Source organism: Coffea eugenioides, chromosome 11 (genome assembly GCF_003713205.1).
Source record: "Coffea eugenioides isolate CCC68of chromosome 11, Ceug_1.0, whole genome shotgun sequence".
Lineage (NCBI taxonomy): Eukaryota > Viridiplantae > Streptophyta > Magnoliopsida > Gentianales > Rubiaceae > Coffea > Coffea eugenioides.
In genome coordinates this window covers 37,857,995-37,913,844 of record NC_040045.1, presented here as the reverse complement: position 1 = coordinate 37,913,844, position 55,850 = coordinate 37,857,995, and the positions used below count along the sequence as shown (strand labels likewise).

Below are 55,850 nucleotides of genomic sequence, written 5' to 3'. Positions count from 1 at the left end.
TTTAAATAAGCTTGAAAATTGAAAAAGCCCCGCCAACCAACCTGGATTGAACTGTTTGTTTCATTTAATTAGTTTGAGTGGCCTTCACAAGGGAGGCTGAGTTAGGGAGACCTTCAAATTATTAGTGCTACCACACACACAAAGAGTTTGTACTACCATAATGAATATTTTAGTACAAGTACGAATACTAATTTCAAATCAAAGCATGGAGTTCACAGATTCAACTAATTGGTACATCAAAATATCAAAATAAATAAACATTACATAAATACATTGTAAACACACACACACAAACACATGCATCAATTTTGTTTTTGCACTAACTTGCAAAAGACTTTTTGTTATTAGTACTAATATCTAGCTAATAAAAACAAACATTTTCTTGGACACTCCTATGTTTGTTTACAAAACCTCAACTAATACAATTTACATGCTTTTAACGGTCTTATGAATAACTAATTGTGAAATCAAGGATCAAGACGAGAAATTACTTCAGTAGATTTGTGGTAGGGAATACATGAGATTCAAGAAACAGATAAGAAAAGAGGGATTTGAATCTAAAACCTCTAGATCTTGGAACCTGTACCTTAATCACTAGACCAAGATTTTCACGACCAACATACATTACATTTACATATCGAAGAATGGCACAAGTAATTTAAGAGCTAATCCTGTCTGTGTTCTTAGTGCATAACTTGTTGTAGCTAGTATCTATTTCATGAATTGAATGAATCCCAAAACATGAAAAACATTATAAAAAAAGGAAAAGAATGGTAGGAGTGGCTGCAAATTGAAAAGGTACATATCGGGAGAGCCAAGTTTTTCAAAAACCAGTACTGAATAATCTCATTCATATTTCCTTGTAAAAAGCACGGATCTGGAATATGAAAATACTAAACAAAAACAACTTTTTTGATTATTGACCAAAACACAAAAGAAAAAGAGAAGATAGACAGATATGATGAGCTCCAGCATCTGGCATCCTCATGGGTCCAGTACCTTACTTTGGGTGGGGGCCCGTAAACCCATTTTCTTGGTTGGTGGGCCCCGTCATATGATGCCCAAAAGGAGAAAAATACAGGGTGGAGCGGGCAGGGATTTGCAAAGCAAAAGGTGGTTTGGATCCAAAGTTAATTCTCTCACTTTCCGGGTTTCATTGCCTATTTGCCCAACCACTAATTGTTGTTGTTGTTTTTTTTTATTAATTGCATAAAAAAAAACGCAACTTCTTTTTGATCTGCCCACAATATGCACTTTTGTTAATTAAACAAATGCTCCATTCTTAATTAGACTAATCTAAAGTATATCTTTTTTAGTTGTTGAATGTGGGATGGTTTGCAAATAATTTTTCTCAAAGATCACAAGATCAAGATGCTAGTAACCTTCGCATTTCACAATTGAATCAACCTAATTCTATTTTTTTTTTGTGATCACAAAATAATTGATCAATACATGCAAATTACATTCAACAACACCACAATATATAACTCATAAATCTTTATTAGAATGAACTCACATTTTGTAAATTTGACTCTAGAGCCTCTAATAGGTATGACTTTTTTTTTCTTCCAAATTTTCCCAAGAATTAATATTCACTGATTTTTTTTTTCTCTCTAGCTTTTCTTTAATTTCTTTGATTTCTTTTAATTTCCAATCATGTCACTTCATTCTTTTCTATAGATTGAAGTCTTCTTTGGCTGTCTCTCTGTTCAAACCGCCCTTTCTTTCTTAGTCTAAAATAAATTCATCACTTTGATCTACCTCTTTTCTCTTCTCTGCTACCTCTTTCTTTTCTGTCCATTCCACCTCAAAACCACTCTCTCTCTCTCTCTCTGGTGTATGTTGAAGAATTTGATCATCAAAAATGGCAGCAAATAAGTTTGCAACTATGGTACATAGGAATACCAATAAGATTTCACTTATTCTTATCTATGCAGTTCTTGAATGGACTTTGATAGTTCTGCTACTGCTAAATTCTCTGTTTTCTTATCTGATCATCAAATTTGCTGAATATGTTGGGCTAAAACCACCCTGCCTTTGGTGTTCTAGAGTTGATCACGTCTTTGAGCCAGCAAAAAACAAGAACATGCACAGAGATCTTCTCTGTGAGGCTCATGCTGCAGAGATTTCTCAATTGGGATATTGTTCAAACCATCAAAAGTTGGTTCAGTCGCAGGATATGTGTGAGGATTGCTTGTCCTCGAGACCGGAAATTCGGGCAAAGAATCTAACTTTATTGCCATGGATGAAAGAAATGGGAATGGTTCAAAGGGATGGAGGAGATGATGATACAGTAGTGCTTGAGAATGCAGGTGAGGTGAATTTGAAGTGTTCTTGCTGTGGTGTAGAGTCGGATAGTAATAAGTATTCTTCTTATATTCTGATCAAGTCTTCTTCTTGGGATGTCTTGGAATATTCTGATGAGAAAACAAGTTTGATCACAGAGGTTAAACATGAAGGTCATCATCTTGAGGAAGAAGGCAGCGATTTGTTGGAGAAAAACAGATCAGATTTCAATACTGATCAGTGTGAAAATGGCCCTGCTTTTGGAAACAAGGATGAAAATCAGATGCTTTCTGAGTTTTGTGATGGTTTTATCATAATGGAGGAAGAAGCAGAGAATCTTTCTGTTTCTCTGCCTATCTCCGAGTTGAAAGAAACAGAAGAAGCTGTGGAAAAGGAGGAAGAACTGATTGTTAAGGAAAATGAAAAAATTACCATGAAGGATAAATCTGTTCAGGTTTCTCTAGAAGAGGATGCCTCTGTCAAAATCCTGCCTCACCATTTGGAATTCTTTTTTGATTACACTGGTAATAAGTTAGTTCCAGTTGATATGATCGATTCAGCAACTGAGGAAGATCAGATGACTTACACAAATAAGGATGAGGATCAGACTCATGATGATATTCAAGAAGCAAATTTGGAGACTGAGGTGAACTGTAAGGATGACATTGAAATGGTTGTGGAAAATAAGTGCAGAGAATTGGGGTCGGAGGCAGCAATGTCTAGCTATAGAAGTGAAGAGGAGCCCAAGTACGCTATACTCGAATCTGTGGAAATGGAAGAGGATGAAAATTCTTGGGTTTTCCAAGCTGTTGAATCTCATTCACCAAGGGATGTGTTTGAACAATTTGAAGTTACAACTCCATCTCCAAAAACGGATGATTTTCCCGCAATGCTAGCAGCAGAAGAGGAAGACAAACACATTGATTTTCCTCCAGGTACTACTAATATGTTAACAGTCTTGAATGTGCTGTGAATTTCATCTTTCTATGACTTCATGTATTTTGTGTGTGGTTCAACTATACACATTCATTGAAATTATTTGCCCTTAAATGTAGCGTTTGAAGAAGTTTCTCAAGTGCAAGTTAATGAGACTGATGCAGAGGTCTCAATTGGTACTGAAATTCCTGATTTGGATGCAACAGACGATGTTCAACTTCAAGATACTATTAGTTCCTACGAATGTACACCCAAAGATCCTTCCTCAAGTTTGGCAATTATGCAAGTCGATTCTGACCATGGTAAGCTTTGATTAAAGTATATCCTACATTATTTGACAGCTAATTTCTTTGTTCGTTCATGTATTTTTTTATTTGACAAGGTGCTAATGAAATCCAAAACAAACTGTATTTTATTTAGGTACTGAGGAAGCTCTGGCATGGACAATAGAATTGCACACCTCGTCAGTTGATTTGAGTGAGCTAACAATGAGCAATCAATCATCATTTTGCCCAGATTTAAATGGGATTGAAGAAGATAAAGTTCCTGATACGCCGACCTCTGTTGACAGTTTGCATACTTTGCACAAGAAACTGCTGCTACTTGAAAAGAAGGATTCAGGAACTGAAGATTCTTTAGATGGAAGTGTCATCAGTGAATTTGAGTGCGGTGATGGTGTCATGACAAGTGAACGCCTGAAGACCGCACTAAAAGCTGAAAGAAAAGCTTTACAAGCTTTATATGCCGAATTAGAAGAAGAAAGAAGTGCTTCTGCAGTGGCTACTAATCAGACAATGGCAATGATAAACAGACTTCAGGAAGAAAAGGCACAAATGCAAATGGAAGCTTTGCAGTATCAAAGAATGATGGAAGAACAATCTGAATATGATCAAGAAGCTTTGCAACTTTTAAACGAGCTTATGGTAAAGAGGGAAAAGGAAAAGCAGGAGCTAGAGAAAGAACTGGAGATATGCAGGAGGAAAGTAATGGAATATGAGACAAAAGAAAGGATGAGACTGTTAAGAAAAAGCAAGGATGGAAGCGCTAGAAGTGGATTCTCCTCAACCTCATGCAGCAATGCTGAGGATAGTGATGAGTTGTCCATTGATCTGAATCAAGAAGCAAAGGAAGACGATAGCTATTATAGTCATCATGAGTGCAGTAATCACCACAACACTCCTGTGGATGCAGTTCTGAATCTGGAAGAATCTTTAGCTGATTTTGAGGAAGAGAGGCTGTCCATTCTAGAGCAACTAAAGGTTTTAGAAGCAAAGCTTGTGACGTTGGATGATGAAGATGAACAACGCTTTGAGGATGTTAGACCTCTAGAACATTTGCATGAAGAAAATGGAGTAAAAGGTCATGTAGATGGTGAAGTAAATGGCCATGTCAATGGATACTCAAAGGAAATGATCAATGGTAAACACCACCATGAAAGAAGAATTACCCCTATAAAAGGCAGGAGCCTTCTTCCTATTTTTGATGCAATCAGTGATGAAAATGGAGACGTGGAACTAAATGGAGATCTAAATGGTTTTGATCATCCTAATGGGGTGCATGATTTGGATATGAGAAATCTAGAAGTGGAAGACAAGAACGTGGCCATTGAGGAAGAGGTGGATCATCTGTATGAAAGGCTACAAGCTCTTGAAGCAGATAGGGAGTTCTTAAAACATTGCATAAGTTCCTTGAAGAAAGGTGACAAAGGAATGGATCTTCTTCAAGAAATACTACAACATCTTCGAGACTTGAGAAATGTTGAGCTTCGAGCTAGAAACTTCAGTGATGGCGCTATAGTATGAGATTGAACTTCGACATCATGCCAAAGAAGATGGTTGGTAATATTGCACCTTTAGCCCATACATGTCATTTTAAATTTTACTATCTTCTTTCATTGATACGTTGGTGAACACAAACATTTGTCTGATGTATTCTTTGTCCAATTTGTCAATGCATATCAGACAGCATTTCTGCGGTTCAGTTGCAGCAATGGACTTGCGATGGAAGAAGAAGTGCAGAGGATGATCCTCTGGTCATCATTGAGATAGCTGTATGAAATTCCAAAAAAATTTTGGGTCAGTCATAAGTGAAACTGTCATGGGAAGTCCCTTCAGTGGAAGAGGAGGCTCCTGGTATCAATGGTCTACATTTTGGAAATCTTGGTGGACAGGAAGTTGAAGTGTCTGCCTGAACTTTGTTCTTTTGTTTCCCCTGGTTATTGAGTCCATCAGTATACACCCAAATTTTTGTGGGGGGCGGTGTCCATCACCTCCTTTTGAGGGAAAGGGGGAAGATGAATGTATCTGTGTGTAGTCTAGTGAACGAGTCCGTCCTGTCATTTGTATTTTGTGAGGAAAAGTCCTGGCTTGCAAAGCTGGAGATATCCAACTAAAGATTCCAGTGCCAGGTGAGTAGGGCTAGATTATTTCTAGGCATTTAGGAGTAGCAAATCCTGCTTTTGTTTTTTTGTTTTCTTTCTTTTTTTTTCCAGTTTTAGTTTTATTATTTTCGAGGTAAGGGAAAGAGGAGTAAAAAACTTCCCTTTTCCTATCTCATCTTTGCATCGTTTCATCAAGAGGTTTGTTTATTATATGAAGGGCAAAGTTAGTAGTTGAATACTCTGTATCCACTTGTAAGTATATAAAATGAGTGTTTGAGTAAGTATATGTTTGTCTATAGCAAGAAGTTGTCAGCTGATATGGTGGAAACTTTGGTCAGCTCAGAATATAGGCTTATGGAGTCCCAAGCCAACATATATATATATCTTACTGTAGCACAAATTACCTTGTGAAATTCGCCCTAGTTAACATTCTAGTTCTAAACCAGATAAATTTTTCTGATTTATAGCATTCTTAACTATGGTCTGCTTATTCTTCATCGGTTTGACTTGTTACAAGACATGGTAGTACAGTAATAGTTAGATTTTGAAAAAAGGAAGCAAAAGAGTTGCTGTCACTATTGATTATGCTTTAAGCATAAACAACCTTTGTTAGGTATAGACTGAAAAGAACATGCAACTAAAAGCTCAATCACTAATCCCAAACCGCACAGAATAGTAAAATGGTTTTACAGCTAAGGCAGCATTTTAACAGAATGATTAAAGATGCAAGCTTTGCATATAGAAGATGCTAATGATTTCTTGTGATTATATTTTACGTGTAGTGACAGTGGAAAAAGCCTTATCTTTAGGAATATGTGAATATGTGATAGACAGCAACATAATATCAGACATTTCACGTACATGTTCTGCTAGCTGGCCATGTTTTGTCCTACCATTTGCTTTAGTATATCTTAAAGAAAGAAAAAACACATTTCTTTTGGTTGGGGAGGGGAATCAGGAATGGTGCCTGGTTGCTTTTACTAAATCAAATCCACCTCTTTCTTGAATCAAATGTACGAGTAGTGAACCCAAGAAAAATCGTTCTGTCAAATGAGCGATGTTCCTTGATGTTTTGTTCATGTACAACAGAAAAATGATCCCAAAAGGTTTATAGTACCATCAAATCATCAATGGCCCTCATTCTGGCCTCAACTTTCACTGCATGTAGTTTCTCCTTTTTCTCGTAAAAGGTACATGCATAAATTGGGGTGCACTATTTGATGAATTATCACGTCTTTTCACCCCTATCTTTGGTGTAGAATCACTAATAAATTGTGGCCATTGTTTGATGAATTACTATACCACTTTATGTGGGGTTTTTTCTTTTCTTTCCTTTTCTTCTTTTCCATCTTTAATTGATGTAGAATGTAACACTGTGTCTCATTCTGGTACCAAACTTGACATGATATATGTTAACCAATCAGTTCCTTTTTTGGCAATCTGCATGCCCTGTGCGTAACAATTGGCTTGAGATGCAGATTATCCAAGCAAAGTGTATACCACAAAGTTTTTTCTCAAAAACCCATCATGCGAAAAAGACTCCGCAAACAATTTTCTTTTATAAAAAACAAATTTCATCAGCAGATTACTGGAAATCGTCCAACACGATTTAATCTACATCACTGATATGATGGCAGGTCAGTACTGCATGTTTCTTTTAGTTGATAATACTCATTAATCATTAAGGCTTTGATACGGATAATCCTCCGGTTGGCAACTCTGGAAACTTTCTGCTTAAACTTAACGAGGGAGCACTACCAGATAATTAAATCTGCATGAAACTGTACGACTGCATTATCTACAGCAAGGCTGCACATGGAGTCATGAAGGAGGCCAGTTCTCCACAGGCTACCGCCGTCTTGAAACAGTTTTTAATCCAATCATCATCGCGAGGGTAATCATTAGGGAATATGCTTTGCAAATCTAATGTTTAGCAGGAATTATGCACCCAATTGAGTTATTTAAGATAGTGTTTTAAATTCATACGTGATCATCTCTTTTGGTGGAGAAATCCTTCAGACTTTGTCGTGCCATTTTTAATCGCAACGGATCTTCTGTTCCATACCCTGTGCCACTCTCTGTCCCACTTTTTATTATATTATTTTTTCTCCTACATAAACATCATGTTTTAATTCTTTTTTGTTTCCTTGAGATTCAATAACTATTAATTAAGTAAAAAATAAATACAACAACTTCAAAAAAGTAATATATAATAGAAAATTAAAAAATACAGCAGAAAAATTCATAAAAAATCTCATTTTTTATGCATTTTGATTTTTTTGAGTTTGTTAAATTTTTTGTGTTACTCAATTAATCGTTATTGGATCTTAAGGAAACAAAAAAGAATTAAAACATGATGTTTATAAAGGAGAAATAGCAATATAATAAAAAGTGGGACAGATAGTGGCACAGGGTGTGGGACAGAAGATCCGTTGCGATTTTTAATGGTGAATTTGTTACAAAGTTAATGAAATTTCAATGTTTTTAATCAAAAGAAAAAAAAAGACAGTAGTGTTTTAGTAATATGTACTTGCAAGTATTTTATTTTGATAGATTCCTAATGGCCTACAATTACTGTAGAAGGATAACAATCATCAGTACCATTTATCCTCTTTGTGTATGGACAATTTATTGTTTTTTGTGTAATGATTTTATGTGTTTTCTCAATTGTTATTTAGTTGGAGGATTCGCTTAATTTTCTTTAACAAATTGAGCACCATAGTCCCTGTGTCCACTTGTTTAATATCGGCCTAAATGTAAATGGCCATTTTCTTTCTTGTTAAAAATATATGAACGTCTTTAATTGAATATCAAATTGCCATTCCACCCAAAAAAGAGGAATTTTTTTTTTTTGTAATTTTTAAGAAGGAACTTTTTCTTGATTAAACCATAATGGTTGACTTTGGTTATTTTATGAATTTGAGTTTAAGAGCTTTAAGTTAACAGACTAAAGTCAAATGTGAAAAGCGGAGTGAGAAATGGTCACACATTATTTTGTGAACGACTTTTTCTAGAAGTTTAAAGCAAAAAGAAAAGAAAAAAAGGAAACCCTAATTAGTATTTTTTTTCTTCGTTGAAATTTTCTCTAGCATAAGACATCAATTTTTATCTATTCTTGACATTATTAAAAAAAAAATCCTACATACAAGTTTGTCAAAGCATACGTATATATGAATATGTTGTAAGTATTGACCGTCGAAATTTTCTTCATTTAAGCATGACTAAGTATGGATTAATGTTACATACAACATTAACTAAAGTACATCTTCTACTCTTATGTAAATGGGATAAAGAATCGTTCATATTTCTTGACCAAAAAAATGTATAATGACATCATAAAAATTCATACGTACTTCTGCAATTCCATCAGTGTAAAATTCAGCACAAAAGATAATCAATCCAATTGATATTGCATCATGAGCACTGCTTTGTTTAGATTGCATTATTCTGGACTTTTTGTAGAAAAATTACTGTAGTGATTTGATATATGTGAGGTAAAAAGGAGATTGAAAAATGTGTTTACGGAAAACATAGCAATTTTTCAAAATCCAAACACACATTTTTGTAACCTTTAATGTAGGATAATTCTAGGATTACTCGGTAAACAAAATTTGACATTGTTTAACTTACTTAAAACTTGGTGTTAAATTATTAGGCAGCTTTGCTCTGTTCTGTTGTGAAATTTGTATTGGAAATTCAATCCAAGCGCTTATAATGCCAAAATAAATTTCAATTTTGTCCAGTTGGAAGCTGGGCTTCACTTATAATTAGTTGTTTCAATTCTTGAACTAAATTCCACAAAAAGTATCTTCTACAAAGAGTTATCCACCGCCTGGTTGGTCACTGAATCATTAAATTGCCTTAGTTCTAGTCACTAAAATTGTTTTGATCTAGAAAATTTAAATAACAACTCCATATGAATATTCTTTTTATTAAAAAAAAAAAAACTGTTTTTGACTGTGGAGTCTACAATATCAACTCCAAAAATACGCACAATCTCAAATATAACTTACAAAAAAAATAAATAAATAAATCTTCAAAGGTAAATTTTTTTTTTTTTATTCCAACTATTCGAATCTGAATCATTTAGTTGCCAATATATGTATATCTTAATGGGTTTTGCCTTTTTGAAGTCCAAGATGGAAAACGCTGGCTCTTTGGTCAATCTACGAGTTCAATGCTTCCGTGACTCGTCTCCTCACGTTTCTAGTTAAATGTCAGCGAAATTGCTAAATGGTGCTTGGTCAATATACGCATGTTCCATGGGCCATGGCATTGGGTTTGGTTCATTGGATTTGGTTTGAGATAATCCAATGGCTATATATTGTTTGTAAATGTGATCAGATGAATTTTTTGATGAATTTATCAACTTTCCAACTTAACCCAAAAAAAATACTTTCTCCAAACCTGTACAAAGAAGGAATGATTTCTTTACAATATTGGCATTCCATCGCAGAAAAAGTGTAACGCCAATCAATCTGATTTTTAACTATATACTTCATCCAACTATATAGATATCAAAGTTTTGCGAAATGAATCACCAGAATGATGAAATCAAACAAGCATCTCCATCAAGCCTTGCTTGGATTGCTGTTTTCCATAGAAAAATTTTGTCATTTTCCGTGAACACATTTCCCTATTAGCTTTTTTCCTCACATACATCAAATCGCTACAGTAATTTTTCCATGAAAAATGACGGAAAATGCAATCCAAACGGGTCTCCAAATTTATACAAACAACGAAGAAACAAGTTTTGTTTATATATTTTTTTAATGTAAACAGGAGGTTTCGAACCTTGTTTAATCGAGACATGCATTGAATCAGTCTTAAACACGCTTATATTAGTTTGGCTGTCTAAAAATATGTTATGACCGAAAGCGTGAAGTCAATCTGAAACTACAATGGTAGCATCATGCTTCACCTAACCATATGCATTTCCACAATCATTAAATTTTTCAGGTTGAAAATGTCAAAACTTCCCTTGTGATGATGTTGGAGTTGTAATCAAAATCAAAAGCCAGCAAGGTGTAAAAGATAAGAAAATGTAGCCTAATATATTTACTGCACAGAAAGCTCCACAACCCCTTTTTTTTTTTTTTTTTGGTGTAAAAAATGAGCGTCACTTTTAATGTTTTTTTTACCAATGTTTACCCTTACTTCACTAGGCACAATGCTACTTAAAAAACTACCCAAAGAGAGTATTACACTAAAAAACTTCCTACTATTTATGCATAACCGACCCAAAAAATTTTATTTTACGTAAAACTAATTCTCATTCATTTTCTTCAATAATAGAATCAAAAGCTTAGCAAGTGCACACACATCAAATGTGCCAGGATCACCTGTATATAATAGTGCACGAGAAGCTAAAGAACAACTGAAAAAAGAAAAGAAGAAAAGCTAAAGAACAACTAATTGAAACTTACATATAGTCGTGAATCTTAACTGTTGGAGCAATTTTTCTGAGTCTCAAAATTAACCATGTATACTCTCTAAATTCAGAATAAATAGCAACTTTCTCTAGTAAATGCTTAGTCATTTTTGTACTCACAATGTATAATGGGACCATTGTATCTACCCTCAAGGATCGCACCAGGCTGTAAACAACAGCACTTGTGCTTTTCTAGCCAGGATATGTTTGATTGGTTTAATACAAGCGCAGCCAGAGGACAAAATAGACTGGCGACTACCGCCAACATATTTCTACACCTAATAACTGCTCTAGCGCTGGGCCATTGGGGTCAAAAGCAAACACCAAAAATTAAGTTGTAAGAGTACAAGTTTAATTCTAAGTCTTGGTGCCATTTCCTTCGAAAAGTCTTGGTGCCAGACACCAAAGCTAGCGTCTATAGCACTCATTTCATTTTCATACTCATGCATCATGTGTAGCACAGCATAATTGCCTAATGACTTGTTTATTTTAACTCCTTTTTTTTAAAATTTTTTTCAATAGGAGAGATATGAGATTTAAGAAGTTGAGGGAGAGGAACGGGGAATTAGAATTCAGGATTTTAATTTTTAGGATCTCAACTTTAATTACTAGATTAAAACTTACTCGACAACCGTAAATGACTAGCGTTAATGTTGCAGTATTTTTTTTTTTTAAAAAAAAGAAAATAATAGATTTATCCTTTTCCATGTGAACATAGTCTTTCAATTAGTGGATAGTCTATTTGTCGTTTGAGAAGAAAATCGTTGCCGTGCTTCAAAGTTCCGATAATGACTCATTTACCCAAATGGACAGGTTAGTCACTTGTACAGCGACATTAGAGAGTAAACATAGAAAACCACGACAGACAAATTTTTTTTTTTCCCTTATTTTCTGCGCAAAAGATAATAATTTCTATCTATTATTGTCTGAGGATATTTTGGGCCAAAAGTGACATTTGGTCATTCAGTCAAGCTCTAAACACATTCCTTGTTCGCCATTCATGCACTCGACATTATTTGGTGAGCTTCAATGTCCTTATCCCATTCATTATCTCAATTATATTTCCCAATTTTCTCTTTCTCCAATTTTTAAAGTGCTGTCCTGTGCCTAAAATGACCATTAGGGCATGCGACGATTGTAAGGGCACCCAAGATTTAAAATTCTTTTATATTTTCTAAAATATTTTAAAATGTTCACATATATGATTTTAAAAATCCTTTCATGCATGTTTCTTTAAGAACTAACTACTTTTTACTTATTTCCTTTATAAACGTTGAACTCTGCCTCCTAAGTTCTTTACAAAAATTTAGGAGTGTCTACTTAAGTTACATCTTCATTAGTCTTGCTCTCCCAAATCCTAAGCTCTGATTTCTGCCAGTGCATGGGGAGGTTTTTATTTGTAAGTCACTTTTTGTTAATGATGATCCATTTTTTTTGGAAAAGGAAATGGACCAACATTGGCAATAATTGGAGTGCCATGAATATTGATAATACTAAAAGAGTATGAAGACGTTGAATTCAAAAAAGAGAGGTACTGAATGCATGTTACTATTGGAGAAGTTTATTCAAGTCAAAGATCATGGGCTAAATTCACATCCCCTCAGCCTAAATCTACATCCCTACTATTATGATGACCAAGAAAAACCCCAATAGGAATTTGATAGAAACTTTTTTCAATACAAAAACATGTCTTTCATGCAACAATAGATGTTTAAAAAGTCAATTACAAAATTTAATGAGAAAATGACCTATTTCATCCCTCACATTTCGTAAAAATATTCTTTTCATCCCTCACATTTAAAACGAATCAAATTGGTCCTTCACATTTAAAAACCCAGTCTTTTACATCCTAGAAATAAACTCTCAGTTGTGAATCAAACCATCTAACAACCCGATTACAAATTTTGGGGGTAGAATTGATAGATCACTCGCAAAAATGTATTTCCAACAAATAAATTAAAGCAATTAAAAAATCTTAATTAAAACTCATTTGCTTCTTCAAAAAAACGAAATAGTGCTAAAGCTCTCAAGCACTAAATCCTTAGTTTTCAATTAATTAAATTTGTGAAAATGACCTGTTTCATCCCTCACATTTCGTAAAAATATTCTTTTCATCCCTCACATTTAAAACGAAACAAATTGGTCCTTCACATTTAAAAACCCAAGCTTTTACATCTTAGAAATAAACTCTCAGTTGTGAATCAAACCATCTAATAACCTGATTACAAATTTTGGAGGTAGAATTGATAGATCACTCGCAAAAACATATTCATACAGCGATTGGGTCGTTCATGAAGATCTAAATTCGAGATAGCATTGGAGATGATCACAATGATGAATTTGATTTAAGGAAGGCAATGAAGAAAATTAAACTAAACTATTTTATTACCTAATTGTGTTAGTTTCTTGTTTTGGTGTCTAGGCTTACTATAGTTTCCTTAAATTCCATGAAGTCAAGTCCTCGGTCAATTGCGTTTAACGGGTCTATGTGATTAGGTTAGGTTTCATAGGAGATTAGGAAATGTCCAAGTCTAAATCACTCTCGGTTTCCAACATCTTTTAGGTTTATATTAGGTAACTTGGAGATCTATATATACACAGTAGTGCCAGTAGATTATTTCTTGAAGAGAGAGTTGAGAAAAGTATAGTCTTGAAAAATCGAGTTGAGTTGAGTTTTAAATAATTGAACTAAGTGTTGAAAAATGGATTTGAGAGAAAGCATCTAAGTTGAGTATTTGTTGTATATTTATTCTTCTCCTCTTTCCACATATTTTTATATGTGTTAGAATAGCTTATTCTGCTGTTTGTTCGCGTTTTTATTATACAAACATTTCTCGTAACGTGGAAAATCCACCTTGGTAAAGTAATCTTAGGATTATATTCTTCTTGACTAGTACACAGAATTAAAAGACTGCTATTGAGTCTCTTTATTCATGTCTTTACCTTGTTTTCAACATAGAAAATTCCCAGAGTTATTGTACCAAGGAGTTAATTATGTTTCTATCATTTTTCAGCGCCGAAAATGTGCGTAACTGGCAGTTTCCAAATCACCATTTCTCCCTTTCCAAATAACACAGCCTGCCAATAGGACTAAACACTCTTTGGCATTACAAGTTCGCATTCATAATTTTCTTGTGCGGGAAGCTGTCTAGTTTTCTTCTTTTCGGGCTAAGCATTTGGACAGAAATATCATTTACAGACTTTTCCAAAATCCTTGGTGGGATTTTTAATCTACAAATCCTCGTTTCTTCTTTTTTTGAATAGTTCTTTAAAGTTTTAACCTGCTACAGAATAACTTCAAACCAAAAGAAAGAAAAAGCTTGAAAGAATTCGATGGCCTGACATGTCTTGTACCCACAGGATACTTGAGATGAAATGTCCCCCGTCGGGACAAAGAAGGAAAAGGTAAGGGTATATAAGATTTCGTCAGGTTTAATTTTGGATTAATCATTTTGAGTAATTCTAATTTAAAAGGTTATTGAATTTGTCCGCCGGGTGCGGAGCATTACAAATGGTATCAAAGCTAATCTTGCGTGATCTCTGTGTTGGATAAATCTAGGATCAAGTGATGTTATGATTTTGACCACGCAAAGAAGTGTAAGAACTAAGTGTTGTACGGGACTAAATATCACATTCAATCATTGAAACTACCTCTAGAATCCACTAGAGGCAGTGTCACGTTAAACGAGAAACATCTCTAGAACTCGCTTGAGTTACCTCTATAATTCACGCACGACTAAATAGACAGTTACAGTTAGAATTGTAAAGGGCGCCACTTTTAGAATTTGTTTACGGCTAAATGAACAGTTTGCATTATAACGGACTCTGCAAGAGCGCAAAGATCTAAAGAAAGAGAGTAAAATGTCTCACATCGAAACAAAAAAAGAAAAAAAAAGAAAAGGATATATAATATTTAATTTGACGGATTACTAATAATTTTGACTTTACTATTTTGACCCGTGGTTTTGATTTAAAGAATTATTAGGCCAACCCCTTGAGCGCAAGACGTTACATGGGATTGGTTATTTCACACTCAACCACCCCGTGTGGGTATCATCATTATCAGGTTTTCTGAATACCTGATGATGGACCTTTCTGTGGCCTCTATAGCTTCCCACATTCTTCATACTACAACTACAATACGTCACCCACTCCGTCAGAAAAAAAAAAAAAAAACTACAATACGTCACTTAATATGTCGCGTTGAATTCAAAAAAGAAAAGTCCTGAATGCATGTAATTTCTTGGAGTAGTTTATTCAAGTCAAAGATTGGTTTTTTTTTTTTTAACTTTTGCATTCTGTTGAATAATATAAAGTTGAGAAACGAACTAAACGAACTACTGGGCGGAATTAGTTGGACAAAAAGTATGCTTAAATCTAAAGATATGTTTAAGGAATTTTATGCGTCCATGTGAAGAACATATACAAGTATGAGAAATAAAAATTATAAGAGAATTTGTATACACTTTTTGTGTGTATAGATATGTTTAGGATTCGTATATGTTACATTACAAAAAATAGTACACATTATTCTAAAAGTTTTTCTAAATAACCTTCTATCCAAGCACAGTTAAAAATATATTTTGTCCAATATCACATAGGTGAAATTTTGGGAGCAAAGCAGTATTTTTAGATGAAGTTTGGATAAGAACAGTATAATTAAGTAAAGATCATAGCAAAATTTTCAAATTTAAAGAAATGAATTTTACACATTCAAATTTTTTCTTCTTTTTGCTCTTTAAAATTTTTAAAACTAAAAATAAAACGTAGTATTTGAAATATTTTCAGTATTATTCAAAAAAAATTTCAAATAATCTTCTACTTAAATTCTCATAAATAAAATTCTTTATTTCTTCTTTTTCTTTTTGTTTCTTTATATCACTCGTATTATTAGCCGACTGTTTGACTTTTGGGCTGCCACGGTCTGCCGAAGTCAACACGTTCAATTTATTGAAGATAACTAACTGCCTGCGTTTCCATTTTCCTTGGGCCCTTTTTATATATACATATTAACCTTAACCTGAGATCAACGTGACATTTTCGATCTTACTATTGTTCATCTAATTAGAAAATTATAAGAATTCTGAACCCATCGCAAGATTCAAACCGCACCTTTTTGCTGCTTCTTGACTCTTCTATTCTTCATGGCAATGCAAAGCAGCCATGATTAAGTCAAAGGCCTTTCTCCAGGGCCTCATCAAAGCCTTTGTTCCAAAGAACAGTAGAGGTAACATTTTTGTTGGTTCATTTATCAGAATTTCTTTTCTATTCAATTAAGGTTTATAGTTGCTCTGTCTCTTTACTCTGTTTTGTGGGATGTTTTCTTGAATTGCTTGACTTGAATTTTGATTAATCAAACAGGGCAAAAAGAAGAGGATTTGGAGAAGATTGCAGCACAAGAACAAAAGCAATTCCAGTTTCAAGTTCTTGTTGCTGCTACCAAGAATTTCCATCGTAGTAATAAGCTTGGTGAAGGTGGCTTTGGCCCTGTTTACAAGGTTGGTAATGATCGGCAAAATTTAATCTTTTTTTAGAATTTCAATCCAAATTTGTCTTTTGTGATTTGGGTTTTCATCAAAAGGGGAGAAATCAAGGAAAAGTGATCAAGTTTTGATTTTTTTTAATTCTTTTTTGGAAATTTCAAAAAAGAAATGAATTTGGTTGGAGGGTTATATCTTCCCACTTTTTTATTTTATTTGGTTGATGGATTTGCTTTTGGCTCTTTATTTAAATAGGGGAAATTGGATGATGGGAGGGAAATAGCTGTGAAGAAGCTGTCACAGAGTTCTAGGCAAGGGAAGAAAGAGTTCATGAATGAGGCCAAGTTGTTGGCTCGAGTCCAGCACAGAAATGTGGTGAATTTGTTAGGATATTGTGCTCATGGTCCTGAAAAGCTGCTTGTTTATGAGTTTGTAGCGAATGAAAGCCTTGACAAGCTTCTCTTTAGTAAGTTCTATTAGCCAGCCTCTCGAGTTTTGGTTGAATTTATGTGTTGATTACTCCATTAGTGAAATCAATCATTGGATTTTAGATGAAATGCATGCTGTAGTGATGAAAGACACGGTGGAATTCTTAGCCAGTATAGAACTATAAGAATAGGCGTCCACTTCTGCAATTACTGTGTTTCAAATTATTCATATCGAACTTGAAGGTTTAGTGATTTGAGTCTTTGAGTTTATTGCAGTTGTATATTGTTTGTGTGATTTTGTTCCACCGCATATGAGTGGAAATTTGTGGACTTGGTCGTGTTATAAAGCAATCGTTTAAGCATTAGTTTATGTCTGCTGGGAAGATTGTTCTATTTAATGGCCAAATGCTAACTTTGTCGTTGGTATGCTTGACCAATTTTTGGGCATATAGTCAGATTCATACGATTTGGCACACACTCGGTTGACTGGAGCTTGATATCCCTGACCATTTAAACTAAGAGATTCAATGCTCCAGCAAGCATTGGCTCAACATTTTAGCCATCTGTTAATCAAATTAGGATTGGCCAGGTATTAATAAGCTCTACTTGAGTTACTTGGCCTGCTAAATATTGCAAAATGACTGTTGTTTTCCATTTTTCCAACTCCATAGTCGTATCTATGTGTATTCAATAATGGACTACTTCTCACATTCTTTTTCGCCTCAAAAATTTGTTGGAACAAAAAACAGATTTTTTTTAGAAAAGAGAATTTTGTGCTAAGTGGAGTTCATTTAGTTGTCTTTGAGCTACTGATTGACGGCTTCCAGATTTACTGAAGGACAATTTAAGACAACCAGTTTTGGATAATAATACAAGTATAATGCTACGAAATTCAAGACATGAGTGGGAAGATTTTAGAATCAAAACAGTGAGGAACAAGGAACGTTGTAGGATAAGCTAACTGTTGCTTTAGGCAGAGTAATTTCAAAGCTATTGCATTTTGAATGTGTCTGAAGATTTAAGTTTTTTTTGATTGAACTGTTTCATTGATGATGCATTACCCTCCTTGGGTATAATTGAATCTGCAGGCTATCTGGCATAACTATTGATGTTCTTTGACGACATCAATAGTCCATTTCAAATTAACTGATAACTGCTGCAGTATTTTTTCTCCACATTGCCTAGATTTTACTTGAAATCATGTATCAAGCCCCATTCTACAACAAGAAGTTATGTGCTTGCTTCCAAAGACCAGCAATATCTTCATAAGCTTGATGCCTAAACAATATTGACAATGACAAATTGTTGTGTTTTGCTGGTCCACATAGTAAAGATACTGATTTCATTCAGATGTTCCATTCTTATGATTTACATTTGGAAGCTTTAAATACTATTTAATATGTTATTGTTGGTTTATTGACATTGACCGTAATGCTTTTGAAGTAGAGTCTAGTGGACGAGATGCACTGGATTGGAACAGGAGGCATGACATCATACTGGGTGTGGCCAAGGGTCTTCTATACCTTCATGAAGATGCACATAGTTGCATCATCCATCGTGACATAAAAGCTAGCAATATCCTACTGGATGATAAATATTTGCCCAAAATTGCTGATTTTGGTTTGGCCCGTCTGTTCAACGAAGATGGCACGCATGTTAACACCCGTGCAGCTGGAACCAAGTATGTAATCACTCCATTCGGTATATTTTAATCTACTGTGAGTCGTAGTTCAGCCATTTGAATTGGAGATCAAATTCCCCTCACAGTCTCCTCTAGCTTGCTACTAGATTGCGAAGTTTATAACCTTCTTGTTCAACTTGGACACAGTGGTTACATGGCACCAGAGTATGTCATGCACGGAAATCTATCTATAAAGGCAGATGTATATAGTTTTGGGGTTGTAATTCTGGAGCTGATAAGTGGTCAGAAGAATTCTACCTTCAACAGAGATACCGAGTCCACGAGCCTTCTCGAATGGGTAAGAATTTTGCACCACCTATCCCAAGATTATATTAGGAAAGCAATTATTTTCTGTTATCTAGATTTTATAACTCTCTTCCCTTCTATTTAATATATATTACACATGACTCTCTAATTTTCGTGGCCAATGTCTACTTAAACTTTGCATGTGAGGTTCATTAAGCAGTTTACTAATATATATTCATATTTTGAGAGAGAGAGAAACTGTAGCTTGAGAGAATGATTGATACTGTTATGTTTTTTGACATAGTGATTGCGCTGAGTCCTCAATCTACCATCCGGAGGAATTTGCAGATTTGGATCTGTTTCACATAGTAAAAGTGGAAAATGGTTGGTTAAAAGAAGGGATAAATCGTGAACCTTTTTCATAGTCTTCAGAAAGTTGAAACTGTTAATAAATGTAATTCTTGATCTTATTAATGAACTTTCATGTGCCGTACTTGAGCTTCTTTCAAAATTTTAAAGGTAAAAGTAGCAGATATCTAATACCAGACCAAGAATAAATAAATAAAGCTGCTCTTACCTTAATTGTTATGGCTTTTTTCACTTGTGCTTTTAAAATTGGATTATTCTAAAAGGGACATTTTTCTGAGGAAGGAGACAAATGAATCCAGTTAAGTCAGATAACTCTGGGAGATGTTTCAGCTATTCAAACTCATTCATCATCTATGCTATATGATCTGCTAAATTCAAAAAGCAACATTTCTACTTGCAAGTTAAATGTTATTTGTTGATGGTTTTCCACATGGTGCTTCTATAACGTAAAGAGACTCGCGATCACTTAGTTATCATTATTCCTTTATCGAGCAAAATAAGTTTGAGAAGATGACTGTTGAATAAACTTTTACTCTGGATAGGCCTACAAGCTTTACAAGAAAGGCAAGCACTTGGAAATTGTGGATCCATCATTGGTAACATCAGCGAATCCTGATCAGATATCAGTTTGCATACAGATTGGGTTGCTCTGCGTTCAATCTGATCCACGTTTACGGCCAGACATGCGTCGTGTTGTGGTGATGCTGTCAAGAAAGCCAGGCACTCTGGAAGAGCCAACAAGACCTGGATACCCTGGTTCCAGGTACAGGAAGTCTCACAAGTCTCTTGCTGTATCATCCGCTACAGGAACTTCTGGTGCCTCCAACTCTCATTCGTTTACCTCCACAACCAAAACAAACAGCGTAACTGCGACGACAACCACATCAGCATTAACGAATCCAAGATCAGATCGAAAAGGAAAACGTCCCATGCACTATTCCACTTGATTCAGAGAAGATTTTGCTAATTCTTTTGTGCATAATAGGTCTGTGTGATTATTTTTTCAATTCATTAGTCGATAGAAGCTCATGTTTAGATGGAAATAGAGTTGTGTAAGGTAAATGATAATAGAACAGAGTCAAATCATATTGCTAGAGATATGGTAAAAAACTTGGCTGCATGCCATTGTACTTGAGCTCGAGTTTTTTGCACATTGTGTTGTAGCAGGAAGATTAGAAAGATTTTGGGAGCTTTTATAACAAGCATGCCTTGGCCCTCTTCTTCAGCAGATTTTCCTTGGTTATTAAGTTGTTTTTTATGAACAGTACTTAACATCAATTTACTTTTTATTCTTTCCTCCTTGAACCTGGATCATTATTCCAGAAATTATTTGGCAAATCATTTATCCTTTTTTTTTTTTTAATTTTGGCTTCAGAATATAGACATTCAACATGGTTCCTACTTTGGCTCTCTGCCTGGTGAAACTTCTGCGGTTCTCCAAAAGAGGCAACAAGGGATAGCTCTGTACAAACTTTTGTATACTGTTCAATGCTAAACATGTATGTATTCTCCTTAATCAATTTATTTGATATTTAGTTAAGTGGTGACCAAAATCATTACCACTCTATATATACCATGTGGCAATCAAATCTCATATTAAGTTTTCAATGCATCAAGTATTCAAGATATGTCTCATAACATATACTAAGTAAATTGACATAATTCATTATAAACTAAAATGTTTTATAAATTGACATTGTTTGACAATGCTTAATTCTGTACTAGTAATATTTCGTGATTAATGTTTTTTTCCACGTTTCACCTATCACTACATTCTTTAATTTTATTAAAGGTTTTTTCCTATATAAGTAAACAAGAAAAGAGGGTGGAGTCCACTATCAAAGTTTGAGATTAACCTCACCCTTTGTTGTGCATACACTACTATTATGTAAAAACTTTAAACTTTTAAAGACAAAATACACCTTCGCCTTTAGAATTCAAAATAGAAGAATCCTCTATAAAATGTGTACCCTTTTTTTAAAATTTTTTTTCTCTGGAGAGAAGTGAAACTTAAAAAATGGGAAGGCGGTAGACTCGGTACCGAAATTTGAACCAAAAACCCTCTAACACCTAGATCTATATACTTGAAAATTTAGAAAATTATTGTGCTAGAGTCATAAATTCTCTACCCTTGAAATGTACCAGTGTGCTAATATTCACTAACACCTAATGTATGTAATTATGTAGGAATTCAAGCATAAAATGCGACTGAAAATCACCGTATTTTTAAGTGACAGGCGCAAAGGGAATTCCTTTAATTAAGAAGGTGAATCATCGTCTAATTTGTGTCTGTCTTTTAAATCGAAATGTAGTTCAGCGTAGGATTTTTCCAACTTGTTAGTTGTTACAACCAATGCTCCATTAGCAGTTAAAGAGTTTTCTTGTAATCAGGATTAGAGTTACTCAAACATGCCCTCGTAGACTCTGAGAACTATTAAGGAGAGTACATTATCAAGGGACCATCAATCTGCTAAATCCAAGGCATCTTCCTAGAAGTAAAGCACATGGTACGGTCCTTTGCATCTTGAATCTTTATCCCCACATCCACAGCTGTGAGATAATCATCACATCCCAATGCAAAATTCTCAAAAAGTCAAAACTCAGGTCAGCCAACCAATTGAAAATCTGGGCCCACCTAAATTACTCCTTACTATAGCGACGTGCTCCTCAAGTACACCATATCACAAACTCCCCCACCAAAATCCCAATCCAATTGACCCAAACCCGACCCCTTTTACGTGGGTCCCCTCTGCTTCCATCATTGATCATTCGAATGCGGACCCCAGTTTCACGCACTCGCATGTTAGACCGAAGATCCCTTAGATAATACTCCTCTGCACCCTTCTTCACCCTACTCCCAGGTTTCCTACTAGGCCATTGGATTATCTTCAATCTATCCAATAAAATTTCGACACGTGGCAACGTTGATCAATTTTTCGTGCACTTGATTTCATCGCAATATTTTAAAAACCTGACGTTGAATTCATTAAAATCGAGGAGCATTTTGGTAATTTCAACAGAATAAAAAAAAGATTTTGAAATAGATAAAGAAATGGACAGCCACGTCATCGATCCGGGTAAAGAAAATTGAAAGGAACGAAAACCGTTGGATTAAAACTCTGATAGCCAATCCCCAGCCGTTGGATCAGCTCAGAAAAACACTACTGAAAGTCTGAAGCCCCTTCTTTACTTTCTCCTCAACGATCCCATTTCCGATCTCTCCCTACATAACTCTTTCCTCTCTCTATCTCTCTCGTTTCACAGTTCCCTTTAAATAAATCTCATCCTTTCCTATTTCTTTCAACCAAATCCAATTTTCCTCTCCTCAGTCCTCCCTCCTAGAAGGAAAAAAAAATTTAATTTTGATTTTTTAAAAAAAATTTTGTGTGGCGTTTTTCTTTGAATTTTCTGGAATTTCTCCTGTAGCAGCATGGCTACTGAAGAGCCCAAAAGTAATAATGAAAATATTTGCTCAGCCCCAGTTCCTCCTCCTCCAGCCTCAGCCCCAGCCCCAGCTCCAGCTCTCCCTCCTTACCCTGAGGTGAATTTATCAAACCCTTTTTTTCTTTTTTTTTTTCCCTAGAGAAATAACTTTATTTACTTTTTTTTTCCTTTTTTTGGGGTTTTAAATGGGGTTTTTTTGTTTAAAAAAATTTATGTTAAGTTAAAAAAATTTGAAATTCAACTGGGATTTTTTCCCAAAAATTTTCAGTTTTTTCTTTTTTTTGGTGGGAAGTAAAGGGAACCCATTTCAACATTTTCCCCCATTTTCCTTTTATTTTTTGTTCTTTTTCCCCTTATTTTCTGCTAAGAAACCAGCATTTACTCCCGAGATTTACTGCATTTTCTTGTTCTTATCCATTTTTTGGGGGCCAAAATGACCTTTTTTCACCTAATTCTTAGCTTAAAAAACATACTTTTCTCAAAAGAATCTGACTGATAATTTCGTTAAATCTGGATTTTTCCTTTGGCAGATGATCTTATCAGCAATCGAAGCATTGAACGACAAGAACGGCTCCAACAAATCCACAATCTCAAAGCACATCGAATCCACCTATGGAAACCTCCCCCCTGCTCACTCCACGTTGCTGACCCACCATCTCAATAGAATGAAGGCCACCGGCCAGCTCGCCATGCTCAAAAACAACTACCTCAAGCCCGACCCGAATGCCCCTCCCCGCCGTGGCCGAGGCCGTCCACCCAAGCCCAAGCCAGCTCTCCCACCCGGCTACGTCCCACCTCCTCCCCGCCCCCGCGGCCGCCCGCCCAAGGTCACGGATCCCCTCGCACCTCCCGCTCCGCCGAAGAAGAAAACCGCTCCGAGCTCGACGGGGTCCGGGAGGAAGCGCGGACGGCCCCCCAAGGCGGCAAAGACTGGAGCTGGGCCTGTTTCGACGTCCGCCGGAGCTCCGAGTGGGGCTCCCAGGGGCAGAGGAAGGCCGCCGAAAGTGAAACCTGCTGCGACCGCTACCGTAGGGGCTTGATTGAAAGGCGAAGTAGTTTTTAGGGGTCGTAGTGCTAATTGTCGGGTTAAATTTTAATTTTTTTTTTTTTCAGTTTTCCTTTTTTTAATTTTTTAGTCCTTGTAGTTTGGGTTAATTTAATTTAGGCCGTGTTTTCTGGTTGGATGGGGACCGAGACAGGAAGGGTGCCCTTTAGGGGGTGTTGTTGTGACTTTGTGACGATGTAATTGGGCCGATGTATGTAAATTTAATTAATGGAGCGGCAGTTGAGGGAGGCTTCTTTAGCCTCTTTTATTTTAAATTAATTTTGTTTTTCCTACTTTTTCTTTTGTGTTTTTTATTCTTTGTGAAAAAGTGACATTCTGGGATTTTTTTTTTTTGACTTTTAACTTTTTGCTTTTTTTTTTTTTTACTTCTGCATTGATTGATAATTGTACTAGTAGAAATTTAAAAGAGGAAGGTTTTGAGGACATGGGTGGACTTGGCTCTTTATTTGTTTCTTTAATTGGATTTGTCATCATTACGTGAGTGGTTAGATCTGAAATGGGGTTGGTGCCTTGTGTTTATTCAAAAGGAGAAAAAAAACAGGCTGGAAAATGAGAGGGGGGTGGATTTTGTTGGCGGTCTGAATTTTGGTTGAAGCGGGAGAGCAAAGCATTTGAATTTTGGTGAAATTGTTTGAATTTTATGGGACAAACAAGTCCTCAGGTTTGAATTTTAGTACGCTGCTAGGAGTATTTCTTTTTCCTTTTGAGGATGGGAACCTAACCTGGGCGCTTATTTAATTGGATGGGTACAAAAACAAACAATAGAGGTGTTTAAATTTGGGCTGCTGTTATTTTATGGTAGAATGTAGAGTATTTTCTTGCTTTATGTCTTCATCTCAGAAGGGTTGTCTGAAGTGATATCATATTTTCAATTGACAGCAATTGATTGGATGGATATTTAACAGTAAAGGTTTATTTTATTCCTTTTTTGACAATTATTCAAGTTGTTTGGATTGTTAGTTTTCGCCGAAAAATTGTTACGTTTGTTTGTTGTAAATACATTTCTCAATCAATACAAGTCGTTTGGATTGTTAGTTTTCGTAGAAAAATTTTTACGTTTGTTGTAAATACATTTCTCAATTACTTTTTTTTATCTCACATATATCAAATCGTTATAGTATATTTTTCTATAAAAACTCTTTAAAGTAGCAATCCAAACGATCATGCCAAACTCCATATAGTTGTATATTATTTTGCTTTTCTCTGTAAAAACCCAACTTAGTGTATCCATACAAACAATTTAAAGTCTGCAAGTTATTGGAGTTTTTAAAGAAAAATATACTGTAACTATGTAATATATGTGAGACAAAAAGGTGATTGAAAAAAATATATCATAACTATGTGATGTATGGCAGTTTGAATTTTTTGTTTCCTTTCTGGTTTGGTTAAAGAATAATACATGCTTCAAAGTTCAACCTATCTAATATCATGAAAACTATAATTGCAAAAGTTACACTAATATAGGCCACAATTCATATTTTAGTCATGTCATTAGTTTCATCATCGGTGGTTTTGTTGATTATTATTAATATATTTTCGTATAGAAACACTACTCATTGCTACAAGTAGGCTTGGGTTTGAGAAGCCATATGGATGCCAAACACGGGTTTTACTGAAGCAAATTTGGGATTAATGGGGTTTATTTTTTGGCATAATTGAACACAATTAGTATAGTTTTTTTTTTTTTTCCCTTTTTCAAGATTCAATGTACATTCACATGCATAACATTGAATTAAGATACGCAAACACACATCAAATAAAACTACATTAGTAGACACTAAATCAAATAATAAAAACAACAAATGTACAACTGTAACAAAACTTCAATCCTAAGTATCGTGAATCCATGGGCAAACACGAATGGGAACTAAACCAAGGAGGCGAAAGTACATCGCTGTCACTTTCCTCATTTTTTGTTGGCTTCATGTCCTAATGGTTGTGGACAAATATTCAAAGTTGGATTGATGAATGACTCATCAGTTGCTAACTGGCTTTTTAGCATACTATTTTGTCAAAACAAGCCATACTGAGATGGATTTAGAAAAATAGAATAGCCGGATCCAAAAACTTGTTTTTATCAGTTGTTACCCGTTTGGATTGTATTTTCTGTCATTTTCCATGGAAAAATTACTGTAGCGATTTGATGTATGTAAGGGAAAAAGGTAATAGAGAAATGTGATCACGGAAAATGACGTAATTTTCTGGCAGAAAATGGCAATCCAAATAGTAAATGAATTACTTACAAATCCTACTCCAATCAGCTTTAATATTTACGTGGAGATTAGATTTCAACGTTAGTATATTAATATGGTCAAATATTGTAGCACTTTTTTTGATGTAAATGTCTGTAAAATAAAAATGTAATTGAAAAATATTTTGATGATGTAAATAAATAAGTTTTAGCAAATAATTCACTGTCCAGACAATAGAGTTTGGAAGCTTTTTTAATGTTCTAATTTACAAAGTTAAAAACCTTAAAATTTTGCATATATGTATATATATATATATCTACATCAGCAAATAATCTTGTATGTTGCATATTGTTTTGCTAACAAAAATCTCATAGATGACTAATATTTTGTTGCTTTCGGTTTTGTTTCATTTCACATGAATGAAAGAGAACCTTAGTCCAATCAGAAACAACAGTCCCGAGTAGCCTCAAATCATTGGTCTTTGAAAACGAGGCCTAGGATATGTTTATTTCTGCTAAACTTTAAATGCACTTAGTTGTAGTAATCTGATTTAACCACTAACTCATTATTAAACATGGTCCATGAGTTCATTGTTTGTTTTCTTGCGGATTGAAGTTGTTTTCATAACATTTTGTTGGCTATGGTTGGTCAGGATTTTTTGGACTCGTTTGCTGGTTTCAAGTCATCAGTTTTATCAACAAAGCGTTTTTATTCTACTACTACTATGAAGATATATGGGGAAGGACTGTTTACAATAATAAATTCGGCAAGCAAATTATGTGTTTATTAGATGGAGCTAGATTAAACAAATCACAATTTCATCAAAAAACGAAATCTGCACTAATAACAGGTCAAAAAAGGGAGCTAGATTGATTACACCATTTATCTAATGAAGATTTTTTAAGAATGAGTATTTTTTCACTGATTGAAAGATCTTTTTTAACAAGGTCTGTCTAATGCGTGTATTCATGTAACAGGGTAAGCAAATAAATATTTTGAAAAAAAGAAAGTGAAATTGGATAAGTTGATTAATACAAAATGGGTAATAATTATTGAATGTTTCTAATGAATGCCTATTAGGTACATGTTAACACATCTAATATATTAGTAATAATTATTACCCTTCATTTCATTAAGATACTTTTCCTATTTAATATTATATACCTTCCCTTATATTTATTTATTTTCCTTTTATAAATGAGCACCCGTCAGACAAACCCACAATTATTAGTATGTATATTCATATAGTTGGATAAGTGTGATTTAGATAAATATTTTGGAAAAAAAGAATGCTAAATTGGAAAAGTTGATAAATATAAAGTATGATAATAATTATTAATATGTATATTCACGTAATAGATTAAATGTGATTTAAATATGTTAACGAATACACGCCGACATCAGTTAAATAAACCCTTAAGAGTTAAATGCTTCCAAATAAGTTAACAAAATAAAAGGTAGCATTTTGCATTTGGACTCCAAATCGTTTTGCAGCCGTGACAAAGTGTTATTATTATTATTATTTTTTGCCCAATACGATAGATTTTAATCTACACCTACTCCTACTCTATATTAGACAGGCCTTGTTATTGGATTGGTCTTTGAGTTCGCTCTAGTACGGGTTGGTATCTGATTGGGTACTTTAGGCTGTTTACGTTTTGGATCTTCTCGAATCTCGATGACATGTCCGTGTTCTATTGTCAATTTCTCGTAAACTGCCATGACGCAACGTTTGAAGCTTTAAACACTGCGTTTCATGTTTTGATTGGATAGCTCATAATTTGGGAAGAAATTTGTTTTAGTGCATTACAGGCATGTTTTTATGCAGTTCGTGGATCAAATTGGACAATCAATGCACGTAATTCAAGAACATGCTACGAGAACTTTTTAGTGTAAACCAGTTATATTTTCCTAGTCAGAACTTTTGTACCAACTATCTGGATGAGTAAATAAGTTATATTTTCATTTCAAAAATAAGGGATAATTTCAAAAACCTTACTTGAGATTTTTTAACAATTTTACTTAGTTCTCTTGAGGTTTGAAAAATTACATATACCTCTCCTAAATTTACTGTTTTCGTAACAAAAACTATTTAATGGTCAAATTTTTGAATGAATAACCCAAAATGCTCTCATAAAATTGTGAAGTTCATTTTACTTTCTTATAAAATTGTTTAAAAATTATGGAACATGCACAAAATCTCAAATTCATTTTCAATTCTCATATCTATTATTTTAAACCTTTCATATTACCTCATTTCAAATTAGTACCATTATCAACATGACCATTACTACCATCAATAACTAAATTCTAAAACCTCAGTCGAAATTAAAGAAAATTGTATTGTTGAACTCAAATAATTTCAATAACAACATCAATAAAACATCCTATCCCTCAAATATTGGATTACCAATACCAACCCAATCCTTTTTAAACCAAATTTACATCTTCTTCTATTCATCTCTAGATCCTTCAAGCAAACCTAAATTTAATTTTTAATATGTTAAAATTGTGTTTAGTACATAATTAGTTATTCTACAAGTGAATTGTATTTTGTTTCCATTAAATGTCTAATTATGTGATACATTCATATGAACGAGATTAAGAGTGGATTGTCTAATTACATGAAAAAATATTAATATGTTAGGGCTATTATGGTAATTTTGTAGGGCCAAGGGAGATAAGTGCATTATTGAAAAACACAAGGGTACTAGATGTAATTGTCAAAAATCTTGAGGGAGATTTTCAAAATTATCCCCAAAACAATTGACATTTATTATGATGGAATTAAGTTTTTTGTTTTGGTAAATAAAGATGCATTAAAATAAAGTCAAGTCAACAGAGTGCAAATTAAGGTACAGTCATCCGTGAGGTGGTAACTCCCTTTAAGTCATGCAAAAGTAAGGGAAGTACAAAATTAGGACATAATTTAAAAAAAGTGAAGTCTTGAGTGTTGCTTCTTCCCTAGTTGGCAAGGATGTCTGCACATTTGTTTGCTTCTCGATAATTATGGTGAAAACATACTTTCCGGAAATATAGTCAACAGCTCCCTGCAATCAAGAATAATAGGCGAAAGTTCATGAGAAATAAGGTTATTTAACTTACACAAGGAGATGATAATGGAAGAGTCCATTTCCACTTCGGGAGAGTGGATGTTGAGGTTTTTTGCAAGTTGTAAGCCTTCTCTAAGAGCCCAGCATTCAGTAGAAGGAACTGAACAGAAGCCTAAATTTCTTGCAAAGCCTGCAATCCATAACCCATATGAGTCACGAATTATGCCGCCAGCTCCTGCCTAGTTTGTTGGTCCAGAGACTGAACCATCAGTGTTGAATTTGGCAAAATCTATAGCAGGGGGGATCCATCTGATGAATTTTTCTTGTCTAGGGGATCTGAAGATGTGAGAACCAGGCCTTAGTAGGTAAAATTCATGAGCATGGTGGAGGCAAAACTTGATAGGATCATCAAATTTTTTTTGAAAGATTTTGGCATTGCGAGCTTGCCAGAGGCCCCCTAGGTGCTTGTCTCTGGTGATATTATCCCAACTGACCAAATGAATTTTTTGCTTATCATCTGTGGAGCCCCAAAGGAATCTTCTTTGCTCTTTATCAATCTCATGACAAATTTTTTGTGGTAGTGGCAGACATTGAGTGTAATAGGTTGAGATTGCGGAGATGGATTGCTAAGCAATTGTTTTTCTGCCTGCTAGGCACAAAAGTTTGGATTTCCAACCTTGAAGTTTATTTTTAACTTTGTCAAGAATAAAGGAGAAGTTGCTCACAGAGGACCTGAAGATGGTGAGGGGGATACCCAAATAGGTACCAAGGTCTTCAGTGGTGTTGATTTTGAGCATGTAAGAAAGAAGAGTTTTCTGGGCAGAAGGGGTATTGGGGGAGAAAAGGACTTTTGACTTCTCATAGTTAATGGTAAGTCCAGATTTGAGGCAAAAATCATTTAAGGCTGCTGTGACTGCCTGAATGGAGGAAGATTCAACAGTGCTGAAGAGAATTACATCATCTGCATAAAAACAGTGGGAGAGGGTGGGGCCCTGTCTACCAAATTTAATTGGTTTCCACAGCTTTTCTGAGCATAGGAGTTCTATTTTTTGAGATAGATACTCCATGCAGATAATGAAAAGGTATAGGGAGATAGGGTCTCCCTGTCTAATACCTCTAGAAGGGGTAAAAAATTCTGTGGTTTGGTCATTTATGATTAAGGCCAGCCTAGAAGAAGAGATGCAATTCAGGATTAGATTGATGAAAGAAGGAGGGAGTTGGAAATGGTAAAGGGCTTCTCTAATAAATCCCCATTCTAGTTTATCAAAGGCCTTTTCAAGGTCAAGCTTGATTGCACATAGGCCAGTTTTCCCACCTTTTTTTTTTCATCCTAAAGAGAGTTTTTTGCACAAGCAGAATATTGTCCGAACAGCTTCTGTTAGGAAGGAAACTTGCTTGAAGCGGGGAAATGATATCAGAGAGGATAGGTCTTAGACGGTTGATAATGATTTTAGCTAGGACCTTGTAGGCAGAGTTATTTAAGCCTATAGGTCTGAACTGTTTCAGGGTTTTAGGGTGTTCCACCTTCGGAATAAGGCAGAGTAGTGTATCATTGATACCAAGAGGGAAAGGTTTGAGCTCAAAGCAATCAGAGATCATTTTGATAAGGGATGGTGAGGTTTTATCCCAAAATTTTTGAAAGAAATAGGAGTGTAGCCCATCAGGTCCTGGGGATTTGAAAGGTTTGAGTTCAAAGAGGGCTTTTTTTATTTCTTGAGGAGTAGGTTTAAGTGCAAGAGTCCTAAAAAGTTCAAGATTTTGGTTTGCAAAGAGGATGGGAAAAGACTCAGGTTCTAAGAAGTTTAAGGTGAAGTCTGTGGTGAAAAGATTGGCAAAGTAGTTTTTGCAGATGTTTTTGATAAGAGAAGGATCAATGACCCAGTTACCTAGTTCATTTTTAAGACAAGAGATTTTGTTCTTGTTTCTCCTACACACTGCAATGGTTTGGAGAAATTTAGAACTGAGGTTGTCCCAACAGAGATAATTCATTCTAGATTTCATTGCCTAAAGATCTTTTTCTTGATTAAGGACATGATTATAATCACCTTGAAGAGAAATTTCCAGTTGGGCGAGAAAGTTTGAGTGATGGTTTTGAAGCGATGATTGAATTCTCTTCAATCTATTGAGAAGCTTCCCTTTTTTTTTGAAAAGATTCTCGAAGGTCATAGAACTCCAAGAAGACACCAAATCAGTAAACCGTTTAGTGGTATCAGGAAAGGGTTTGTTTGGGTTATTCCAAACTTGATCAACCAGGGAGGCAAAAGAAGGGTGTCTAAGCCAAAATCTTTCAAGCCAAAAAATTTTTAGAGCAGGACAAGAGAGATGGGGTTTGAGATTAATCAAGATGGGACAGTGATCAGATCTAGTGCGAAGGAGGTGCAACACATTGGCGGTATAAAAAAGGGTGCGCCACAAGTGATTGCAAAAAGCTCTATCAAGTCTTTCATGGACAAATTTTCTATTGAATCTTTTCCCAGTCCATGTGAACTTTGGACCGGAGAAGCCCATGTCCATGAGTCCACAATAGTCTAAACAACATTTAAACAAGGCAACTCTACTATTAATTAAAAGTTTCCCACCAAATTTGTCAGAGGGATTAAGCAATTCATTGAAATCACCAATGCAATCCAGGGGAGATTAACAGTATCAGAGGTGATTTTAAGATTTTTTCAGAGAATTTTTCTATTATTCAGAGAAGGGCTAGCATAAATAGCACTAATAAACCAAGGGGTATCATAAGGGTGTACCTTTGCCATAGCACGAATAACCTGGAGGTCATTTGATATGCTTTCAAGCTTCACTTGAGCATCATTCCAAAGTAGCTATATTCCTCCTTTGAAATCTTGTGCATCTACAATTTTGTAGTTGTTGAAGGGCAGGCTGTTACACATGGCAATTGCTCTGTCTCCACTCAATTTGGTTTCAACCAAAATGACAATACCCGGCTGATGGGTGTGAATGTGTTGAAAAAGGTGATTTCTAAATGCGGTACTACCCGCACCACGTACATTCCACATTAGTATCTTCATTAATGAAGAGTCATGTAGTTGAGTTGGAGAGAACAAAGATTTGTTCTTTCAAGATGGTCCTTGACTGGGTCCTACCAAAGCAGGAGTCCAAGTGTGCAGGCGAGATGCCCTTGGTTGAACCTCCATTTTGTAATGAAAGTGTTCTGGCAGAGGAAAGTCTAGGGGTGTGGGGCATGCAACAAATATCCTTGCCCCTTCGACCTCTCTTATAAGAGTAAGAGCCACCACCTTTTCTTCTAAAGAAAGGAAGTTTAAGATTAAGTGGGAGATAGAGAGGGTGTAAATTTCTGCCGGCGCTAATATGAGGACATGGTCTTCTACATGCGATTGCCTTAGAAGTCTGCGATTCTTTTCTGGCATTTCTCTTATCCTAAGAGAGTGGTAAATTGGCAAATCATCTGTGGGATTTGGTCCTGAGAGGTTTGTGCTGGTCAGGTCGAAGTTGATGATGATTCTTGCACTTGTATCGTTGCTCCACATCTGGAGGTGACCCACGGGTGAACCCAGATCCATGGTTTCCTGGAATTTTTCTGGTCTTTGGTTTGAGACTGCCATTCTTTGGATAGGTTGAGGGGTGGGAGCAGTCCCCAGCAGGTGATTTCTTGGGCACCAAACTTGACGCATGAGAGGTCGATGTTGAGGGCGAGAGAACCAGTGTCTCCCTGGGAGGTAGGATGTCCCGTTTGGGAGTCTTTCCCCTCTTCTGGCTTCGTGACTGGAGGGGAGAGTGGTAGAGAGACGATCCATTGGATCTCTTCGGTGAAGTGGATTGAAACTGTTTCTTTGTTGGTGACGGCGATGAGAAAATGGAAAGGTCATGGTTGGCTTGAGTGCTAGGCGTATTTGTTGCGAGAAGATGAAGGTTGTGTGAAGGTGAAAGCTTTTGGAGTGTGTTTTGGTTTTGTTTTGAGGGGGGTGAACGAGGAGCCGAGAAGGATTTTTGAGGTAGCATATTGTATATTTTGCAGGTGGTACAGAGGGTGGAGAGAGAGTTTCTGCTTCCTATCTCAGGCAAAGGTTGTCTATTTTGGTGTAAAGTGCTAGCTGGAGAGGATGGTTTAGGTGTAAGGGAAACTTGGGGTTGAGAGTTTGACTTAGAAATGGGCGGAGTATTGGTATGCGTAACAGCAGAGTCAGAGATTGTTGTAGTCGAGGAAAGTTAATTTTGTGTAAAGGTTGGGATAGCATGTAGGTAGGAGTGAGTTGGTCAAAGAACGGATTGATTTTGAACCGTTTGAACTGGCTCGTGAAGGTTTTCGGCCCAAGATCGGAAAAATTTTTGGTTTCGGTGGGAGATAGTGGTGTTGTGAAGGAGAAATGACAACTGAACGGGAAAGCTCTGCTGCCTTTGTTGAGAAACTAATGCATTTGCCTTCATCATGTCCCAATAACCCGCAAACAGAGCAGAAATTTAGGCCTTCATAGAGAAGAGGCTGAAGGAGTTGATCAATTTTTATGGAAATTTTCAGGGGTCTGTCAAGGTCAATTTGGATACAAATTCTCGTATATCTGCGCCAATTCTTCGCGCCCAAACTTCTTAACTTATTTTTCACGAGTTGCTAATTTGGACAGCCAGACAAAATGATCTATGTGTCAGCCCAACAGTATCCAAAAAGACGGATTTAGGGTTAACAATTTGTGTTTCATACAATTTTGCACAAATTGACCTCTGATGTAAATCAATAGAATTTTTATGTAAATCAGGTACAATTTAGAATAAAGTAGGTGTAGTTCGACGTATGTTGATTTGGTATCATTTGTTGTAAGTCAAATACAGTTTAATATAAGTTGATTACTACTAATTTAGTGTAAGTTAAGTGCAATTTGGTGCAAGTTGAGAGCAAATTATTAATTTACACCTAATTTGTGTGAAATGGAACTTGTGAAACCCATTTCCCAAAATGGCCATCTTTTGCCATTCATAATCAAAAGAATTCAAGAACATGTAGTGAACATTTCTATTAAAAACTATCTATCATTCACTCGAAAAAAAAATCCATTATGAATAATACATAACAGCTCCACCCCTTTTGACAAGGATTCACAAATTGTTTGCAGTAATTCAAATTTTACATGAAAAAATTAAGGTTCTCTTTGGATTGTGAGTTTTCTATAAAAAATTTTAAAATACTTCCTCAACATATTTTACAATTATCTTTTCACCTCACGTATATCGCAGCATTATTACAATATATTTTTCGCACAAAAAGTTACAATCCAAAAGCTTTGTCAATTGTTCAAGCGCAAATTCATTAGTGTCTAAATCCACAAGCGATTGATAACTTGACATTGTGGGCAGCCAGACAAAAACCATCTACATGTGAGCCTAACGTGGTCTAAAAATACTGCAAAAGAAATTGGGATCTATTCTAATACAAACTGAAGAAGAGGATTAAATTGTGGAATATAGCAAGGCCATAGAATCGCACGCAGAATAATCCGAGTCACTTCCCTAGTTTTCTTCCCCATCCTCTTAGCTGCACCTCATTCCGTTCCTTTTTCTTTGCGTACATATTACTGCTCTCCCTCCTTTTCCTTTTCCCTCTGGATTCTCTCTCACACCCGTCACTCCCTCATCTCTTCTAGCTCAGGTGCCACGTGCTTTCTCTCTCTCACACACTCACTTCAACGGAATCCTTATATATACTCTCATGCGTATAAATCAGTAGGGATATGCTGATTGGAAACCTCTGATTCATTTTGCAGTTTTGAACCTAATTCAACAACAACAAACAAACCAGGACGACAACAATGGTGGTTTTCCAGGTAGCTCGCGTTGAAACTACGCCGCTCGACGGCCAGAAGCCTGGCACCTCCGGCCTCCGCAAGAAGGTTTGCTTAATAATTTTCTTTTCTTCCTTCTTTCTTCGCCCAAAGAAATGGAAACGAATCCAATCATTAACCGTAATAGTTTAATTCTTATGAAATTTATTGAAAAATGTATCATTTTTATCGATGATGATGATCTTAGCGTCTTAGTAGTATCGATATTTCTTTTAATTTGATCATGTTTTGTTCATATTTGAACTTCTATTTTTTCTCTTTTTGGATCCGTGAATCATATGCATTTGTGTTGATTATGATCTGTTACTGCATCGCATTTGCATTGCATCGATTTGAAATTTGGAAGATTACCTGAGTTTCTGTCTTTTTCTTTTGCTTTTCGGCTTCTAAGTGGTCGGTTTGGTTGATTCGTGAGTTTTATTAATCAATGGATGAATTGCAGAATATGCTATAGAGAAAGTTGATTTTCTTAGTTGAGTGGTGTAATATGTTATGTAATGCAGATCTCACGGACTGCAGTAGCCTGGATTTGTTTTGGATATGAACAAATAAAGCCTTTCACAATGTCTTTTATTCCGTTTGGCTTGTTCTGATGTAACGTGATCATGATTGGATTGTTGCAGGTGAAGGTTTTTACTCAGCCTCATTACTTGCACAACTTTGTGCAGTCAACATTCTATGCCCTTGGAGCTGATAAAGTCAGAGGTGATTTGGGTTTTTACTTTTAGTTTGTTCAATTGGTACCTGTTGTAGATTGCTGGGTTTATGTTCAAAGTTTAAATGTCAAAGGCTATATGTCAAAGGCTCCAAGGTTAACTTTTTGTGAATTTGATTGCAAGGAAGAAACTTTTTATGATTTCTGCATTTATTGTGTCTTGTCTTTGTTGAGTGAAGGCAAAATGAGATGCTTCTGTGCATGTCACCACCAAATTCAATAGAATCTTGTTCACGCACGAGGCTGAAATGTAGCAGCAATAGGTACACACTTAAGGAACGCAGATTTTTGATAGTTTTCTGGTGGGAATGGTGATTTAGAGATCCAGTGGCAATCCAACCTTACTGTGGTATAATCTAGATAAAGCATTCCTCAATATTAGTATCAAATCAGTGCTTACTTCAGAACAGTGTTCAGATAAACCATCTGTTAAAGCATTCATGATACAAGTATCCGTATCATCTCAGAGCAGGTGAAACATGATTTTGGTCTGTTTTTGCTTAGCGATTGCACATTTTAGGGATACAAGAGGTGCTTGTGTTGAATGTTTGAAAGCTTCAGGAGATTGATATTGCTGGAAGCAAGTATTATGTTCTTCCTTTTGTCCAACAATGCATGCCACCTGAAGTTTCTGAGGTGTAATAATAATTGCAGCAGAAAGTTAGCTTGACTAACTCCAAAACAAGATTGTATGCTTTGCTCTTAATTGGTGTTAAAAGGAACTGTATCTAATTTGTATTGTTTCAACTGTAACTGAAGTTGAAGGAGACTGTAAACTTTCTTAATGAAGTACATCTGTGTCTCTGATATTTGTTTTTGATTTATCATCTTCTTCCTGCATCTCTCCATGTTCCAGGTGCTACACTGGTTGTTTCTGGTGATGGTCGATACTATTCAAAGGATGCAATCCAGGTAAAGTTCTTGAAAAGTGTGCAGCTTTATGCATGTTAAAGTGCTTTATTTTAGGATGATACTCTTTCGATTCATGAATTAATTAGCACTGGCTAGTGTTGCGGTTACAAATTTTAAGTTTTCAATTATCCAGCCACTGAATTCACGAATGGTACTCACTCAGAGCCCTGCTCTTTTCTATTTTAGTTTGAATGGTCTATGTAGTACGTTACATGGGACCTGCCACACCATGAACTATTCAATAGAAGACGATTTTAACATCTCAGACTCTGATGTTACTTCTTGATGTTAAACATGTCTTGTTTCCTTTGCTGTGACTTTATTATCATGAGGAGATGAGTCTTGTTTTGAAGGTGTATTTTAATTGATTCTCTGAAAGGACTTAAAAAGTCAGTGTTGCAAAATATAACTAGGCTTATGAGTTTCATGCTGCAACAACTAATAATGTATGATTTTAGATGCAGAATATAACTTGCATTTACATGTAAGTTCAAACATTTTGCTCCTCAGTGTGGGCTTTTTTTCTTTTGCTGGGCTAGAAAGTGCAGAACTGCGGACCATGCATGGCTTGCTTTTGGAAATGACTCTGTTGTATATGTGTCAGATCATTATTAAAATGGCAGCTGCAAATGGAGTAAGACGAATTTGGGTTGGTCAGAATGGATTGTTGTCTACTCCTGCTGTATCGGCTGTTATACGTGACAGAGTTGGCCATGATGTGAGTATCTCCTTTGCATTTCTCCTATGACTTTTTCCCCCAATGTTCCAGAAATGTATAAGTTATTTCAATGTTGACACTGATACTCTTCTCTCTCTCTCAACTGAATATAGGGATCTAAGGCAAACGGAGGATTTATTTTGACTGCAAGTCACAACCCTGGTGGACCCCATGAGGTTAGTTTGTGCTGTATTTTCTTAATGTACTGATGTTGTACATGCCTTGCTGAAAAGAGCATTTCATTCATAAGGAGTCTATTTATGCATTCATTCTTTTTTGCTTTAGGGTTTTCTTTAATGGTTTTGGTGATGTGCGTGAGAGAAAATTTTTTTAGCTTTCGTCATCTTAGGTGTTAAACTTTCTGTTCATGTTGATAAGAAATTCTTTCAAGAGCCTCATTTCCATATTTAATAATCTTTTAGTCATTGTTGAGCAAGGCTTTTCTGTATAGGCAAATTTACTAGGATAGAATCCACCCACTTAAAAAAAACCTTAGGGATGTAGAAAACTTGAAAACTTAATTTAGGCCAACGTTTATAAATCTCACTGTACAGTTATACAAGTCAAAAATGCTGGAGAGATGAAGAGGTGCAGAGTTTGTCAATTGACACTTGCGAAGAGTTGGAGACAGAAATTTAATTTTTGGAGAAAGGGAAATAACTTGTTTAGAAAATTCTTTTGGAACTAATGACTACAGATTTTTGATTAATTTGAGGGAGGAAAAAAAGTGTTAAAAGCAAGGTAGAATTGTGAATGTTGTCTATGGCATGTTCTTGTCCATGTCAAGAAATAATAGAATTTGGCTCTTGTTTTCTTAGTGTCTCTTTATCTAGTTGATGAGAATTGGATGGGAACACAAAAGATGTCAGGATTAGACTTAATACTTACAAGTATATTAGTTACTTGGATGAGAATTGTAGATACCTGATAACACGTTGCAAGGGAAAAGAAGGCATATGACCTAGGAATGAAGACCTTACTTCTGTATTTTGCAGTGAAGTTCTTTGATTTTTGCAAATACCTAATTTTCTTGATGGTTCTGTTTTAGCCAGTAATAGTTGAATTGTAATTTGAATACTAGTGAAGGCATGTCATTATGGTTGCCTAGTTGGAGAATGATTTTTGTAGAACTCATATAACATATATCCTGGAATAAGGAATTTCAGAAACAAATTGAATGATGATTAAGTCATCTCTTGTTGTGTGGACTATTTTGACTGCAGGATTTTGGAATTAAATACAACATGGAAAATGGTGGACCTGCTCCAGAGTCAGTTACTGATAAGATCTATGAGAATACAAAAACAATAAAGGAGTATTTGATTGCAGAAGGATTGCCAGATGTATGAAGTGCTTTTAAATCTTGTCTGTTTTCCTTGGACTCAATTTACTTTTTCATTGATCTGATATTCCAACATGATTTGAAATTCTGTCAGGTGGACATCAGTACAGTAGGTGTTTCAAGCTTTACTGGTCCAGAGGGGCAATTTGACGTTGATGTTTTTGATTCAACCACTGATTATGTGAAACTGATGAAGTATGTTATCTTCTTAGAGTAGTAGAAGCTTATGACTATTTTTTTTCTTTTTTTAAAAATTTCAAAGACATTTGTGTAGTGCATTCCCATCCTTTATGTCCTGAAGATGAGTGGTATTTCTGCAGCTTGCATATGAGATTTCATTGAATTCTATATTAGCATATCATGCATGCCATATTATTTTTAGATCTTTGATGATCTTATATACAAGTTAAATGTTAATTCTTGTTTAAGTTTGGGGTTGTACTTGAGTCAATAATACCTGTAAGCAGTTAAACACACACCACTTTTGTGGGATGTTTTTGAAGCATTTCGAATTGTTTTAGTTGTACGAAGAGTGAATGGTTTGCTTGTATGCTGCAAACATCTCTCTTTACTCTGAATCTAGATCTGTAGTAGATAGGAGATTTACCTTATGTATTACTGCTTTACCAGAGATCTTATATAAATAATTTATGCTGCCATCCTTGCTGCTTCTGTGAGAATATTCAAAGCAGCTTTGTTATGCTTGGGATTCTTCCAGTTTAGCTTTATTTTTCACTCCTTTTTTAAGTTGTCTATAACTTGTTTTAATCTGATAACAGGTCCATATTTGATTTTGAGTCTATTCGGAAGCTGCTATCATCTCCAAACTTTACTTTCTGGTATGCTTGTCATACCCTTCTTTCATATGTAAAATTCTGAATGCTCTGTTTCCCTATTCTACGCAATTGTTTGGATGCTTAACGGCTGGTCATGTTCTGCAGTTATGATGCACTTCATGGGGTTGCTGGAGTTTATGCAAAGCGTATATTTGTTGAAGAGCTTGGTGCAGAAGAAAGCTCTCTTTTGAATTGCGTACCAAAGGTCTTGAGTTTATTTTCCTGCTACTGTTGCATTAAATGAAAATGTTAAACCGTTGTATATTTCCCGCTTCTTTTAACAGAATTACATTCTTCGACTGACTTGTTCATAACTTCTGCCCGAGCAGGAGGACTTTGGCGGAGGGCACCCAGATCCTAATCTTACCTATGCAAAAGAGTTAGTTGCTCGCATGGGATTGGGTAAGACTAACAATGAAAGTGAGCCACCAGAATTTGGTGCTGCTGCTGATGGGGATGCTGACCGTAACATGATCCTTGGGAAAAGGTAGCTTCGTACTCATTTTTGGTGACAACTGTCATGTTGCTCAAAATTACATTAAACTGTATTCATTTGGTGTCAGGTTTTTTGTCACTCCATCTGATTCGGTTGCTATTATTGCTGCAAATGCTGTTGAAGCCATCCCTTACTTTTCCAGTGGTCTAAAAGGAGTTGCCAGGTTTTGCTCAGACTTGCTATTGTCTGATCTTCATGTACATTGAATGTGTCCCAATCCTGCTTTTTCATGATTAAAATTTTCTCCTGGTACATGTATGTCCTTTTGGTATCGCTGGATGTATATCCACACGCATACATGCTCTCACTTCACACACTATGTATGTATACAGACATGCGTGACCTTTCGGTAAATTTATCAAAAAAGGTTTTAATTGTGTTTAACTTTTCTTTTGCAGGAGTATGCCAACATCTGCTGCTCTTGATGTTGTGGCTAAACATCTCAACCTGAAATTCTTTGAGGTGCTTTAATACATTCCCTTCTTTTAAGTTTTCCATTTTTTGAGTTGGATTGGGGTGGGAGGTTGGTAATTGAGTGAGGTTCCTTGCCTATGCAGTGAATCTTTGTGAATTGAGTGTAGTTCCTTGTCCATGCAATGAGTCTTCTGACTATTATTTTTATATAGGTGCCTACTGGCTGGAAATTCTTTGGTAACTTAATGGATGCTGGAATGTGTTCAGTTTGTGGTGAAGAAAGTTTTGGAACTGGTAAGCTCTTTTTCATATCCTTTAAGATTTAACTGTTCAAAAAGAGCTATATCTGTTGTAAAACAACTAAAGAGCTGAATAACAATAAGCTACTTAATTGGTTCGCTGGTAGGCTCGGATCATATACGCGAGAAAGATGGAATCTGGGCTGTTTTGGCTTGGCTATCCATACTGGCCTACAAAAACAAAGATAACTTAGGTGGAGGGAAGCTTGTGACTGTTGAAGACATTGTTCGTCAGCATTGGTCTGTCTATGGACGCCACTATTACACTCGATATGATTACGAGGTACATGCAGTATGTAGAAATGCTTATTCATTTCTTGCAACCTGCATATATGGTATTTTTTGATTCGGACTAAGTAAGTTGAACGATATAATGGTAATATATTGTGTCTAAAACAATGTGGCTTTTTTTCTACAAGAATGTTGATGCAGGTGGTGCAAAGGACTTGATGGCACATTTGGTCAAGCTGCAATCATCCCTCGGTGAAGTGAATGAGTATGCTTCTTTCTTTTACTCTGTCTAAATAGGATTTGTTCTGCTTCTTTTTGAAACACTAAAATGAATATGACAAGTTTCTTAGACTTAATGTAAATGGGTTGAGAGTCTTGTGTAACAACTTTCTGACATTAGATATCTTCTACTGTCATGGTTGATAACCTCTGAATTTGAACACGTTTAATCTAAGTAACCAATCGCTTTGTTTTCTCCACTTCTTCTCAGCATTGAAGGGCATCAAATACTTGTTTGCGTGAGTCAATAGTATCAATAAAGTGAACAAACTACATTTCTCTTAACTCTGCCTTCTGAATCAAGTAAAAGAGTCTGTTGATGGGCAGATGTTCTCCAGTTGAGAAAATGTGTCATCATTCTATATCAACTGTTTTTCAGAGTTTAGCTAGGGCTATCTGTGATTGGAATCAAAAGATGGCTCTGTAATGTTGTCAGAAGATAATGCTCTTAGTATCTTCTGCTTGCCTTGCTCGTGTCGAAAAGTTTGTTTGTATGCTTATATTCTGCAGTTAAGTTAAAAGAGAAAGGTAAGTCCTCTCTGGCGTTTCATGTGAAGATTCTGTAGCTTTCACTGAATATGTTCTCATTTTAAGGAAACTCTTGCCTATCTTTGAGGAAGGCAAATGTGACTCTAGTTATTGTTGGACAAAGTTGTCTTCATCTCTACTGCTGCATCACCCGGCAGGAATTTCTCATCAAAGGAACACTGTCAAAACTCGATATGAGCATTGGATGCTAATTTTAACGACTTGAATAAAGTTCATGAATCAGAGATTATCACCAATTAGCCTGACCCTTTTACAGGCGTGAAATACATATATAATGTTTGACAAAAAAGAGAAAAGATGTGGGAATTGTCAGTTGATGGTTTCCAATATAATTAGCTCATCACTTGGGAGACATGCCAAAATGATTTGTGTGGCACAAGTGTTTTAGCATCACTTTTGTTTGATACCTTGCGTTCCGATGATTTGGATGAATGCTTGAAACTTGAATGTCAGTGTTGAGGGAACTTCTACCAGATGATATTCAATTGCTAGTGTTGGTTTGAGGTAGCGTTTTTTTTTCTGAAAACCTTGCCTGTTCATGTAATGCAGAATAATAAAAGGGTTACGTTCAGACGTTTCAAATGTTGCTTGTGCTGATGAGTTTGAGTATAAAGATCCAGTGGATGGTTCCATCTCTAAGCATCAGGGTATCCGATATCTGTTTGAAGATGGTTCGCGATTGGTAAAGTCCTAGCCCTTGAAGCTTAAAAAATGTCTAAATTTGTTTCTAATAATTAAATGCATTACTGCAACGAGGTAGTATTTCTTATTATGTTTCAAGTAGAGTACAATGAACACAGAAGGAACGATTAATCAGGATTTGAGCCTTGTTGACTATTTCATATGGTAGATGTATCTCTCTCTCTCTCTTCACCACACCTTCCTCTTGCATCAGGTTTTCCGTCTTTCTGGAACTGGATCAGAGGGTGCTACTATTCGTGTTTATATCGAGCAATATGAGAAGGATTCTTCAAAAACTGGGAGAGATTCTCAAGAAGCACTTGCTCCTTTGGTGAGATATTGCAGCGCATGTTTTCATACCTATCTAACATGAATCTATTTCAGCCTCCTCGTCTCTAAAACTGGTTTTTTATCGCCTCAGGTGGAAGTTGCTATTAAGCTCTCTAAGATGGAAGCATTCACCGGCAGATCTGCCCCCACAGTCATCACATAAGATCATACTGTTACGCAGTTTAACAAATTGTACGTCTTACAGCACAAATAAATGGTATAACTGCTGTTATGAGCCAGTACTGCTCCAGTCTATGGATACTCCCATGTATCGACTTGTGTAATTTTTGTATTTCTGCGGCCTTAATATGGTGGGCATATTTTTGATGAGAATATCTGTGGACTTGGGTTTCCAGTTTTGCACGTAAAACTTTGGATGGTCGGGTAACTTTCGGCACCTCATTGTCTTTAATATAGCGTCTCTTTTACTGTAGTTTATAATTTGTTCTTTTACCCTATCTTCCGCATTGATTTTACTTTAAAAATTGTATATACAGTCGAGCAAATCTACTTGAATTCTTTCTGCTATCTTTTTTTTTAAGGTGTATTACTCATTTGAAAAATTAATGTGGGTCGTCAAATTCCTTCAGATTTAAAAGTAACTCAGGCAGGGTATCGGTATGCATAATGAATTATTGCATAACGTCTGTTTGGTACAAGCCAAAGTTTTCAACTTTGCGACCATATTGATGATGACAATGATGTCCTTGAATTCTTCTCCATTGGAATTAGAATCCTTCTGGAGACCATGGCATTTGTCATCAAGTTCGGAAAGAACAAGCGCCTGCACTTTTTGCTCCTCCACCAAACGCTATGAATAGGGAAGGTGTTGGAGGAATGTAAACCCAACTTTAGTCATGCGTGGAGATGGTTTCAGAAAATACTGGTATGGTAATGGAAAAGGAACAAAAGGTAAACTCTTTTAATCATCCAAAACGGTAGGGGAAGAAAGAACTGTTTTTCTATCATAAAATTCGAAGATTTGAAGAAAAAAAAAAAAAAAAAAGAGTTTTCTTTTAAGAAAATAGTTCGGAAGACAAATGAGCTGGGGCCAAAAACAAAAAAAAATCAAGATTTCAGGAAAAATATAAAACACTCCACACAGAATCAAAGAAAAGATACTTGGGACCCTCGAAAGTTTTAGTTACCCGTATTTTGAAATGCATCAAAAAATTCCAATCTTTATTCTTTTTTTCATAATTAAGTATGACATTATCTGCATACAATAATGCAATGCAAAGGGTATCTGAATAATCAAGTCTTATCCCAAACTTATTTTACAGGAAACCGAAGGCAACATGATTAACATTCCCAGGTAACTAACTATTGAGATAGTAAGTGTATTATGACATCAATCTGTATGGTTCTTTTGGCTCTGGTTTCCGATCAGTATGGTATTGGCTCAGGATCAAATATTAGTCCAAGTAACTATTGAGATAGTATCATGACATCAATCTTGAGTTAGCCAGATTGAAGGGGTCCATTGTCTTGGGTGGAGTGAAAGCTCTGCTTCACTTGTTGCAGCATTGTTGAATGCTCAAATTTTCCCAATGTCGGGGCCAACTGAACTCCAATTTATAACTTGTTGGTCACACCACATCAGCGATGGAAGCAGCATCTTATATGGATAAACACTAAAGTGCATACTTTTGTCGTACGAATTAGAGAACAAATTAAAGGGTCAATTCCCTAATCTCTCGTCCATAGATTACTTTTCACGGGGTCGAAATCCAGTTCTCATTGCTCCATTTCAAGTGGTCCTTGTATGGGGTCACGTGAACGTTTGGATCACTGCTATTAAGCAATCCACAAGAATAGTTTCGCATTGCAACCCCTTCAACAAAGATGTTAATTACAAGAAAACAAAACCTTAATGGGGCAAAAAAAAAAAAAAAAAGAAAAAGAAAGAAAGATAGATGCTGCAAAACATTTCGTCCATCAGCTGACCCAATATAAAAAACCAGAACGGACCCAATAATTCAGAAGATGCTTCTACCTTTTTTTTTGTTTTGGAAGGGTTGGGGGGGGGGGGGGGTGGTGGCTCTTTCTTTTTCCATTCATTTCTTTTCAGACGAAGACGAAAAAGAGACTCGATGACTGTGAAAAGCTACCCCAAAGACCACGAGAGCCCCTTAGGATAGTCCTAACCTGGAATTAGGCCAGCCATGCTTTGGAGGCTAAGTCAGTGTTTATCTGACTTTGATACCTCTTATAGGCATATATCCCCAATTGAGCAAAAGCCAAATACCATTTTATGCAACTCCGATTTCATACGTTTCTTCCCTACATGGAGTAACTATCATCTTTTTCATTTCTTTTCCTTGCTCTTTTAGTCCTATAGATAAGATCCATGCCTTTTCATCTTGTTAGATCCACACTTGTAAGACCATTGAGCTTACGCTATGAATCGAAGGCAATTATTGAAATTTGGTCCACTAATTAAGCGAGGTAGTTAGGCGATTGAGTGTGGTTGTTTGATAGCTGAGCTTGATCCATCAAAATAATTTTGATGTAGCTTGATCCAAAAAGCTTAATTTTTACCATACTAGTACTAAATTTTATTGGTACTAATTGAGTGAAGCATGTTGATGATTTTTCTTTTTGTTAGGACCACCCAGTTAGGTTTCATCATTAGAGTGGAAACAAATACCGGAGAAAAATTGCTGTTACTTGGTTTGACAAGTCAAACCATTACTACGTTAGAGGTTGTTTAGATTGCATTAGTTTAGAAGAATTTGTGAAAAAAAAAATTGCTATTCTACTTTTTGAGATGTGGCATAGTCAAAGACAAAATCTAGGGGGTTATCTTCTCCCCTTAAAATTTTGAAAATTTTAGAAAACTCCTATATAGTTTAAGCCATTTACTCTCCAAAAAATTTCAATAACTTTATATGCACATATATATATTTCATCCCTTTTAAATTTAAATTTTTGGTCCTATTCCTGGATATATGAGATAAATAGATAGTTAAGTAATGTGATGTGGAAATATTACTTAAGAACTCGAAAATTCTCCCGAACAAATGACAATCCAAAAGCTCTTATTCCTTATTCTTTAAAAACTCAAAATTTTCTCCACAAAAGATGACAATCCAAACAAGCTCTTATTCCTTATTCTACTCTACAAATTGGTTCGTCCAACCCATTTTTTACGCGGAAGAAATTAATCAGAAAAAAAGGACTTTATCAAATCTTTTGAATTGCTTTTAATGAAAATTAATCTTTTGAATTCTACGTAATGAAATTTTACGTGATCGGTGTGCTCAAAAGGAGAAATGGAAGGAAGATGTGATGCAACTTAAAAGAGCGCTTGTGGAGAAGATTTTACTTCCTACAACAACATTAAGATGTCTTTTGAATGACATATATAAATCTATAAGGCAAACACAATCTCACCATCACCATATTATTGTGCTTTTCCATGAAAAGAAAAGCAGTTAGACATATTTATCTAATTGATGTATACACACTCCAATTGACGTAATACTTTAGCTTTTTCCTATTGTTCTTCATTACTTGAGAGCCACTACTGTTTTTACTCATTTAATTCCATTTATTTTGGTGAATGATGGAAGCCATATTATCATTTGCTAACAGAGACAGTCATATTTGCGTCTAAAAACAAGGATATGACATTTTTAGTCAATTTCCAGCTACGAGAAACACACTTTCAAATTCTAACCACCTCTCCTTATCAAATTTCTCGATCTAATCAAGAGATGGAAACATAAAGTTTGCGCTTTTAGCAAAAAAGCTAAACGTATAGCCAATAGGATCAAGGAAATACATGACAATGAGGTACTAATCAATTGCGACTTAAGCAAGAATGAATGGTGGAAATTTTTTGGACTGTCATTTGAGAAGGGATGATATCATCTTCATTTTCCTGCCCATTATCCTCGAAATCCAGAAATCATCCATAGCTTCATCTATCACATATACATCCATGCATAATTATGCATATACATGTTTAGTTTTGCATGCATAATTCATTATGCATGTCTGTATTAAGTCATCATGCAAACCTTTTTTTACGTCTTACTTTTGAGGAAAATCTAGCTTATTAATTATAGAGAAGATAAGGAACTATTATGTAGAAGTTTGATTAACTAAATCCCAATCTATTCTTTTACATCTTTGTTAAGATAATAGCAAGATCAAATGAACTAAGATATAATTAAACAATAGCAAGATCAAATGAACTAAGATATAAATAGATGAGAGTTCACTCACACAGTTGGAAGTTTGGAAGGAACAGATTAGTCGTTTACAGTTAGATTGTTGAAGGTTTAGACCATTGCTGATCAATTCTTAGATGGTTCAAGAGTAAATTGAACTCATATATTTTCTCCCTTTACATTTCCATAAAAGGATAAAAATTAAGAGGAGGAATTTACCAAATGACGGTGTGAGGACATGCGAAGTACGGGAAAGTGTAAGGAAGAGGACGACTGAACATTTTGTCAATTCTCTTATAATCAATATTCCATGATATATGACCATCGAAATCAATTGTCAGCAATGACCAATCCAATACACAATTTGCAATTTCTCTTACCCCACAATCGTTCTTTTTTGTTAGGATAGATACATCTAAGTCATAATCCACTACTGGCTTTCAAACAAGCATTATCTCGTTTCAATTTGGATTTTACATTCTGAAACTACAAAAGCTGGAAAATTCCAGGAAATTGATGGTCCAACAAAAACTGGAGAAATAATAAGAGAATTAATTCCCATCTGACTATTCTTGTCTATGTTTTCTCCATATTATGTTTTCAGAGGATGTGTGAAATGAACTTTTATTTCTCTTAATTTGCGATGGCGTAGTTTGTTTAGACAAAATATGAAAGTGATTTGCTAAATATGTCCTAACTAACAAAAAGTATACACTTAACTATTTGATAGCACCTTAAGTAATAGACCAGTAGGTCAGAATAATGTATGGCTTACATTCGAAGATAGAGGCTTGTCATTCTGTTTCTGTTCATTTTTTTTTTCAAACAGAAATAAATGTTTGCAGGACTAAGTTTCTTTTTCATAATTTTTTTTATGAAACCATGACTTCCCGATAATTTGTAGACCTATGATTTATGTGCTAATATTTTGGATTATTAATTACATGGAAATGTTATTAAAGCTTGTCATCTTGAAGACAAGGTTAAGTTGGAAGGAATTATTCTGCTATTAAATGCGGATTAGGATGCAGGGATGATATGTTCACCCGTAGCCCAAATAAATAAAGGGTGATATTATCAACAAAGATCAACCTTGTTCAAGACAGACTCACAAGCTAGACACATGTGTAAGTGAATCGGCATGTGAAAAAAAATAATTAACTGCATATATAATTTCATCAAAATATTTATTTCACAACGAGATCTCAAATACAGCATGCAAAAAGTATAGATATGTAGTTTCATCAGAGCCTAGTATAAATTTAAATAAAGGAAAGAGTTGCATGAACAATATATCTCTACAGAACATCCAACAAATTGTACAGCTAGCGTATGTAGAAAAAGACATAACATTAATGATGAATGGTGTTGTCTACATATCTTGGCATTTACGCTTTAAGCCTTTGTCAAGATGAAGAATTGATCAATTCTATTCTTCAGTGCCAGTGTGCACTTTTGTATATATAGCTCATAGTACCTTTATCCTTTAGTCATTGGACCTTTGTCCATGTATTATATATTTTGGGCATCATTAACACAATCATCCTTTTGACCAAAAAAATAAAAAAAAAAGAGTATGTTTACAATTATATATAATTTTATTCATAATATAAACGCCAGATATTTCTTTTATTCGAGTCTCACGAATAAAAAACTATATACACCTTATAATTTGCTACATACAATTTTAAGAACTGCCATTTTAAGACAAATCTAACTTAGAAATCATTTAGGGTAGAGTTGGATTTGATGGTGAGATGAAAGAAACTGTAAGTTGGAGGTTCGCTTCTACCTAAAAAACAGAAAAAAAGAAGAAGGGAACCCATAAATTATCTCTTAAACAATAATAGTTGCAATCGTTGGTGCCATTGTCTTGAATATAAATCAACTGCAGTCATTGTTTGTTAGCATGTGCTGCACCTTGACTGCTTGTTCGATGAGACTGCGATATGGAAAAATACGTCGTGTGGTGACTTTTATGGGCTCCATTATGTGGTTCTCCCTTTCACCCTTTACTTGACGTCAAAGTTATTTAGCCAATGAGTTTCCTTGGCCTTGATTTTGTTACTAAAAAGACGTAAAATAACTTTTGTTTCCTTGGCAATTAAAAGTGTAAGTAATTATTTGACAAATCTTTCAGGTCGTAACTTAATAAGAACAAGTCCAATTGGTACTCCTAGCTACAGTGTCGCTCCACATAACACGTTTATTGACTAATGCCTTGTCGAAAACTTGCTGAGGAGAAGCTGCGCCAGTCACTTTCCAGGAGTCTCGTCTTTAATTACTTTTTGTTTTGTTATTTTTTGCTTTGTTTTTTCCCCATTAATTTGGAACAATAATGATAAAAAATAATTGCATCTAATTAAGTTGAACTAATTCATTCAGGGCCACACAAATTATAATTTCCAAATTACAGAAAACTAGTGTTTTTAAAAAAATACAAAATATTGACGGGACTGGATTACATCTTGAAATGTTCCTGAACTTTCCATGCATGCAGTGAATATTTCTTGAACTCTTAACAAGACAGGCTAAGGCATATTTCACTGGAAACCCCGTTAATCTTGTTAATAATCAAACGTCTTTATTCAGAACCATATGTGTCCAAAATACACACAGGATAAAAGTTTAATCCTTCGAGTTACAAATTTTAAATAAAATCAAACTATTTAGAAGCACATAAATAATCAATCATTCACTTGTCTGAAAATTGTCTATTTATGACATGGTAAAATATTTGGTGAATTTTGGACGCTTAATTTTGGTGCCAGGCCAGTAGAAGAAGTCACAAGACAGAGAAACAAGAAAAAATGGAGACTCTACAATAAAATAGAGTTCTTTTGGATTAGGGTCAGTCTGCGCATTTTTAAAGTTAGTTTGGATTAGATTCAGTGTGCTATTCACGAAAATCACAGTTTTACGTAAAAGAAGAAAAAAAAAATGGAGACTGAGAATAGTCAATACTTTCTTTTAAGATGCCCAGTGTTCACTGGCATAGACGAATGCAAGTCCCGAATGATAGATTAATAATTTTCTCATGGCTGGCTTTTAAGATTTAAAGTCAACTCACAAAAATTTGGATGATTACTGGTTGAACTGTTGCCTTTCTTTTATAATGCTATGGTTGCTCTCCTGATAGGTTTTTGTTATTGTGGGCACAGTCTTTGTTTATGTCCCATTCAGCACATCATATATCCACAATGATAATGAAACAAATTAAGCAAAAGTTGCAATTTTATTTGTTGATTTTCATTCTATGTTACAAGGAGCCTTTGGCACACCATCTATACAGCTAAACCAGAGCAAACTTATACTATTGACAATTGCATGAAATCGATATGCTAGTCTAGTAATCTTGTTCTTGATAAATTGACAATGACAATACCTTTCAGTATTAGCTTAATGAAAAAAGGAATAGACGTGACTTTAGTTTATTTTACAGGCCTGATGTGAAAGGCACTCCAGTTCCTGGAATCCATGAATTTCCGGCCAAGAAGTTTCCGACAGAAAATTTTCCAGCTTCTGCAGGACTTGTTAAAATATGAAATCCCCCCCATTTTACCCTTCCGCCAGTTGCTGCACCAGGTCCAGAGTTCATATACTCAGCATAGTAAAGTGTACTTAGAGCAAAGTTGCCACTCCATGGAAGCCAACCTGCTGGATCAATCACGTTATCTATGGAAGTTGTCATGATTACAGTCCTTGAATACTTTTGCCATGGCCTTCCAAGATAACTCTTGATTGAACCCTGAACTGATATCAAGTCTGAAGCTGCAGTGATTCGTGAGTTATGGATAATTATTCCAGTATTTTCATTAGGATCAGTTCTTGCTTGGGCTGTGAGAGTGTTCATTTGATTACCTAGTGGCCTTCTTAGGTTAAAATTGCAGTTTTGAAAGACAACTATTGCATCTCCAAAGACGAAGTCTTGGGTTCCATACACATCGCAATCGCGATAGAATTGGCGTTGGGCATACACATAGAGGGTATCTTGATAGCCTTTGAAGCTGCATCTATAGAAAACTGACAAGTCTGACCCTGAGCGCAGAGCAACTGCTTGGTGTTTTTGAGGTCCAGCCGTATTTTCAAATGTCATATCTCGAGCAATGAATCCACTTCCAGTAATAGCTGTGGAGAAAGTGTATACATTAAGTATATTATTGTTTCATAATGAGATGTCAGTTATTTCCTCGAAGGATAAACTAGTGTGAAAATTATGATAAAAGTAGAGTAGGGTATATATAATATAATAAGATGTCAATTATCTCTTTGAATGAAGAACAATTGCAGAAGTTCTCTGCTGTTGACATTTGCAACAAAAGATAACTTAAGTTAATGCTCAAGTTGACTACAAAAATATTTGTTAATATTGGGTTTTGACACCAGAGCGTAATGACTTGGATTGGTTGTCTCGTGAGTTGAGACGAAAATATTGTGCATGGATGTTTGACAAGTTACTTTTCATGCTATATGGAAATTGCTGAGTTCCAAACGTTCAATTGTAACTGGAAGAGGATTAGAAGAATCCTCCAATGAAATAAAAAGGAGAAGAAATAGTGACTTAAATGTTGATTTTTATGTCAATCATCTTAATGGAAAAGAGGAAAAGGTTAATGAATGTGACAAATAGAAGTCTACGTGGAACAATGACTGATGTAGTGATTTTTTGTTGATTGAATGTTTAAATTTGTTATTTTTGAGTTTCAGTGGGACCTTGAATGATGAAAATCTTTATGATGAACTCACCGAATGTTGCTGATCGAAAAGTTGTTGAGCCATCTTGAACATTTTTGTTGCCTGTAACAACTGTAGCATCGATTCCATCTCCTATGAACATTATATTCTTCATGGTTACCACGACATTTTCTTTGTAAATGCCTTTTTTAACGTATATAACAACTCTGCCACCCTTCCCCTTTGCAGCAGCCAAAGCTTCAGCAATGGTTTTGTAGTTGCCAGAACCATCTTGGGCTACAGTGATATCAGCTTTTGTTGGTCCACCGGATGATTGAAGAAGCTTACGATCACCAACAGAAAGCCATTCTGGGAAGCCATTAGAACTCAGCAATCGCCTGCCTTTGATTTGTTGAGTGCTGGAATGTGCAGCAGCTGCTGATAAAGCAGCCTTGTTGATGGCAAGTGAATTGCTAAGGTGCTTTGAGAAGGTGCTGTTCACAAGAAATGGGAAGGATTGCAAATTTGAAGACAATTGGAAATCAAGAAAGCCATTTTGGCAGGTTTGATGATTTGCAATAGCAGCGCTTAACCATGTTTGAGCATCATCCAATTTGGTAGGATTGGCAGAAGTAATAGCACGATTGAGGTTATCAATGCTATCTTCATAGAGTTCTACACAATCAGCCCAAGCAGACTTGCCTAGCTGATTGAGAGAACTCAAATCCATGGTTGAGAGGAGCTTTTGGACATATTGAGCCTGGGAGAGAGTGAACTTAAGGGCAGCATCACGAACATTGAAGGAAGTTTGAGGTGACATTGTGTTAATTGAGAGAGAATTGCACAGGTCTGGATAGGGGGTTTGGCTACAAAAGGATGATGATGTTGCAGCATTTGCCACCCCAAATGATGCAACAAAAATATGAAAACTAAAGAGCGCAAAGATAGCTAGCTTATCCATGCAAAATCAATTTTTTGCTTGCTATGAACTATTAATTGGTATCTTTGGATGATGATTGTGTAAAGGATGCCTAAATGAGGTCCTTTATATAGGCAAAAACTTGGCTGGTTGAGGGGCACACAAAAGTGATTTGCATGTAAAAAAGTAATTTACGTATTTCAAGATTTTTCAACACGCTTAAGTTTATGAAAATGCCACGGCCATGCAAAATGATACCTACTTTAATTAGCAGTGGAGAATCTTAGGGGTTTTATGTTTGTTTTTGAATGAAAATCTTGGGTTTTGCAGGAAGCGGCTAAGCCACGCCAATTGATTGTGAAACCACGTCGTTATAATTGTGCTGGTTTCTCAACGTGTGGATGGGGTTTTAGGAAATGAAAATGAAGTTTCATTTTAATCCAAGTGAAAGAAATGTTTGAAAAGTATAAATATACATCCCACCAATGTCAATTTACTAAAATTTAAGTTTTTTGACCCCTAAAAATGATGCTTCCGTGCACATATACGGATCACAAAGAAACAAGAATATAGAAACCATTCCAATTTTCAAACATGTGATGTCAAACATATGCATCATAGCCATTACATTTTCAGACATCCATATGTATGTATGCATTATATACACATATTATATTATGCATATTTACCTAGACCACACATACAAGAATAGACTCGTGAATGTTACATTAGCTGGCCTTAATTTGAAAACGATGCAAAGTGGCCTTTTTAGTTAGCTTAGGTGAAGTGATATGCACTGTTTGGTAAATAGGTTTTGCAAGTGAGTTCTTCTTCTGCCACTTGGTAAGATATGGATGGATTAATGCAATGGCTTTGTAAGTTATGCCAAATGTCCAATATATGTCAAATCATGGTTTTGCTGGTTTTAGAACTTGAGACCTTTTTTGGAATTTACGTTTGACGATTTGGTATAGCATTCTAGAACATGCCTGTAGAGCAATTGAGAGAAAAGTAATTAGTTGGAAGAACCTTAAACACAAAAAAGTTTAAAGCTGGAGTTTCACAGACAACTGTTCATAGATATTAAAAGTTCAGGTTTTAATTGTCTTGAATAGTACATGTAAGTCGGTTATCAATTTCCGGGAAAGTTTCACGAAAGTTTCACAAAAGTATCTATACCTTTGTATGATCACCTGTTTATAAATATCAAATTTCCATCTTATGGTAGTCTATCAGTCATCAAACACAAAATAAAGTATTAAAGTTATGTATGGTTCTAGTAGCAGATATTGTTAACTCAATTGAAAAAGTGCTAAAAGGCACGTATGGTTGACGTCGAATGCCAACACAAGTTGGCAAGGATAACTCATTTTTTTCACAAAATATTATGTGTCCGAATTGCGCTATTTATGTAAGGGCTGTTTTAGTAGACGATTTGTAAGGACTCTGTAAGCGAGCTATGATTCCGGATAAGTCATTTTTTCATAAAAGGTCATGTGTTCGAATTCCAGTAAGGACTATATTGATGGACAATTTGTAAGAATTTCTGTAAATAACCTATAATTTCGGAAACACGTCCTTACCTGTGGTGATAATCGGAACTGAACCAATTCAAACTAAATATTCACAAAAAAAAAAATGGTTGACATAGAACAATCTTAAAATTATCCATGATTGTAATAGTAATCAAGATCCAAATTTATACTTCTAGAGAAGGATGAATGACATTTCAACACTCTTCTTCTCTTGCAATTCTAGATCACACATCTCGATCATGTTGGATATTACTAACACGCCATTACATGCAGTACTCCCGTGACCTTATTAAATAGCAAGGACCATGCTACATAAACAGATCGATCTTCTGATTTATTTGACTTGGGATTTCTCACTTGTATCCAATTCTTGGCTTCTTTTTGTTTTGGTTAAAAGATAAAAAGAAAGAAAGAAAGAAAAGGAAACAGACTAACACATAATTTGGTCCATCACAAAATATGGAAACTCGCTGTGTAACATAATATGATTAATATATACTTGACCTAATAAATGAATATGGATAAAACCTAATCTCCTGATACCCCCAAATTTGCTCCTGTTCTCAACGCCTACTTGCAGTGTAGAAACGGGAAATATAGGTGTCGTACTTAGCAAACTTTTTGAACGGGCTTAGGTTCAGCCCGCAGACTTTATAGTAGAGTGGGGCTTTGTCTGACTCCAAATATGATTTAGTTAGAGCTGCAATAACTCCAAGAATTGACCCAAATGATGGACCAAAGTTACAAAGGAGACAAAGAATTGTAAAAAGTAAAAGATTGACCCAAATATTCCGGATAAACAATAAATTGCTCCTGACTACAGCCCTTTGCCAGTTGTTCGTTCAATTTCCAACTTCGTCCATCCGAGGAAACAAAGCAAAACTAGTAGACAAAGCTCATTGGTTTTGTGGTGAGTTGCCATGTGAAGTTCTCAAAGTTTATGGTCGTGATAATGATTTTTTTTTGGGGTAAATCATAATAGTTTCTTATTATTTCTTTATTTCTCTAATTTTATGTATATTTTTCTAAAACAGGGAAAGTCTTCCTCAAAAAAAAAAAAAAGAATGAAAGAAAGAAAGAAATTTGATTCCCTAGACTTAGTTTAGGATTGATGTAAATGGATAATATGACGTGTTCATTCCAGCATCTTTTGAATTCAAAGGAAAATCCTACCAGTTAATCACCAACATTTGACTTTTAGAATGCAAAAAATGATTTCTAATTGCCAAACTTTGATTTAAATATACATTTTTTTCCCCTTTTGTGGGATCTTCTGAGACTCTTGCAATATCTCTTAAGCCAATCCACTTAAATAGGGAGTCCTTTTTTTCCAAACTATGATAACTACAATTCAAGATTAATACACTAAACCATACATCAAAGACGTTAATTAGGTTGGTGAAGACAAAAGTTAAAATAATGGCAAGGAATAACCCATTGGCACAAAACAAAAAGAGGAAAAAAAACACATAAGAACATGACAAGTCAGAGAATTTGAATTTGAGATTTCCATTAAGAACATGAATTCAGAGTATGTCCGCTTCTTTAAGTATTGACCACAAAAAAACCCATATCATAGCGTCTTAATTAATTACTTATAATTATCGATTGTATGTAGACATTTAAGCAACTGTTGAAGCAGATTGCATGCAATTGTAGATTGCGTCATTGCTTGACGTGGATACATTCATTATTCCAAATTTTGTTCCAAGGGCAGATGGAGGGTTGCCATCTCCAGCATTAGAATATTAGTATGTACATAAATTGAGAGGCTGTGAAGGCTCTTTGCCTCCAAGGACTGCTTTGCACCACTGGTTTTTTACTTCAATGTCCACCTCAGTCTGGATACACGCATTCCTTTCGTATATCTGTGCTTGATCAGTATCCTTAGACAGTATCTCCCTACAAATTGAAATTTAATCAATGAATAGACTAAT

General features: G+C 35.4%; 5 protein-coding genes across 8 annotated transcripts; 4 read left to right on the top strand and 1 right to left on the bottom strand.

The window, feature by feature from the left end:
• The first annotated feature begins 1,748 nt into the window (after positions 1–1,748).
• On the top strand, positions 1,749–5,883 carry LOC113753869 (myosin-binding protein 2). 2 transcript variants are annotated; one of them, XM_027298132.1, is made up of 4 exons: positions 1,749–3,221; positions 3,342–3,524; positions 3,643–5,056; positions 5,184–5,883. In XM_027298132.1, the coding sequence occupies exons 1-3, from the start codon at positions 1,865–1,867 to the stop codon at positions 5,022–5,024; spliced, it is 2,922 nt and encodes a 973-aa protein (XP_027153933.1). In that variant the 5' UTR covers positions 1,749–1,864; the 3' UTR covers positions 5,025–5,056; positions 5,184–5,883. The 2 variants fall into 2 exon arrangements, with proteins under 2 accessions (XP_027153933.1, XP_027153935.1); XM_027298134.1 differs by having other exon boundaries at positions 3,643–5,060.
• Positions 5,884–16,048: 10,165 nt separating this feature from the next.
• On the top strand, positions 16,049–20,465 carry LOC113751034 (putative receptor-like protein kinase At4g00960). 3 transcript variants are annotated; one of them, XM_027294878.1, is made up of 6 exons: positions 16,049–16,260; positions 16,395–16,531; positions 16,769–16,979; positions 18,385–18,622; positions 18,770–18,920; positions 19,876–20,465. In XM_027294878.1, exons 1-6 carry the CDS (start codon positions 16,197–16,199, stop codon positions 20,182–20,184), a joined length of 1,110 nt encoding a protein of 369 aa, XP_027150679.1. In that variant the 5' UTR covers positions 16,049–16,196; the 3' UTR covers positions 20,185–20,465. The 3 variants fall into 3 exon arrangements, with proteins under 3 accessions (XP_027150679.1, XP_027150678.1, XP_027150677.1); XM_027294877.1 differs by having other exon boundaries at positions 16,050–16,260; positions 18,388–18,622; positions 19,780–20,465; XM_027294876.1 differs by having other exon boundaries at positions 16,050–16,260; positions 19,780–20,465.
• A 1,984-nt stretch (positions 20,466–22,449) lies between these two features.
• Positions 22,450–24,019, top strand: LOC113752938 (HMG-Y-related protein B-like). The gene is made up of 2 exons (XM_027296996.1): positions 22,450–22,778; positions 23,212–24,019. The coding sequence occupies exons 1-2, from the start codon at positions 22,668–22,670 to the stop codon at positions 23,719–23,721; spliced, it is 621 nt and encodes a 206-aa protein (XP_027152797.1). The 5' UTR covers positions 22,450–22,667; the 3' UTR covers positions 23,722–24,019.
• A 10,445-nt stretch (positions 24,020–34,464) lies between these two features.
• Positions 34,465–43,043, top strand: LOC113751590 (phosphoglucomutase, cytoplasmic). Its single transcript, XM_027295643.1, has 19 exons — positions 34,465–34,612; positions 34,728–34,853; positions 35,429–35,510; positions 36,377–36,432; positions 37,037–37,150; positions 37,264–37,326; positions 38,374–38,493; positions 38,587–38,687; positions 39,272–39,331; positions 39,434–39,533; positions 39,658–39,815; positions 39,892–39,987; positions 40,223–40,286; positions 40,451–40,532; positions 40,645–40,820; positions 40,957–41,033; positions 42,146–42,278; positions 42,492–42,608; positions 42,699–43,043. The coding sequence occupies exons 2-19, from the start codon at positions 34,773–34,775 to the stop codon at positions 42,768–42,770; spliced, it is 1,752 nt and encodes a 583-aa protein (XP_027151444.1). The 5' UTR covers positions 34,465–34,612; positions 34,728–34,772; the 3' UTR covers positions 42,771–43,043.
• Positions 43,044–50,073: 7,030 nt separating this feature from the next.
• Positions 50,074–52,460, bottom strand: LOC113753687 (pectinesterase). The gene is made up of 2 exons (XM_027297910.1): positions 51,532–52,460; positions 50,074–50,913 (listed from the first exon to the last, which is right to left on the bottom strand). The coding sequence occupies exons 1-2, from the start codon at positions 52,418–52,420 to the stop codon at positions 50,222–50,224; spliced, it is 1,581 nt and encodes a 526-aa protein (XP_027153711.1). The 5' UTR covers positions 52,421–52,460; the 3' UTR covers positions 50,074–50,221.
• Between the last annotated feature and the right edge of the window lie 3,390 nt (positions 52,461–55,850).

What these genes read in the sequence shown, in the direction of transcription:
- LOC113753869 (XM_027298132.1), top strand. Translation starts at nt 1,865, where the DNA reads ATGGCAGCAAATAAGTTTGCAACTATGGTACATAGGAATACCAATAAG. An exon ending in ACACATTGATTTTCCTCCAG is followed by an intron (nt 3,222 to 3,341) that starts GTACTACTAATA and finishes CCTTAAATGTAG; the next exon opens with CGTTTGAAGAAGTTTCTCAA. An exon ending in GCAAGTCGATTCTGACCATG is followed by an intron (nt 3,525 to 3,642) that starts GTAAGCTTTGAT and finishes TATTTTATTTAG; the next exon opens with GTACTGAGGAAGCTCTGGCA.
- LOC113751034 (XM_027294876.1), top strand. Translation starts at nt 16,197, where the DNA reads ATGATTAAGTCAAAGGCCTTTCTCCAGGGCCTCATCAAAGCCTTTGTT. An exon ending in CCTTGACAAGCTTCTCTTTA is followed by an intron (nt 16,980 to 18,384) that starts GTAAGTTCTATT and finishes ATGCTTTTGAAG; the next exon opens with TAGAGTCTAGTGGACGAGAT. An exon ending in ACCCGTGCAGCTGGAACCAA is followed by an intron (nt 18,623 to 18,769) that starts GTATGTAATCAC and finishes ACTTGGACACAG; the next exon opens with TGGTTACATGGCACCAGAGT.
- LOC113752938 (XM_027296996.1), top strand. Translation starts at nt 22,668, where the DNA reads ATGGCTACTGAAGAGCCCAAAAGTAATAATGAAAATATTTGCTCAGCC. An exon ending in CTCTCCCTCCTTACCCTGAG is followed by an intron (nt 22,779 to 23,211) that starts GTGAATTTATCA and finishes TTCCTTTGGCAG; the next exon opens with ATGATCTTATCAGCAATCGA.
- LOC113751590 (XM_027295643.1), top strand. Translation starts at nt 34,773, where the DNA reads ATGGTGGTTTTCCAGGTAGCTCGCGTTGAAACTACGCCGCTCGACGGC. An exon ending in TTGCAGAAGGATTGCCAGAT is followed by an intron (nt 38,494 to 38,586) that starts GTATGAAGTGCT and finishes AAATTCTGTCAG; the next exon opens with GTGGACATCAGTACAGTAGG. An exon ending in TCAACCTGAAATTCTTTGAG is followed by an intron (nt 40,287 to 40,450) that starts GTGCTTTAATAC and finishes ATTTTTATATAG; the next exon opens with GTGCCTACTGGCTGGAAATT.
- LOC113753687 (XM_027297910.1), bottom strand. Translation starts at nt 52,420, where the DNA reads ATGGATAAGCTAGCTATCTTTGCGCTCTTTAGTTTTCATATTTTTGTT. An exon ending in TTTTCGATCAGCAACATTCG is followed by an intron (nt 50,914 to 51,531) that starts GTGAGTTCATCA and finishes CTTTCTCCACAG; the next exon opens with CTATTACTGGAAGTGGATTC.